General features: G+C 39.6%; 4 protein-coding genes and 1 long non-coding RNA gene across 9 annotated transcripts; 3 read left to right on the forward strand and 2 right to left on the reverse strand.

Moving 5' to 3' along the window:
• Window positions 1–9,729: 9,729 nt before the first annotated feature.
• LOC114297080 (uncharacterized) lies at window positions 9,730–17,256 on the reverse strand. 5 transcript variants are annotated; one of them, XR_014362861.1, is made up of 6 exons: window positions 16,825–17,256; window positions 16,529–16,738; window positions 15,715–15,756; window positions 15,529–15,623; window positions 11,631–11,764; window positions 9,730–10,646 (listed from the first exon to the last, which is right to left on the reverse strand). It is a non-coding gene; the product is annotated as an uncharacterized LOC114297080 (long non-coding RNA). The 5 variants fall into 5 exon arrangements; XR_014362862.1 differs by having other exon boundaries at window positions 15,746–15,811; window positions 16,825–17,222; XR_014362864.1 differs by lacking the exon at window positions 16,529–16,738 and having other exon boundaries at window positions 16,825–17,222.
• On the forward strand, window positions 10,049–14,724 carry LOC114297079 (Transducin/WD40 repeat-like superfamily protein). Its single transcript, XM_028241444.2, has 7 exons — window positions 10,049–11,740; window positions 12,036–12,126; window positions 12,227–12,384; window positions 13,137–13,188; window positions 13,347–13,426; window positions 13,522–13,615; window positions 13,702–14,724. Exons 1-7 carry the CDS (start codon window positions 10,049–10,051, stop codon window positions 14,415–14,417), a joined length of 2,883 nt encoding a protein of 960 aa, XP_028097245.2. The 3' UTR covers window positions 14,418–14,724.
• Window positions 17,257–20,016: 2,760 nt separating the features above from the next.
• Window positions 20,017–25,440, forward strand: LOC114297083 (uncharacterized). Its single transcript, XM_028241447.2, has 5 exons — window positions 20,017–20,854; window positions 22,887–22,944; window positions 23,025–23,142; window positions 23,244–23,361; window positions 25,004–25,440. Exons 1-5 carry the CDS (start codon window positions 20,276–20,278, stop codon window positions 25,055–25,057), a joined length of 927 nt encoding a protein of 308 aa, XP_028097248.2. The 5' UTR covers window positions 20,017–20,275; the 3' UTR covers window positions 25,058–25,440.
• A 14,178-nt stretch (window positions 25,441–39,618) lies between these two features.
• LOC114295798 (60S ribosomal protein L36) lies at window positions 39,619–44,052 on the forward strand. The gene is made up of 4 exons (XM_028240097.2): window positions 39,619–39,788; window positions 39,903–40,020; window positions 40,284–40,433; window positions 43,444–44,052. The coding sequence occupies exons 2-4, from the start codon at window positions 40,009–40,011 to the stop codon at window positions 43,942–43,944; spliced, it is 663 nt and encodes a 220-aa protein (XP_028095898.1). The 5' UTR covers window positions 39,619–39,788; window positions 39,903–40,008; the 3' UTR covers window positions 43,945–44,052.
• Window positions 44,053–46,067: 2,015 nt separating this feature from the next.
• On the reverse strand, window positions 46,068–50,346 carry LOC114295797 (putative E3 ubiquitin-protein ligase XBAT31). The gene is made up of 8 exons (XM_028240096.2): window positions 49,904–50,346; window positions 49,728–49,787; window positions 49,480–49,551; window positions 48,856–48,977; window positions 48,584–48,724; window positions 48,390–48,497; window positions 47,256–47,514; window positions 46,068–46,754 (listed from the first exon to the last, which is right to left on the reverse strand). The coding sequence occupies exons 1-8, from the start codon at window positions 50,081–50,083 to the stop codon at window positions 46,365–46,367; spliced, it is 1,332 nt and encodes a 443-aa protein (XP_028095897.2). The 5' UTR covers window positions 50,084–50,346; the 3' UTR covers window positions 46,068–46,364.
• Between the last annotated feature and the right edge of the window lie 21,287 nt (window positions 50,347–71,633).

Consider the following 71,633-nt stretch of genomic DNA (forward strand, 5'->3'; position numbering starts at 1 on the left):
TCGATGTTGGCCATCTATTCCTACTAAATTTTCACAAACAACGCTAAATTGTGGGTATTGTTTTTTGACCTCACAAACAAACAAATTTCCTTGCCGAGATCTAAGAAACTTAGCTGGAGAGCACGTGGAAGAATAGATTAAGCTAGCACCTGCGCACAAAAAGACAAGAAATGCCGTAGTGACTCATCCACCTGGGGGACACTCTAACATCCAACAATCAAATCAGTAACTTATCTTCCAAGATATCAACTCAAATAAAGAGCTCACAAAATAAATTGCATACCTTAGATCCATGGGGTGCCATACTTTTATAATGATCAATGTCCAATTTCTTCTAAAAATCTTACTTTATCGGATTCTATCATTTACAATGATATCAATTATCCAAGACTCATCCTATTTAAATTAAGATCAACCCTCTCAAAAGTACAATCTTACCTAAATAGAAAATCTATCTTTATCTAGGACTCTAATCACTCATTCGAACATCTCGAATTCAGATGTGGTTTGCCTACATCTTGGCCAATCAGAATCACCCATGCGACACTTCGACTAACCATATAGACCACATAGACAACTCAAAATTATGTACCCACAATCTTGATAATTAAAGTATCAAAGATTTGAGATTTAACAACATACACATACATGCATGTGTGTATATATATAATAGTAGTGTGTCCAAACATGACATATTTGTGATTATGCGTAACTTTTGGACGGTTGAGCGGTTGAATAAGGATTGAATTAGAAAATTATTTAACAGTTATCAATCTTAGAAGTATTTTAGATAAGGTAAAAAGTGGGGTAAAACTTCAAAGTTGTAAACTTTATATAATAGAATTGATTATAAACTAATGCCAAGTTTACACCTAGTAAGTGTGGTAAGATTCCTTAAGATTTTTTTTATTTTTTTATTTTTTTGGTGGAAGAAGTAGCAATGAATTTGGTGATGGTTTTGCATACTAATAATGTTACGTATACCAAATTTTTTTTTAACACTATCATAATTAGAAATATATGAATTAAGTTCATTTTAAATATGACTCACATTTATACTATACATTTAAATTATTGGTATTTTTCTATGTAATTGTTATTTTTTTTAAATTTTGGAGTAAATAATATTTTTGTTTGCATTGTCATTCTTGCGTGGTATAATTTGATGAGGATAAATTAGACCAATTTTGCATTTGATTTTTAAGAAGCATCATTATCACAATTAATATACCAACAATGTTAGAAGGCCACAATTTTTGTGGCCACAATGGCTTAAAATTGCCAAAACGATGTCGTTTTGACATATTTTACACCCAAAACGACGTCGTTTTGGCAATTTTGAGCCATTGTGGCCACAAAAATTGTGGCCCTCAAACATTTTCCTTAACAACAATGATTCATCCCCCCTTTTCCTCCCACCCCCTTTGACCCCCTCTCTCTCTCATTGGTTACATTTTCTTTTTCTTTTTCTTTTTTTTCCTGCTCCTCCAATCACCCCCCGCCACGTGGCAAAGGGGGGTGAGGGGGTGACCCTCAAAAGGGGGTCCCAAGCATTATTCTTTCCTTAATATACAGTAGTGATAGACGCCTCGAATTCGAGGCCTCAAATTTGGCTCGATTTTTTTTTTTTTTTTCCTTTTTCTTTCGGCTGCTGTGTGTATTAATATATATATTTTTTTAAAATCTAATATAAGATATTATACATTCGCACCATCTCATCATATAAAATTATATGAAATTAACAAAATTTAATCAACAGCTTAACTGATCAGTCAATTTTATCACTTAATCAGTCCAACTTAATTGACTGATCAGTCAGACTGTTGATTAAAATTCGTTAATTCTGTATAATTTTGCACGATGAGTTGGTACAGGATGTCAAGTTTTTTGGCACACCCTTACACATAACTACAAATTAAGAAAAAAAAAAACGAACACAGCCTAACAAATAAAATAAATTAAATTAAAAAAAAATTTGATCAGTCAATTTTATTACCCAATCAGTCCAATCCAACTCACTTATAAAATGTTTAATTTTTTAGCACACCCCTATATATAATCACCCCTATAAAGAAAAGAGAGAAAAAAAAAAAAAAAAAAAAACCAAACTAACACTGCTTTGAAAAAAAAAAAAAAAAAAAAAGATTTCGAGGTAAATTTGAGGCCTCAACCATTTTCCATTATTGTTTCCATTAACATATAGGGATACCCAAATAATCACTGTTCGTCTCATATGGCCAAATGCCAAATAATAGTTAGGTCTCATTTGGCAAGTGATTTTTTTGATCAAAAAATTAAAAAGTTATTAAAAAAATCAAAAAGCTAACAACTCATATCAAGAAGTCAAAAATTTCTTTTTCTCTCTACTTTTTGCACATATTTTCATAAAAAATCAAAAAATCATCTCAAATATATTAATTTTTTTTACATTATATTTTAGCTAAAAAATCAAACAACTACTAAAAAAATTTGTTCTCAAACAAGGCCTTAGTTTATTCTATTATTATGATATATAAAGCGACAGCGTACACCTTAATTGGTGTGAATGTGGTCATAATTTTTTTTTTAAAAGAATATTCTTTTCATTTAGCAACTGTCACATAAACCTTCAATGACTATTTGAATATTTTTCTCATTCATTAAAATTACTCAAATTGTTAATATATATACATACATATATAAAAATTGGAAACGTATTGTATTTATATTTACTGCTTAGTTAGTATATATGAAAACTAACCAATTATCTCTAGTCCCGTTCATCACAATGAGAATGGATTTATGTGGAACATGTTTTTAACTTGTATGAGTAACTCAATTATCAATAGTTAAAACAAACTGTAAATTAAACGCTCTAAACAATTATTTCATATAGAATAATGTTATATGTACTAATTAATATATTAACTAATATATTAACAGATAATATGGCATAATTTTAAAAGTTTTGGGTATTTGTAATTTGTATAATAGGTAGAATCAGTAATAATAACATAACAATATACTAGTATGTATATTAATTAGTGCATGTAGTACCACTATTTCCTAAAACATTTCAGTTGCTGTTATCATTTCCTATTGGCTATAATCTTGCATTAATTTTCTAATGTTAGCATTAATGACTAGTTGCATTAATTTTCTAATTTTAGCATTAATGACTAGATGTGTAGGTACTGTAGCCACCAAGGAGCGTAAATTTGGCTTAACTCATGTCCGGCCGTGTGATTTTTGCCAAAAATCGAGTCGGCTCATAAGCCACAAAATTAGGCTCAGGCCAAGGGGATATTCGGGCCTTGAGTTAGGCTAGCGACTTGTGCCAGTCCTGGGCAGGCCTAAACTAAATTTTTATTTATTTTTTATCAAAATTTTATTCTTTTCTAATAAAAAATGACACTAGCCTCGGACCGGATTTTGAGTGAGCCTTGAACAAGCCGATGGATCAGGCCACGGGACAGGTCAAGCTTCAAAATGATATCCCAAGCCAAAGCTTAGGGTCCTAGACTAGGCTTGGGCCAAGCTCTCTAAACTACTAGCAAACTTCAAACTACCCAAAAATCGTGAGCTATTTTTATATTCCTATAACCACCTCATTCCCTAGTGTATATAATTGCACAGCTCATCATCAACGTCACTTTGAACTTCAATACAACAATTTCTAAAAGGAAATTACAAAATTACCCATCAAGATATTCAAATCTCTTTGTTTTTTGTCCCAATATAGACGAAATTACAAGAGGAGTATTTTTTTTACTCCCAATATAGATGAAATCACAAGAGGGGTATTTTTTTTTACTCCGCGTAGTGTAAAAAATCTAATAAGCAAATCACCCCTCTCTTGATTTCGTCTCTGTTATTTAAATCTCTTTGCTTTTTTATTTTTAAATAATGCTTTTTTTTTTTTGTCTTTAAAGAAATTCAAATTATTTGTTTGTTTTTTATTTTTCTAGTTCGTCTAATCAAATAAAAGCTTACAACTTTGTACTAATTTTTTTTTTTAAAAAGAAGTTTAGTAAAAAGAAAAAAATTACCAAAAAAGAAGTCCTCAAAAAGGCCAATATCAAATACCTACTTATTTATGAATCTTATATCTTAACATGATTTTATAAATCTTACCATTCTTTTACTTACGCAATTACAAATCAGACACAACTCTTGTTATATGAACGTTAAAATTCACAAAAATGTAAGTTTCACCTTATGTGAGGGCAAGGATGTCATTTGCTAATAATTATTGGCAAAATAAACGTGCAAGTCCGTTACTCATAGAAAAATGTTTGAGGGCCCGAAATCAATGCTCGAATTTGGCTCGAAACGCAAAACGACGTCGTTTTGCGTTTCGATTTTTTTTTTTTTTCCTTTTTCTTCATTTTCTTTCTTTCTTTCTTTCTTTCTTTCTTTTCTTCTTCTTCTTCTTCGTTTGAACACAAGCGAGAGAGAAACAGAGGCGAGAGGCGAGAGAGAGAGTCGTCGTCGTCGTCGCAGCTCGTCGGCTGATCGTCGCAGATCGTCGCTTGTCGCATCTCAGCCCTGCCTCCGCCTCTGCCTCCGGCCCCATCCAGTTCTGCTTCTCCTTCTTCCTCCTTCCTCCTTCTCTTCTTCTTCTTCTTCTTCTTCCTCCTTCTTCCTTCTCAAATTCGAACCAAATTTGAGCCCCCATTTTTGGGCTATGTACCGAGGCTGTGACTCATATAGATGTGTAATCTTCACAAATTTGTTTTTATTTCCTTTGTTTTGTACAAGTGGCGTTAGAAATACCTTTCAGAACGTGTTTTGTACTGTGGTATCCTATCCATCATTCTGTTAGAATCTTTTTAGATACCTTATCTCTACACTACAACAGTGGGGGTCTACTAGTGACGAATTCGTGATTTTAAAAGAACTAAAATTTAGAGCAAATTATAAATATATATTTTTTGAGATTTATTTAAGTCATGCTTGATTTATAAAATTAATAGTGAATGTATTAATAATTTCATTAAATTGGTATGGTATTTACTATTCAATTAGATTAGCACGATAAATTATTCCCTTATCTATTGTTTGATTTGCATTGGATAAGAAAATATATAAATGTAAGATTACAACTATATGTATTTTCTTTTCTAATCTTACCCTCTATCAATATTTCTTCACAATCTTTACTTTATCAAAATTTCTTCATAAATATGATTTTGAAAAAAATTATAAATAAAAGCAAAATAAAAATACAAAATACAAAGGTCATGTTTGGTTTGTTTTTTAATTTTTTTTAAATATAAATTAATTTGATAAAATAAATATCAAAAAATATTTTTAATTTTTTAAAAATTATTTTTAGCCTTCTAAAATATAAAAATAATAAATGTTTTCATTTTTAGTCAAAGGTAAAAGACTCTTTTTATTTTATATCCCAATTCATGATATATAATCTCATCTCTATTCCATTACTTATAATTCTACAAATTTGTTGGATTAATTATCCATTGGATTAATAATTCTAAAATAAAATTTCAAAACAAACACAGAATTATTGGGCCTACAGATTAATAATCCCAATCCAATGCTCTAATCATGTCAATCAAACACGCCCTTAAGTACATATTGTTTTTTGTGATTTGAAAAATTATGAATATCCCCTTATCAAAACAATTTATTTAATATAATTAACTAAAAAAATAAAATTTATAATTACTTTCCTGTACAATAATAAAATTACTTAAATCATTAATTGAAACATATGTCTAATATAATTAAAAACTGTTAATTGATTTTATGATTTATTAATAAAAGGGGCGATTTGTCATGAAATTAGAAATCTCAGAGGTGAAATGTAATTTCCAGAACCACATGAAGTGATTCGTATTTTAATCAAACCTCATGGTATATTTGTAACTTATCCTAAAATTTAAAACAATAGGTTGGAAATCTTAAAAAAATTATTAAATTTTGGATAAATTATACTGACACCCTTGAGATTTTTGTTTAATACAGATTTTCCCTCACATTTGAAAAATTACACTTATTCCCCTTTCATATTAAAATGACATATTTTCCCCTCAGTCTTTATACATATAAAACAATAAAATAATGCATATATTTTGTTTATGTCATTTCAAGAAAATAACAACCATCGTCTTTGATTTACACAAAAATTTGATTTTTTTTATTTTTTGTTATTTTTATTGATTTTTTTAAATATTTTAAGTAATTTTTTTTTTAATTTTGTAGATATACCTAATCTAGATATACAAAAGAAGTATAATATTTTGTATTTTTTTAAATTCACCAAATATAAAAAAAAAATCAATACATTATCTTATTTTGTTGTATTCAATGATTTTTTTTTTTTTTAAAAAAAATTGTGTACAAATTTTATACTTTTTAAATATATCTAGATTAGATCAATTATCTAGATTAAATTGATCTAATCTAGATATAACGATGAAAATAAAAATGAGAAATTATATTCATATATAAAAAATTTTACAAAAAATATCATAAAAAAGTTGTGAAAGTGATATTATTGTAAATATAAATTATGTTTATGGGTGTTTTGTTTTAAAGTGAAATGTCACAATTAAACTATATCATTGTGTTTGAAAATTCTATATAAAATTTACGTTTATATATCATGACTCAACAAAAATATATTCAGGTAAAATTTAATAATGAAAAGTTGTAGAATGTAGTCATGACGATGTGAAGAAATGATAAAAAAAATGGCAAGATGGTCATTTAGAAAATTTTAAGACATGACATTAGCAATCTGGATGGTAATTTGTAATGAGATTACAAATCTAAGGAAGAGGAATGTAATTCTTCAAATGTGAGGGACAAATTTATATTAAACAAAAATCTTAGGGGTGTCAGTGTAATTTATACTTAAAAATTATTGTAGATAGGAAAATTTTAATTCCACACACTTAATTACCTCAATACACATTTTCTCTCAGTACACACATTTATTAATTTTATTATTAATTAATTTTCTCAATCTACATACTAAAAGTTACAATTATACCATTCACTCATAATAATAATTGTACACACACCACTCAACTTTCCTTTACACACACTTGTTGAGTGACTTTACTTGTAGATTTGTAGACTCATTATAGGCTTACGTGGAAAACGTTCAAGATCACAGTGTGAAGTGAAGTGAAAACAAAATCTTCTATTGAAGATCCTATCGAACCTCCATTAAAAACATCATTGAAAACCCTCCAAAATATTGTTGAAGGTGATGTATCTTTCCATTTTGTTATTGTATTTACAATTTCCAGATCTCAGTGCACTCTATTGCCATAAAACTTTTTTTTATGTTTTTCGGTTTGGGGATTTCAACACTGGTTTTCTAAAATTATACATTTAATTCGAAACTTAATTTTTGAATAAAAGTGATTAGTTCGACAAATTTGTTTTGAAATTTTTTTTGGCAATTAATGTCCGAATATAATGAAATAATTCGATACTAGTAGTTCAACTGAAAACCGCGAAAGGAAAAAAAAAAAGTTCTGCACAAAAAAACCTAACATTTTCAGTTCTAATAGAGTATAAATGCAGAGATTAAAGTACTATGAGAGTTGTTATGAGAGTATTACTTTGCAACACAATAGCGGAGTATAGAGTGTATAGTAAGCAAAGTAACAACAATAGAAAAATTAGGGTTTAGTTTTTTTTTACTCGAAATGTGTACATTGAGATTGTTTTGTTTTTAAAAGATTTGTACCGAGAATATTTTCATATAATATTCTGAGTGCTAGAGGATGTCCATTATGATCATTTTAATTTAGAGTATTATTGTCATTCAAATAATATTTCATTAAGTGTATACACTAGGTAATCAAGTGTGTGAAAATAGAATTTCCCTTGTAGAAATACATAAAATATCTAAAATATTTTTTTTCAGGAATTTAATGACTAAAATACCTACCTTTTTTTTTTTTATCGATTTTAGTTAACAAAAATAGGCAAATAGTTTAAATTGGAAACAAATCCAAAATATAAGGTTTAAATTAATAAAATAAAAAATTTAGAATTTATTTTGTTACATGACTCAAATCCTAAGATTTTTTTTTTTTTTTGGTGTGTGTAATTTATCCTTTTTTTTTTTTATCATATATACAAGCACCTATATATGAACAATATGATATATATAAATTATATATACATAAAATAAAAATTAGAAAGAAAAAAAAACTGTGGAAGCATTTTTTGATTTGATGAAGATTTTTTTTTATATACAAAATAAGAAGAGAATGCAAGGTGAGAGAAAACTGGAATATATATGTTTGATAATTAGATGTCATTTAATGTATAAACAGGGACAAACGATCTCCACGGGGACCACGACATGAGTATACTTTTTCTATTAATTAGTCTAAACTATCATATTCCATTTCAAAATTGAAAATAAATTAAGATTTAATACTAAATTAATACATAAAAAATTAAGGTAAGGATACTATGTACATCCCTAAAAGAGTGCATATAATATATCTTTTATAACAATACTACAAAATTTTGTAACATAAATAATTATAAATGACTTAACTTTTCTTTTCACACAATATATATATATATATATATAATTTTTTACTCACTACTACTAGAAGGATAACTTTCACATTAGGTTGCATACCATAATTTTGTTATTTGTATATTTCATCACAAATTGAAACAACAACTGCACAAACATTAATATTTTTGTTGGGAATGTACATTTTAATTGAGGTTGACCATCTCTATCTTCTACTTTTTTTCAATTAAAATTTAAGAATAAAATAAAAAGAGAGATCTAATGATCAACATGTATAATTTTTGTCCATTATGTATTGAGATTTTTGTATGTAATGAAAAAACTTATATGATAGATTTTTTTGTACTATATTTTTATACCTAATGAAAAAATTATTATGTAACAGATTTATATGAAAAATTATACCAGTTCCGAAATACTAATGACTATACTACCTCAACAATCACCATTCATTATACTCTCTCATGTTCCTCAATCATCCAATATAAATAATCAATACTCTACATTTTTTACCAATCATACTATAATAAAATATCACGTGATCGTACTTTCAAATTACCGAATAATCACCTGATTTATATTTTATTCAATATATGCAACACCACCCTTGAGATCAACCTCTGATTAATTCACAGTCCTCACGACGAACATCATGCAAGGGAGCCAATCCAACTAAACATACAATGTATGATGTGGATCTGAAACACCACGCAGATGTGTCCGATCAAATGTGTTTTGTAATTCGTCCATATTATTCTCATTCTTTTAAATATAGTCTCTTATTATTAGGCAAACACACTACAAACATAAATTTTTTTCAAAAAACTGAATAAATTTAAATTGGTGTGTGGGTCGCTCTCCCCTCACAACCGGCAAGGGTTTAAATCCTCAACTAACTCAATGCCTCTCCCTCAAAGGACCTTGTCTTGAATAAGTTCTTCATCCGACAAAAAACATAGCCATAAAAAACATGATCTAGTTTAACTCAAAGTTTTGGGTTACAAGTTAAAAATAAAGCAAAATGACAACAATTTTTTTCAAACACCCAAGGACAATATCATATTTTCATTCAACTTTAAATCTAGATCGTCAGATTATTACAATAAGATCATGATATTAAGATTCAGGTCAAAGCGGGTAGGGGTCGTATCCATCACTTAAAAATCAAAAAATAAAAAAGAATTATAGGGTTTGACGTGGCAAGATATGAGTGGTGGTAAATCTAGACAAGTTTTGAAAATGTTAACGAAATCCACTTGCTTGGTAACATGTAGGGACGTGAGGAGAGGTAATTGACAACCCCTTGACCCTTTCTTTCTTGCCAACCAAACAAAGAAAAACATAACTGTCATCTCCCTTGTTTTTCTCTCTTCCATCCTCTCTTTCCAAGCCACTTCTTTCTCAATGAAACAAAAGAAGAAAAAAGAAATATTCAAGCACAGCTCACTCAAGATCTCACACATTTTTTCTTCTATCTTTTCTCGATTCTGATTTGATCTGCTGATAATACCTATTCGCCAATGTACAAAAATGATTCAAATTCAACAAAGAGGTTCAGTAATGCACCAAAAACTTCATACAAAATGCACAGTGATGGAGCGAAGGACAATGACAATGGATTGGGAAGGTTTACTAGATGACGATGATGATGACCGCTTCTTTGAAAGCTTCGATAGATTGTCCTCCGCTGTACCCATTGACTTGGCATCTTCTGGGTCAGACGATGACGAGGGCGATGACAGTCGCACATCCTTTGCTTCCGCCATGTCATCGGCCCCCATTCACAACATGCGGGGCATCGACCCAGCCAGAGCCCAGGCATCAATGCTTAGGGATTTCAACATGTGGATGGCGGAGCCCGGATCAATTAAGGATCGTCGGAGGCGGCTTCTTCAGGGAATGGGGCTGTCAAGCAACAAGAACTTGCTCAGCCGCAATAACACCAGGCTCAAGGATTCTTGTTCGAAGAGAATGAACTATGACCGCGATCAGCCTTCGACAATGTCAGTGAACAATTCATCCCCATTGGAAGATTTGAAACTGGACACTTCACCTTCACCTTCAAGTACTCCGATTTTTCTCATTCGATCAAGATCAGACGGAGATATAGAATCATTTTCTGCAAACACTAGGAAAAGGAAAGAAGAATTCATAGGAAACATATCAAAACAACGGCTCACAAGAACATCGTCAATGTTAGTAACACCACATGGTGGTATATGTCAATATGCAAATACAGTAAAAGTATCACCAAAAAGATCCAGAAATAGATCTTCGATGCTCAACAGCGCCGTGTTGTCATCTATATTGTCGGATGGTCAGTTTGGTGCGTTCTTTTTGATAAAAAATTTGGATACAGGTAAGGAGTTCATCGTCAAAGAGTTTAATGACGATGGGATGTGGAATAGGCTGAGCGAAGTTCAGACTGGGAAGCAGCTAACCATGGAGGAATTCGAGAAGTGTGTCGGTTATTCCCCTGTCGTTAAAGAGCTTATGCGCCGCGAAAATGTATCAAGAAGCCTCGACGATGCAAGGAAAATCAACACGAATTCATACCTTAGCAAGAGGTTTCGAAACAGCAAGAGAAGAGGCGTTGCCCTGTTGAAGAACATAAAGGGTGTAGCAAATTCAATGAGCGGATTAATCGTCGACAAAGAAAGAGATCATTCAATAGGAGATCAACGGACTAACAAGAATTCAACCAATAAGTGGATTAAAGTCCGTCAGCATGGGAAATCCATTAAAGAATTTACTGCCTTGCATTTGTGTCAAGAAATTCAGGCTCATGAGGGCTCGATTTGGACAATGAGATTCAATCCAGATGGGCATTACCTAGCGAGTGCAGGCGAAGATCGGGTAATTCACGTGTGGGAAGTACAAGAATGTGAAGTTACATCGGTAAAACCATATGATGATTATAATTCTGTTAGTTCTACCCCACTTCACCCCATGGCAAGAAGTATGTCAGACCGACCATCTTCATTTACAGAGATTTCGCCAATGCCATCAGAGAGAAGGAAAGAACGGCTGCATCTCGCAGAGCTTTCGCCAATGCTGTCAGAGAGGAGGAAGAGGGGAAAAGGGTCCACCAAAAAAAAGGGTAACTTAATACCTGATTATGTCCATGTGCCAGAAACTGTATTCTCGCTCTCAGAAAGACCAGTATGCTCTTTCACAGGTCACCTGGATGATGTCTTGGACCTCTCTTGGTCAAAATCACATGTAAGCTTTTCACCACGATTGATACTGCTAAAAAGTAGAGGAGAAAAAAACAGAAAAACTGATAAGTACAAAAGAAAGAGAAAAAAAAAAGACTTCAAAAGGAAAACTTCCAAAAAGGCAACATTTCATTGAAGCCAAATAGCAATCTTTGTTTTGACTTTTCATACATCAGAGTCAAATTTACCTTTAATTTTAATCAGAAGCAACCATTTTGAGAATAATTAAAGACTTTACTAGTTCTATGGTCCACATAGAGAGTTGACATACAATCATGCAAATTTTTATGCATTTGCAGCTGTTGCTTTCAGCTTCAATGGACAAGACAGTCAGGCTATGGGACATGGAAACTAGGAGCTGTCTAAAGCTGTTTGCACATAATGATTATGGTAAAATGCCTAAACATGCCATTAGTGCTCAATCAATCACCTTTGTCATGTATTTTCTATCTAACATACCTTTGCTTCTGATATATGTTCGGTTTTGTAGTAACTTGTATACAATTCAACCCGACAGATGATGACTATTTCATCAGCGGCTCACTTGATGCGAAGGTTCGAATATGGAGCATACCGGATCGGAAACTCGTGGACTATACTGACCTTCATGAAATGGTTACTTCTGCTTGTTATACCCCTGATGGCCAGGTAGCCCCTCTGATTTTTCCCTATCTATTTTTCCCCTGATATTCTGTTTAACTTTTCCTTTAATTGGAGTGGACTCAAAATTGTTGCTTCATTTAGTTTATGTGTGGTTGGGATTCAACTTAAACCTACATTCCAGAAGTACATGGACTATTTCTATAATCCACAAGTAGTACTGCATGGACATCCCGAAATTGAAAGTTTGATAGTTTTTGAGTACCCCATTCTGTTTGACCAACACCAAAGTTTGATAGTTTTCAACTTAAATGTATCAAAAGGTTTCAACCAAGTAACAAAATCATGGTTTTAAATATCAGCCTATTTGGTATGGGTGCATGTATTGGGTTTTTGTCTTTCGATACCGATACAATCTGGTACACAGGTTGGAATGAAAATTGCATGTGTATTGGCCGGTGCCCGATACGTATCGGTTTATAGCTAATTCATAGCCGACATGGCCAGTTTGGCTATAAACTCTTTTTTTGACTAACAATAGTACAAAATCACAACTATAACACCCGATACCCTATACATATCGCTCAATACTCCCAATATCATTATATCGCGAACGATACTGCTATTTAAAACCATGTACAGAATCATATCTTCATCAAGCTGAATCAACTCAGCAATATGTGCTGGACCCTAAAAGAGGGGTAAATATAACATTAGCAATTTTTTTTTTTATTTTTTATAATTTGGTTCTAGCATGATTTTATATATTCAGTAATGTCTGTTGTTCTCCATCATTGAAGGGTGCTATGGTTGGTTCAAATACAGGAAGTTGTCATTTATACAGCACAGCTGGTATGTGTTGCTCTACCAGATTTTTCTTTTTCCTTTTTCAATCCTTGCTTTCTCTAATATGTTTGTCCTATCATTTACCAACCTTGTCATCTACCTTTTGATCTAATCATATAATATACAGACAAATGTATTAATTTCTAGTTGATTTGGTGACTAAGATTGCAGGCTAGAACAAAAAGCTCAGATTGAGACACGAAACAGGAAAAAATCCCAAGCAAAAAAAATCACTGGTTTCGAGGTAATCTTCTAATTTTCTCCTATAGTTCCATCTTGACATACACAAGCCTTTCTTTTCTCAACCAGTTATCACAAACTAACCTTGCTTATGAACAGTTTGCCCCAAGCAATACTTCTGAAGTGCTTGTAACTTCCGCTGACTCTCGGATTCGAATCATTGATGGCTCAGAAATCATTCATAAGTTCAGAGGTGTTTCCTCAAAAATATATATATATCCTCAATATGAATACAGATTCATGTGTTTGCCACATAACAGATATGATGCTGGATTACAGGTTTCCGAAACACTAGCAGCCAAATTTCGGCTTCATTTAGCCCAGATGGGAAATATGTTGTATGTGCAAGTGAGGATTCTCAGGTATATATTTGGAAGCGCGAAGAGCAACGAAACGCAGGTGCAGGGAAAAGGAAATTGGTCACTACTCACTCTCATGAACACTTTCAGTGTAGAGATGTTTCAGTTGCAATCCCATGGCCTGGTAGCATAAAATTTGAGCCACCAGTCGTTGAAGTGCACTCTAAGAGGCACTCAAAACACTCCACCCCATGCCCACCTACTGCTACTGGATCTCCAACCCAAGAAGACATCTTATCGGGATCAAACGGCAAAAGATTGCCGCCTCTTCCCAAGAGAAATAGTCTCTTGGAGAGAGCTGGAAGTTGCCAAGATGAAGAACTCGCTCAGGTACCTTGCACGGACTCTGGGTTTAGAAATGGTGAGTCATTCTCTTTAGGTTCTTCGTCAGTGAGATATGGTTACTCGCCTTCTATTTCTGGGTCTGGGAGTTCTCCATCTCAGACTTGGTCTTCCTCCTGGTCCTTGCTTGAGGGTAGTAGCCATGGAGGCCATGGAAGCCACGCTGTCCAAGCAACAGCATGGGGCTTGGTGATTGTGACAGCAGGCCTGGGAGGTGAGATCAGAGCTTATCAAAATTTTGGGTTGCCAGTTAGGGTTCGCCGCCAGACAAATCTCTTCAGAGACCTCACGTAAAAGGTTTTGTATCAGTAAAAGGTACTTGTTTTTGTTTAAGATTTTGTCTTGTGGAATGCCAGGGGCTGTTTCACTCTAAGCAGTTCTATGTTGTAAATGTCTGGTTGTGTATATTAGACAAATGCCAATTCACTTTTAGTTCATAGGCAAGGTGTTCTGAGCATTTTCAACTAAACATTTGAATTTAGAAAATCTCAGGAGATATTGAATGCAATTATTATAGCCAGAGCTGAGTTTATGAAAGTCAGAGCTACAAGTAGTGTGTGTATCTAGGTTCTTAGAATATAATTGTTCAAAAAGACCCAGCCAGCTGGCGAACTCAAATGACTCCTCAGTAGTATCTCAGCGGGTGCAGTGTGCATTTGAAACAATCCTTTGAAGATCCTTTATAGTCTCATTCCATTTGTGTACATTATTGTAGTGCAAACCAACAGCTTTAGTTGGCTCCCACATTTTATGGACCATTATTGATACTCTAAATTTTTACTTATACATTCAACTTTCCAGGGTCACCAAATTCCAAAAAATAAAATTTCAGAAATGACAAGAAAAAAGAAGAATAATTCCATGTTTTGCATTAGAGCAAATGGAGGTAAGCAAATCATCACAAGATAATATTTTGAAAACAATCATCAACAAGTATCTCATCCAACCCTAATAACCATTAAAGATAAGCAAATTCATCCAAACACTCAAGGACTAACACAAGGGAAAGACTATGGTACACACCCCGCAAAGGGTGTATACCATATACACCTTATACCTAAAGAAAAAAATGACATAACTCTATACTTTCTAAGTCATAACTTAAAAAAAAAAAAAAATCATAACCAAACATTACATGAGGCATAACCAAACGTATCAAAATAATGTCATAATTAAAGAAAAAAATTGGTCATAACTTAACAAGAAAATGACATAACTAAGAGTGCATATGGTAAGAGTTGTGTATTGTAAAATTCTCCCCAACACAAACAGCATTCAAACATTTATCACGGGTCATAACAGAAAATGAATATCAGAGCACACTAATGCATAAAGGCTGTGTAAATTATCTGACAGATATGTCAATAAGGTGCAAGTACATTATTTTTTCAAGAGTGGAACTTACAAACTGGTCGAACCAATGGGCAGCTTTCCCTCACTTCTCACTAGGGCAGAGGAACAAACACTCATCACCATGGATATTTTGCTTTTGCTCCTTCCCTTCAAATAGGTACAGATTGAGGAACGAGCATTAATAATGAGAACAAGATGCCTCACCAACACGTATCAATAGAGAACATAGTTCACGTACGCGAAAAACAGGACAGGTTGTAGTAATATACCTTCTTCAGACCTGTGCATTGCAATGTGAATAATGATAAGAGCTACAACCACTAGGAAAACATAACCTGGAATTTGCAACATTAAGCCCATTCTATTGGTAGATTCACAATGGTGTAATTTGTAGAAATCAAAATATCGAACAAAACCCATAAGGATTTGGTACTCTCCATTTCATTCCTCAGAAATGAGATAGCAGAATTTTATTGTAATCCTGAACTTTTTGAAAACAGATGAATTATTGCAAGTCCAGAAAATAATGAATTTGCAATTAACTGCAACTAATTTTTTTTGTTTTGTTTGCCCACAACTCTGACTCCACAAGCAAAATGAACTTCCAAATGATATTAGAAATGCTCAAATCAAAATACAAGCAAAGACAAACAGTAAAAGAAAGAACCATATCATTTAATTCTAGCACTGTCCTACAAATTGTTTCTGAATAGTGAATTCCAGAATCAAGCTACGAGGTGAAAAAATGTGTAAACCCCTCAACGATGTGTAATCCAAACACAGAGCCGGACACAATTAGGTGTGAGACCCACCCCGATCCAATTACATACACTTAAAATTTTTAAAAATGCTGTTTATTATTAAAAATGTTTCACAAAATTCGTCTAGAATTTGTTGTCAGTCGACCGGCCAACTGACTGAAAACTTATAATCAATGGCCGGTCGACTGACGACGACGACTCCAAGGTAAAACTTTTTCGTGATCCGGTAGCATTGGTATAAAATATTTCATTTGTGAAACTAACGACCAGTCGTTAACGAGAGCTTTGTACCACGCTTTAAAGGAGGATCGAAAATCGCTTCAAAAGCCCAAACGCCAGATAGAGAGAGAGAGAGAGTCTCCGGCGGAAGAGAGACAACAGAGATGGAGAAAAGCAAAGCCGAGGATTCGAAACCTCTCGCCACCGTCGAAGAGATCCAGAGACGCCTCGTTCGACCTCCCTCTCTTCACTCCCAGTCATCAACCTCATCATCCACCAGACCTAGGTACTCAAAATTCTCATCACATCTCTCAACCATATCCATTCAAATTTCAACATGTGAATATATGATTTGCCTTTTTACTTACAGGAATGATGATATCACGAGCTCCGAATCGTCGAGTTCAACCAAGAGGCTTGAAGATTACTTGGATCCAATACTTCTCTCTGCAATTCGAGCGAAAATTGGAGGGAAGAGGGGTTTAGGAGGAGAGATGAGAGAGAAGAAGGAGGTGGAGGAGTTTGAATGGCCGGTTGATGAATTGAAGGTGTTGATGAGAGAGGCGGTTGAACTTGGAGATGATGATGATGGTGGTGTTGATGTGATTGGGGGTGTTGTTGGAGACGATGATGATGGAGTGTGTTGGAGTCCGTTTCAACGGTTTGAGAGAACAGCGTTGAAGCGGTTCAAAGGGGGTGTGAAGGATAAGCAGGGGATGGGTGAAGGATAAGATTGTGGTAGTTGCTTATAGACTACAGAGCCATCAATACTTCATCAACTCCCCAGTGAATAAATAAATGAGTAGTGCTAGAGAGCTCGAATTGAGTCCCCCCGAATCCCCCTAATTACGAAACGACGTCGTTTCGTCGTTTGATTTTTTTTTTTTTTTTTTTTTTCAATCAGAAAATCAGAATCAGACGCAGAAAGAAGGAAGAGAAGAAGAAAGAAGAAGAAAGAAAGAAGAAAAAAGAAGAAGAGAAGGCAGGGGCGGAGGAAGAAGGCAGACGCGGACGCTCGGCCGGAATGCGACGATCGGCGGAGCTCGACGATCGGCGGAGCTCGACGATCGGATGAACTCGACGATCGGCCGCTCGGCCGGAATGCAGGGGCCATTTGTGTGTGTGTCTCCTTCTTCTCTCTTCTCTCCCTCTCTTTCCCTCTCTCCTCTCCGCTCTCCCTCTCTCTCTCTCTCCCTCTGCCTCATCCCCTGCGTTTGAGCTCGAAAAATGGTCGAAAATGGAAGAAGAAGAAAAAAAAAAAAAAAAAAAACCTAATGCCCAAAACGACGTCGTTTTGGGCATTAGGGGGATTCGGGGGGACAATGTTTCGAGCTCCCAAACATTATCCTAAATAAATTTCCTACAAAAATTTCATTTTGTTATCACTTCTTGTTTGGCTCCTAAGTTTAAATAAAAATTAAAAAACTCAACTCAAAACAAAACAAAATATTATTTTTATGATTTTTTTTTACCTTTCAATCAAAACAAAAATACAATTAATATTACCACATACTAATATGAGATTCATTTGTATTAAAAATAGGGTGTCGATAATATTATTCTATTTGTATTATTTTTTCAACTCATATGACATGCATTATCACAATATTTTTTGCAGTATTTTTTTTTAGAAAGAATTTTTTTTGGAGTACTTTGATACAACCAAAAAAAAAGTTAAAATTAAATTATTTTGGAGTAATGTGCCATGAGATTTTTGACAAATATAAAAAATTTCTTATGAAATTTTAGAAATTTAACTATTTTGTTAATTCTTTTCCAATCATCACTATCACAATAATAACAATACTACAAACTTAGACTTATGAATTTAAAATTTACTCAAAAAAAGAAATCAGCTGTTCAAATTTATTTTACTCGTGAACCCCACATATTATCAATTTAATTTTTACCACATAAACACATCAAAATAAATTATGAATGAATCAGAGTGGGTTCATAATATTTTTGTCACAATAAAGACCATCTAACACAAGTCCTCTTCTTTTTCTCTCTATTTTTTTGCCTACAATGCCAATCCAAATTGGAGTAATTGGAAAATTTTTAATTAGAGTAATCGTTATGTAATTATAAAATTTGAGATAAAATGTAATTTTTAGAATTTGAGGGAGCTAAATATTTGTCAAAAACTTCTTCTTGATTTCAAAAAATCGAATCCACTTTTTAGAGAATATTTTGTTTTCAACTTTTTCTTTTTTGTTTTTAGTAAAAAAATGTAATATTTATTTTTTAAAATTTTTTATATACAATTAAAAAGTATATTATTTATGAAAAAAATATTCAAAAATTAATCAAATACAAAAAAATAAATATATTTTTGTATCCTTCTATATTTATTAAGGGTTGGTTTGGGATGTCCTAAAAAAGTGCACTTTTTGTCTTTTTGGACTAAAAAAGTTGAGAAAAAAATATGGAGGTTTGGGTTAACTTTTTGACTTTTTATAAAAAAATGTGTATTAAAAAATTGTATAAAAAAAGTGTGTAAGAGATGATTAGAGAGGGGTGGGCCCCAGCCGTACAACCGGCAGAGTCAATTGGAGTTGGAAATTATTGGCTAATTTTTGTACAAAGCACTGGACGGTTTTGTTTGGCCCGTGGGGGTCATCACGGGTCCCATTTTAATAATCTGAACCGTCAATGTGTGTAACTCGTCGAACACTATGTACCTATGAAAAATCATGTTAATCGGATATCGATAGCTATCTGATTAGACACTATGTACCTATGAAAAATCATGTTAATCGGATATCGATAGCTATCTGATTAGATTTATTTATTTTTCAATCATTAATTATAACACCATTCATTTGTTGTACATAACTGATTTGATCATATAGTTATCGATATCCGATCAATGTGATTTTTTGCAGGCATATAGTACTCGACGATTTCTACACATTGAACGGTTCAAATTATCAAAATGGGACCCGTGATTACCCCCATGGGACGAACAACGGTATGTGTAAAAACCACACCCAATCATTTCTTTTTTCTCCACTGCCGCACACAGCAGCTGCACACACATCAATTCGGTGGGTACTTTTTTTTGAAGAAAATTAAATTTTTAATTTTTTTTTTTGGTGAATAATGATATCTTTTTGGATTTTGGAGTAACTTTTTGACTTTTTAGCTTATTTAGGATAAACCAAACCAGCCCTAAATATTTAAAATATTTTTTATAAATATTTTATTTTTTACATACATCTAAAAAGTAAAAAAAAATCTTAAAAAATTAAAAAAAATTCACTAAAAATACAAAAAATAAAGAATTAGAGAACAGATTCCGGTTTCATAATACGGTATCGTATTGGTCCTGTTTGGTAGGATTTATTTTCAGCCTATTTTAATTTTTAGCTTAATTTAAACTATTTTGATATATTTAGTTCAATTTCACAATACAATTTATAACTTTTTATAAGTTAAAAATCAACTTATTCTTTAAATGAGAGAAAAAAAATTTAATTTATAAATAAAAAATTAATTTATATTCAAAACTATACATCATAAATTATTAAGTTATAAGTTATAATCACTCACACAATAGTCTAACAAACGGGCATTGGCATCACCTCCAATTTGAATTCTTTAGGACATCATTTTTTCGCGGTTCCGCTGGTCCCGTTTTGCTTTTCACAGACCTGTTGCTCTGCTTGCTAACTTACGCCTATACACACAGAGAGAGAGAGAGATTTAGCGAAACTTCCATAGCTTTATTTGATCTCTCACTCATCTTCACTCACAAATCTCCTTCCAAAACCCTAGTCTCTCTTAGTCTCTCTCTCTCTCTGAAATTCACAGTAAATGACATCGCCAATCACCTACCCCGTCGACGACAAAGACCTCGACGATGCTGCTCTCTGGGCGGTGATCGACTCCGCCGCCGCCGCTTCTCTCTCCTCCACCATCTCCAAGTCTTTCAAACCCCTCCTCTACACCAATCATCATCATCATCATCATCATCATCAATCTCCGATCCCCTCTCCAATTTCAAATCCGTCGCCTCCACCTACCAAATTCCCCAAAAACCCTAGAAACCACCACTCGGAACAGAACGATTTCAGTGCTCTAACCGACGGCGAGGTCTTGCAGGATCCTTGGGCTCACCACCGCCCGCAGAAGATGGCGAGGTCTTGCGTTTCGGAGCTGAGCGAAACGAGTCCTCTCGCTGTGGTAAAGCATGTGCAGCGAACGCCGAATATGCTGTCTTATTCGTCGCCAGAAAGTCGGAGATTTGTGGTGAAGGATTGTAGTCCTACTGCTTCAGGGTGTTCGCCGTTCAATTATGGACAGAGTGAGGAGAAAGAAAGCTCCACGCATAGCTTGTCTGGTCGATTTCCATCCGTTTCGCTTTTCAAAGAGTACCAGAATGCAGCCATGGCGGTAAAATTCTCAGATTGTGTTATACATTTCTTCATTTCCTCTGCGAATTCGTTATCTTTTTGCTGCTATGGTCTTTATGTAATCTTACAATGTGCCTATAATGAAAGAGAGATAATTCATGCCTGGATAACTATGAATGAAACAATGTAAGCTTCAGCAATTGGAGTCTGTTTACTAATTTCACAAGTACAAAATGCTTATCCTGCAATTGTCTCTCTCAAGACTTTAGAAATTATTATCCACTGGTTCCAATTTGCTGGTGTTATGATTAAAGACATCCAGAAAATGATCAACAAGCAATCACACACACAAATAAGATACAAATATTTACGTGGTTCAGCCCAAAAGAGAGAAAGCTTCACTATGAACAAAAACAAATACAAAACAGAGGAGTCGTCTCACTCTCTCAACTCAACTCACAGCTCATGCACTTCTCACAACTCTCTCTTTTCTTCACATATGTCTATCTCAGCTCATAGCTCTTCCCATTTGAACACAAACGGGAGAGCCCAAAAATCAACATCTACCTGCCAACAACCAACTACCAAAATAATGGAAGGCCATTAATGTTGTTCCAACCCACATGCTTGCAAAACCATGCATGCAAAACCATGCAAAGGAGAGAGTCAGAGAACATGGCGTGAGAAGACTTCCACCTCGAGAGAAGGAGGTCTGAGTTGGGCATCTGGAAGATTGTCTCTCCCTTCTCTTTCCGTTGTTGTCTTTGTTGATTTTTACCATTGCTATTAAAGAAGGTAGAAATTTTTTGGTGAGTTGGTTTGTCTCCTCTCTCTCTCATTCTCTTTGTGTATAAATAGAGACGGGAGGGAGAGGATGATTTGTATCAGAAATTGGAGAGTGAGAGTTGTGAGTTGAGTGAGTTTCATCTCCTCCTCTGTATTTTGTATTTTGCTCCATTTTAATGAAAAATTCTCATTGCTGTCCGTGGATGTAGGCATTGGGCCGAACCACGTAAATATTGTGTTCTCTGTGTGTGTGAGATAATTTTTCTTGGTGTGTTTGATCCTAACAATTAACACAGCCACCCTAGATTGGAAAATCTTCAGAAAATCTGTAGCCCAAAATTTGCAACAGCTACATTTGATTTCCATGGCCTACTTCACATGGTGTGGATACTCAACAGCTGGGATTGACAATAATGCATTTTTTAAACCTCTTCTAAACTCAAGCTTCATTTGATATGAAGCACTCCAATGGACAAACTCAGATTAAGCATAGATTTGAGTAAAAGCTTTAGTTTTGGCAGAGTTCTAAATTGTGTTACCATAAAACACTAATACCCTAGCGAATTGTGTATTTGTACGCATATTCCAAAGCATGGTACACTTCCGTTTCAAAACAGTAAATTTAGTGATCCGAAACGATCCCAAAAGTTTTTTCCAATATATTTCTTTAAGGAGGAAAAAAATCAAATATAATGAACTAAAATTTAAGATGAGTTGAGTTTTGACAAATGTGTATAAATGTACTACATCTTATTGGATGTCTAATAATTAAAAGAAAATTATTCTAGAAGTATCTTAAATTTTTAAGTGTAATATATACAAGTCTGCCCCTATCATACTATATTTTGGGACATGTGGCGTACCACATTTCCGTTCCCTTTCCACGTACCAGAACGATCCACGTTCTTGGTAACATAGGTTGTAAATTTGAAGGCTACACAATGATCTCGAAAATTTTGAGTAAACTTTGATTCTCCCTTGATTTGGGTAAAACTTAATTTGATATACGTTTTGAGTCACGGGGTAGAGAGATTTTTGAGTATTTTTACCCAAATTTAAGTTTGATAAAATTTTGAGTCAAGTGCTAGAAGCCTCTGAAATCTCTGGGTATCCACAGTGCCTATTGCACCTCCACTAAAAGGCCTGGGGCGCGCTGTGTTTTTAGGATTTCTGTAACTGCTTGGAGTTGTTTAGAATTTTCTACCTGTGCCATCCAATATATGTGATTAAAAAGTCAATTCTTGATTTGAACTCATACTGTGTTTGTGTCATTAAAAAATGGACAGATTCTGGAGAAAAGTGATTACACCATGATTTCTGGGAGCCCTTTTATTAAAAAGTCAGGTAAAATTTGATTTTCTGTCCTGTCTTGCTCTTTTGTCATGTATGCTTAGTGTATCGTGGGCTGCATATGTTCTCTCCAGGTTGGAGGAAGATATCATTTTATTTCAACCTCTCCTATGAAATTAAAGACAAGACCATTGAATTTGATGAGAACCGGAATGTTCTTCGTGCTGAATTTGTGGTTCGGGCATACATGCAGTACGGTTTTCACTTCCATGATTGAGTAATGAATTAGCAATTTGCTTTCACAGAATTTAGTTTATAGCTTTTACTACTAACTCTCCTATACTTGTTCTTAGGGGTGGTAGGTTCTCAGATGGGTGGGGTTCATGTGAACGGCGTGAGAAGAGATTTTTGAAACCTAATCATGATGTTCCAAGCACAGCAGAAACTAGAGCCAAAAATAGAGCATGCCAGGTTTGTTGCTTGTTCTTTCCTGCAGGTTTATTTCAAAGTATGTCATGTGATGTCTTCAGTTGATTCATGTACTAGCTGTTCTTGAAGTTGGATGTATATATATTTTCATGCTTATAATTTTAGATGAAGTGAGATCACAGAAGCCAAACCCAATTGCTTGTTGCAAGACTCCTTGTCTGCACACATGTTTTTTTGTCTTTGTTTATTGAGAAACATATTTGAACTAGATGAACAGAAAATCAGATTTTTATGTGAATGTTTCAACCTGACCTAAAAGGGTATTTGACTTATGCTTGGGTACTGCGTAACTGTTATGACGATTGCTGTCGCTATTGGAAGTATTGTAGACTATTAACTCAAAAATTAGTCACGTCAGTTCGCATCTTAAAGTTTCGTGACCTTATTTTTGGAGCATACTGCCTTTTTCAATTGGTTGGGTAGTCTCAGGAAGCACTAATTCATGTCTTGAACGCTGTTGTTTGAAGTAACTTTTCATCATTTTGACCGGTAGCTGAGAATCTGCAGAGTTGGCAGCTTATAATGCTACATGTTTTGTTGATAAGATAATCGGTATGCTATAGTTTGAGATGAACCAACACTTTTAATCATACTTATAAATGCAAAATTCTAAATGTTAACATAAACTCCATAGTTAAAAGTATCCATATATCCTGCCCCTAAATAATTGAGAGTAAATCCTTTTAAGTTGTGGTGGTATTGGGCCATGCAAATGTGCAACTTTCTACTTTGTAAGCCAAAAAATTTCAATATTTTTTCCATATAACATCATGTCTTCATTTAAATCATAGGATTCCATAATGTTTCTCACAATCTTGTCCTATGTCCTTGTGGATTTTCCTTTCCCCCTGTAGAGCCTTCTAGAACTGTTCCCTTCTTGGGCTTGCTTATTCTTTCAATTGGCATAAATTTCGTTCTCTCTCTATTTTTCCTTGGCTGTGCCTCGCACTTCTCAAACTGTGGTACATTTTCAATTCCACTACATCTTCTCTGGGAACCATCTCAAAATTTTCACTTATAGCAATGCTCATTTCATAGGTATTTCGTTTCTCAGTTGCTTAAACTTTGTACCCTAGTAGAACATGAGATTAAATGGTGAATATCCATCACAAAATTTGAAAAATCTGTCAGGCATTTTAGATGGTTAGATCATGGAACCAAGGATTTATAAAGAAGATGCAGTTTGAACCAAATTAAGAGGGTGAATTTCTTATTACAATTCTTGTTTGTTTGTCTATTGCTTTGTTTGGGTAGTGTGGATCTTGATATGTACTATCACTAATCACTTAACCTTTGGAATACATGTATTTTAGTATTTTCATACATGTGACTTGTAGCCATAATACCATGTATATGTGTTGGGGACGGCTATCTTTATATCTTGGTTGTAATTCTTTTTTATCATATGAAACTGCAGAGACCACGGATCTATTCCTAATTTTGGGATGAATCACGTTAATTTACAATTCTTGTTTATTGTTCCTCTCAATTTTTGTATCTCATTTATCCTGATTAAATGGTCTGCTATTCGTAACAAACTTTACTATTTTTCATACCACCTTGCAATTTATCAGTCTCCACTAATTTTGTTGTAACTAAGTGGATCTACACTAAATCCCTGCAGGATCTGCTAGGAATTGGAGAGTATCGACCTGGTGCAAGCCATGCTCAGCACTAAAAGATGTAATCATTCAAAAATTCTGATAACCCAAAGGCAAGTCTGGTCCAGCAGTTTTCCCGCCTGAGACCTGAATGATGAAAAATAATCATATCATATCATTTACTGGACCAGCTTACGATCTCCATCATTGTATTATCACATTAGCGTACTCTGAATTTTCTAATTAAATCAATCAATGGCAACAAAAGGGTGAGAGCTCCATCCTTAAATGTTTACTGGGCCTCCCACCCCCAACAGTCATATCCTGTACCATATGGAGCCATTATTGCTATTTTTTTTTTTACAATTAGTAGAATGAGAGTAAGAAAATAAAAAGTTGTGTCACAAAACGGTAAGATTGGATGCAGGCATTATGCTTAGTAAAGTGAGCGTTTGGCCAACCTGGTCTCTATTGCTATTTTTATTATAGGCTTTTGTTTTTTTATCAGGAAAAAATGGTCACAGTTAGCTTGTATAGCTGGCCTATGTCATCTGACAGGTCATAAATTGGCAATGGGCATGAATTCACCATTGGAGCACAGTGCACAGCAGGGAATTCACCTGGGTGATTTTGTCTTTGTGGTGTTGTGACCCTTGGAAGTTAGCCAAATGGACCAAGCATGTTGGAAATAGAAACCTACTACTACTAGTTGAGGATCACTGTCTAATTAAATCTAAAAAAATTTACATTATTCGATAGTTATAAGTAGTTTTATAGTGTGAGGTTTCAGGTTTAAATTTAACAAGCATCCTATTAAATATATCTTTTTCTCAACTTATCTTCTTCTTTTTTTTTTTCTTTTTTTTTTTTTTTTAAAGCTTGTCTTCACCTATGGCTAACTTTTCAACATTTTCAACCTCATATCCCAAGATTTGAAATCCATCAATCCAAATGGATCTGGTGCCCTTTGTTACTTACTATCCAAGATACTCACTCCAAAGATTATATATTCAGGTTGTGCCTTCTTCAAACATAGGATAGTTAGTGTGTGCGTGAATTTCTGACCACACTGCCAAATGCAGTATTCAGTTGGAGAGCACTGACAGAATAGATGGCACCTGACTGACTTGCAATAGAAAAAGAAGATTCCGGCGGTGGTTCGTCCACCCGGGGGCACTCCGATGATTAAGTCAGTATATCTCCCAAAGATAATCAATAGTGTTAATCTTACTGTTCAGAATATAAATTGCGTACCTTAGATCTATCGGGGTTGTCTTTCTTTTATAGTTAATTCAATCCTAGTCCCTATAGAAGCCTAGTTTCAATGGACTTCTGCTCAATGTTTATCCTAGACTCTCCAAGAGATAAAAATAAATTCCTTAAAAGTGTTATCCTTATCCATGTTGCAGTCCTTCTTCATTCTAGGACTCTTGTGCCTTATCCACTTATCTCGGATTCCGATATCTTCGGAGATAACCTCGGCCTAGCCGAAATAACCTCAACGTCATGATCAGGACACGTGGCACCTCGGCTGACACGTTGGCGTCACCTTGGCCACTTGTTGATACTTAGAGAATATATCCCCACAACTGCCCCTTAGGTTCTATTACCTCGACAATCTGAGGTGATGGAACCTATACCAGAACTTCCTTCCAATACGTCGACTTAAAATTTCTTTAGCCGAGATCATCATATAGGCCGACATGTCTTTTTTAAAGAACATGAATTTCAAAAGCTCCTTCATGCGTATGAGTTGTCGTACACAATAACTCAACTGTTTTAGCCACGCGTCTTCCCCTTACTGGATCGTACTTGATATGCATTTGTAACTCGTCTCACGCCTGCGTGCGCCGTCTGACGCATACGTTGTTTTAGGCGCATTAATTACCTTTTTGCCGCCGTTTTGAGTTTTAACAAAACTTCTTTCTCCTTACGTCTCTTCACTTTACACCGTCTTTGTTCAAACTCTTTCTCTCTCTTACTTTCTCTAATCCTCCATTGTTTCAAGCTCTGAATCTCTGCTGCCACCGCTGTTTCACCTCTTCCGGCGAGGCTCTTTTCCTGCTGCCGCCGTGCGTCTGATTTCGGCGATCTCAACACCGGCTTCCTCTTTTCGGTGAGTTACTGTTTCCTCCCGATTTAACTTCTCGTTTCAGTTTTTGATGGTATCTTGAATCTCTGTCATTTTTGCGAACTTGCTTATGACCTTGATTAGTTTAATCTGTTCATGTATCTGAGTATGGTTGCCCCGCGATTCTGTTTTTGCCCAATCTTTTCTTGAGTATTCACAACCTGCACACACATTTGTTCACTTTTGTCATTGTTCTTGGCCTTGTACCCTTGTACACACTCTGTCACAGTATTCTTGGTAGTTCATCCTTGTTCTTGATTCTGAAACATGTTCTTGTTTTCTGTTTTCTGTGTCTTTTCCAGATTCCTGCCTTGAATCTTTGTTCCCGTAGATCTAGGTTTGGGATTTGTTCATAGAGCCCACAAATTCTTAGGAAAAACTGAAACATATTCAGTCGTCAATTTTAGCCGAGGTCATTCAAAAAAAAACATTCCCTTCCGAAGTCTCACACCTTTCACTTAAGCCAATATTATGGGTATGTGGAGGCATAGGGTAGACACCCTAACCAAGGTAGAATACTTTAGGCGAGAGTTTTTCATCCCTGCCGACGTAAATCTGAGGTTGGCTGAGGAGGATGACTCTATCATGCCCACAGCTGATTCTATGCCCTTCCCCGTTGTAGCTTTCATCGATTGCGGACTTCGACTCCCACTCGATATCTTTTTCTGTGAGATAATCCATTATTATAAGTTGAACTCGCAGCTTGCCATCAATTCCTATCGAATCATAAATGGTATAATTGCCTTAGCCAAATAAGAAAATGCTAAGGTTACCTTAGCCGATATCCAATATTGCTATACCATGTGTGGCCTTAAAAAAGATACAAGCTATGTTTACTACCTCAAACCGAGATCCATGGAATACAAAATTATTGCCGACCTCCCAGACTCCAATAAGGTAGCTAGGGATGATTACTTCATTACCTCGGGAAACTGGGAGTTCGCTCCAGACGAGGACCTCCACCTCTACCCTCTTCCTCGAACAGTTTTTGTAGAGGGTAATGGTAAGAGCCCTGTGCTAATACTTGCTTTAAAGTCTTCAATTACGTTGTTTATTCTAATTTCTGTTTTTTCTTGCAGCTCTTCCAAAACCAGAAAAAGGCTTTCGAAAGTCTTTTTTCCCTAGCAAAAGTCTGAAGAAGCTACTGGACCTTCCAGTCCACAAGTGCAAAGCTCCCCTGTTACTCAACTTTATCCCGACCTATAAGTCGGTTCTTCCGACGTTCCAAAGAAAAAGAAGAAGAGTCTGTTTCCTCCTTCCGCCACAACTCCTCAAGCTGCCTCCATATCTCGGCCTGATCAGGGATCGACTTCTGATCCAGCAGAGCAGCAGTCAACTTCGGCTCCTTATCTGATCCCAATATCCCAACGCCAACGCCGGCGACGAACTGTTTTTACTGCCGAGATGGGCTGCCAGAAGGCAGCTGCTAAAGATCTTTTGGCCAATATTCCTAACGAAGTTGGTGATCAACCAGTACAAACCCAGCCTCAACCAAAGCCAAAAAAATGCCTGAAGAAGGCTCAACTAAAGGCAACAGTGACTCAGATTGATACTGAGAACACCTTGCCAATCTCCAAATTGGCTGAGAGTGATAAGTCCAATTCTGGTGCTTAAAAGAGGCTTGCCGAAACCCAACCATCCGAATCTGCTAGATCAAAAAGGCCGAGGTCATCCTCTGCAACCACCTCGGGGTCTTTGAACCATGATTCCCCCTGGGCTTCCCAGATCACATTGGAGGACAGCCCAGTCAGAGCTGGTGATAGCACCGATGATGTTAATGTCAACGTCGCCCTTAGTACCGCTCTACTTCTTCCCGGTGATCTCAACCGGAACGTCAATATGAGTGAGTATGAAAATTTTGCCCTGATGCTCCAGCACTCTGTTCAAGTAAGTCTTCATACTTGGTATCTTTCTTTCTTTTTTCTTGTACTTAGAAAATTTTCTAATAACTTCTGCTCTGTTCACTTTCAGGTCATCTAGCATGCTCATTCTTTCTCAATGCAAGCTTTTGAGAATCGGAAGGAGCTGGCCGACAAGAAGAGGGAGGCTGCTAGTCTGCAGAAGACTAATAAAAACTTGCAATAAAAAATGAAGACCTTGGAGGATCAAGCCGAGGCTGCTATCAAAGCTAAGGATGATGCCGAGGAAAAAGCAGAATCCGCTGAGGCCATCAAGAAGGTTCTCAAGGTCGAAAAGAGAGAGGTCGAGGAAAAGATGACCCAGGCCCAGAAGGAACTTCAAGAAGCCCTAGCCACAAAAGAGGCCGAAGTCAAGGCCGCTGATGAGAAAGGATACAATAAGGGGGTGGCCGACGTCACGACGGATTACGAGAAATAAGTAGAGCAGGAATGCAACAAGGGTTTCACCCTTGGTTGGATGACTTTACTTAAAAAGCTCGAAATCCCCGATGACTCCCACCTCAGGAATACCGACGTCTTTCCTTTGCCATTCCCCCCGACTCCAAGCCATTCCGACGACGACTCTGAATCTGAGGAGGAGGTTTTGGTGAGGAAGCCAAAAGACGCTGTTGGGGCCAAGTCCCTTTCTCAAAATGAGCAAGTCCTGGACTTGACTCAAGATGAGGAGGGTGAGGAGGTTCCCATAAATGCTGCACCTCAAAAGGCGATATCGGACGTGCCTATTGCCGATAAGAGCCTTAATCAAACCCTGCAGGAAATAGATGCCGAGCTCGCGACTGAGAAGGCTGCCGAGATGTCTTCCCAGTAGTCTTCTGAACTTCAAACCCATGCATCTACTGTTTCTGAAGAGTCTTAATTTCGATGTCCCTTTCCTTTATACTTTGTACTTTGGTTTTTCTTCTTTTGGGACAATTGTAAGCTTTGGCCGACATGACTCCTTTTGAATGTTAATATAGCTTCTTTGTTTTGCTTGCATATTTGTCTTTCCTTTGCTCCTTTTGTATGATTCCATACTTTAGAATATTTTGCATATCTTCAATGCACACCTTAGTCTTGTGCCACCTTCTCGGGGTGACATACCTCGGTTATACAAGCCAATGGTGTACCTCGGCAAGTACATAAGTACCTTTCTTGGTATAATCTTATAAACTTTTTTCAAGTTTCAACAAGTGTTAAACATAACCGTAGTTTAACTTCAACTTATAAATTTTTCACAAATTTCAACAAGTGTTAAACATAATCTCGGCTAACTTCAACTTGTAAATTTTTTCACAAATTTTAACAAATGTTAAACATTATCTCGGCTAACTTCAACTTGTAAATTTTTTCACAAATTTCAACAAGTGTTAAACATTATCTCAGTTAATTTCAACTTATAAATTTTTCACAAATTTCAACAAGTGTTAGACGTATCCATAGTTTAACTTCAACTTGTAAATTTTTCACAAATTTCAACAAGTGTTAAACATTATCTCGGTTAACTTCAACTCGTAAATTTTTCACAAATTTTAACAAGTGTTAGACGTATCCATAGTTTAACTTCAACTTGTAAATTTTTCACAAATTTCAACAAGTGTTAAACATTATCTCGGCTAACTTCAACTTGTAAATTTTTTACAAATTTCAACAAGTGTTAGACGTATCCATAGTTTAACCTCAACTTGTATATTTTTCACAAATTTCAACAAGTGTTAAATATTATCTCGGCTAACTTCAACTTGTAAAACTTTCACAAATTTCAACAAGTGTTAGACGTATCCATAGTTTAACTTCAACTTGTAAATTTTTCACAAATTTCAACAAGTGTTAAACATTATCTCGGCTAACTTCAGCTTGTAAATTTTTCACAAATTTCAACGAGTGTTAGACGTATCCATAGTTTAACTTTAACTTGTAAATTTTTCACAAATTTCAACAAGTGTTAGAACCATTTTCCAACTCTCTACCCCCTAATGTGAACTTAAGTTCCACTTGGGTTCTCATTAAACATGTATTCTAGAAACATCGGCAAGTATCTCTTATCAGTCATAAATGTAGAAGAATTCTGCTAGAATTTTATTCATTACTTCGGAAAAAAAAAAAAACAAGGAAAATCTAATGGTAAAAAAAATTCAGATTACAAGTATTCTAAGGTCTTGGCAACTCTTTGCCCTCATTATCTTCAAGCCGATATGCCCCATTGCCCAATACCGAAGTGATTCTGTAGGGTCCCTTCCAATTTGGGCCAAACTTACCCTCTCTAGGATCCTTTTTGTTGCCGATGACTTTTCTCAAGACCAAGTCGCCGACTTGGAACTCCCTTGGGTTAACCCTCTTATTATAAGCCCTGGCAAGCTGCTGCTGGTATGCTGCTAGCTGAATTGCAGCTCTCTCCCTTCTCTCTTCTAGTAGATTCAGATCTCGAGCTAATAATACATCATTAGTCCCATCCTCTACTCCTTGGGTTATGATCCCTGGGATGCCGACCTCTAGAGAAATGACTGCTTCTGTGCCATAAGCAATGGCAAATGGGAATTCCCCAGTTGATCTTCTCGGCATAGTCCGATATGCCCAGAGTACACTTGGCAATTCATCCACCCACTTTCCTTTCGTTGCCTGCAGCCTCTTTTTTATCCTATCCAGGATAACTTTGTTGGATGCTTCTGCTTGTCTATTGCTTTGAGGAAAGCTTGGGGTTGAAAAATAATTTTTGATCTTGAATTTTGTACAGAAGCTCTTGATTAGCTTACTGTCAAATTGTGTTCCAGTGTAGGCAACTATTGCTGTTGGAATCCCAAATCTGGTGATGATGTTCCTCCATATGAAGTTCTTCACGTCCACATCTCGGATTTTGGCTAGGGGCTCAGCTTCTATCCATTTGGTGAAGTAATCTGTTGCTACCAATAGGTACTTCCTTTGTCTAGTTGCTTGGGGTAGTTGCCCAACGAGATCCATGCCCCATTGGGCAAACGGCCAAAGACTAGATACTGGGTTCAGGTCAGCTGCTGGTTGGTGTATCAGTGGCGCAAACCTTTGGCACTTTTCACATCTCTTGACATAGGCCTCTGCATCCTTCTGCATGTAGGGCCACCAATATCCTTGGGTGATGGCCCTATGAGCTAGTGATCTACCCCCAGCATGGCTTCCACAAATTCCTTCATGTATTTCATATAAAAAATCTTCAACTTGTGTACACACCTCAAAAGGGGTCCAGTGAAGGATCTTCTGTAGAGATGTCCTTTCGCTATCAGACTGAATCTTGCCGACTTCAATCTAATCTTGTGTGCCTCTTTGTGGTCATCTGGCAGCTTTTCTTCCTTTAAGAATGCTACAATTGTATCCATTCAGCTTGGTCTCATATCCACACACATTGCTTTACGCTTTGTGGTCAGTGGTTCGATGCTGGGGCCCGACAAGTAGTCAACTATAATTGTTCTTGCTTTTCCAGGTTGTATTGCACTAGCTAGGTTGGCCAGTGCATCGGCGTGACTGTTATCACCTCGGCTTACCTGATGTAGTCGGCAATTCTGAAACAAGGCTACCAACCTATTGACTTCCTTTGTGTAGGTCGACATCCTTTCATCTCGGGCTGCGAACTCGCCCGTTGTTTGGTTGACTATGAGTTGTGAATCACAGAAGACTATTACCTCATCTACTTCTGCTGCTACTGCCAACTTTAGTCCTGCAATCAATGCTTCATACTCTGCTTTATTGTTTGAGGCCTTAAATCCCAAACGAATGGATTGTTCCAATATCTATCCATCTGGAGATTCCAGAACTACTCCTGCCCCCGCTCCTTGTCGGTTTGAACTGCCATCAATAAACAGTCGGAAGGAATCGCCGATGTAAATGCTACAGGGTCTGAGTTTTTATTTCTTCCTTTCTTCCATTGCCTTCGGCTGGGCTCCTCTTTAGGAATGGTAACGGGGCGGAGATTGCCGCTTCCCGTCCCTGATCCCCGACAGTATGAAATTCCCTGTCCCCGGTCCCGATCCCCAGCGGGGAAACCATCACTCCCCCCATCCCCGTCTCCAACGGGGATCGGGTTTTCCCGACCACAAAAAATCCTCGACGGAGAGACATATACACACACAAACACACACACAGACAGAGACACACACGCATTTGCAGAGACATACACACACACAGACACACACACACACACACACACACACACACATCTGCAGATTTGCGTAGTCGTCATCATCATATACACGCGCACACATTTGCAGATTTGACTCCTCGTCGTTGTCGTCATCACACATACACAAACAGAGGGAGAGAGAAGAGAGGTCCCGATCGGTGACGGAGTTAAAGAGGCAGAGAGAAGAGAAGTCTCGATCGGTGACGAAGAGAAGAGAGGTCTCGATCGGTGAAGATGGAGACTTTGGTTGCGCCATCAGTATGAAGTGGCGGAGTGCGGCCATGGCGGCAGGGAGAAGAGAAACAAAGAGAGGAGGAAGGGTACTGAGATGAGAGAGTGAGAGATCTGAGACGAGATAAGAGAGAAGAGGTGTGTTGTGATTTTTAATTTCTTAGATCTGAGTCTAAGATAAGACAAAGAAAGAGATATATACGGTGGGTAGGTGAGTGAGACATAGAGGACAGAGAAGCGGGGCTGAAACGGAACGGAGATGGGGTCGGGCCAGGGTCGGGAAGGAAAAATTGATCACCGTCCCCGGCCCGAAATTTATCGGGAATTATTTTTTGAAAACCGTCCCCAGCCCGTCGGGGGTATTTTTTGAAAAAAAATCATACTAATCGGGATCGAGGGATCGGGTCCCCGTCGGACCGGGTTTAAATTGCCATCCCTACTCCTCTTTGCTGGTTTGGACATCGTTCACGTCAGCTCAACGGAGCCCGATGTATGATGGATTCAGGCGTGAACTCGGCCACGAAGTCAGCCAAAACCTGGCCTTTGATTGTTGTTCTGGGTCTGAACTCCAGTTCATACTGGCCCAAGGCCATTGCTCATCTGGCTATTCTCCCTGTCAGGTCTCCCTGCTGCAATAGGGACTTCAATGGGTGTTCTGTTAACACCATAATTTTGTGAACATGGAAGTAATGGTTCAGCTTCTTTGAAGCCATTACTAATGCCAGCGCCAACTTCTCTAGGGGGTAAATACCTAGGGCTTGTTTGGTTTGTATTTGAGAAACATATTTTAAGATAAAAAGTACAAAAATTTGTTTGGTTTGATTTTTTTCAAAAGATGTTTTGAAAAATTATTTTGAGAGAGTTTTGAAAAAAGTGATTGATTTGATGTGTATGAGAGAGAGATTTGTTTGGAAAACTTGTAAACCAAACAAGTTTTGGAAAAAAAAATTGAAAAAATTTGTTTGGTTTGATTACTTTTGAAAACTTATTTGTAGAGAATTTTTCCCAAAATTTTTTAAGAAACACAAACCAAACAAGGACCTAGTTTCTACGTCAGCTAGGGTTTTGCTTACATAGTAAACAGCCATTTGTAAAATTTTTTCTTCTCGGATTACCACAGCACTTACCGCATGTTCTGAAATTGCCAAGTACAGGAACAGTTCCTCTCCAGGTTCTGGATTTGAAAGAACTGGAGCTGTGGTCAGATACTTCTTCAAGTCGGCCAAGGCGGCTTCGCACTCCTCGGTCCACAAGAAGTCTGTGGCTTTCTTCACTAAGTTGAAGAAAGGTTTGCACTTGTCTGAGCTTCTGCTTATGAACCTGTTCAAGACTGCGGCCTTTCCAGTCAACATTTGCACCTGTTTTGCCGACGTCAGGCTCTTCAATTCCAAGATGGCCTTGATCTGATCTGGGCTGGCCTCAATGCCCCTTCTGGTCACCAGGTACCCCAAGAACTTACCAGATCCAACTCCAAACGAACACTTCAATGCATTGAGTCGGAGCTGATATGTTTTAAGGATTTCAAAAACTGCTTTTAGGTCGGCCAGATGACCCTCAGGTTCCTTGGTCTTCATGACCATGTCGTCGATGTAAACTTCCACTGTTTTGGCCAATCAGGTGTGTGAACATCTTGGTTACCAATCTTTGGTAAGTTGCTCTTGCATTTTTCAACCCAAAGGGCATCACTCTGTAGCAATACAGCCCTTTTGGGGTGATAAACGTGGTTTTCTCATCATCTGGGGGGGTACATGGCTATCTGGTGGTACCCCCTATAGGCATCTAGGAAGCTCATCCTTCCATGCCCTGAAGTGGCATCCACCAGCTGGTCAATCTTGGGTAAAGGAAAACTGTCTTTGGGACAGGCCTTGTTTAGGCTGGTAAAGTCTATGCATACCCTCTATTTACCATTCTTTTTCTTTACCATTATTATGTTCGATAGCCATGTCGGGTAATTTACCTCTCGAATGGCCTTGGCCTGCAGAAGTCTGTCTACTTCTTCTTCCACTACCTCGATGTGCATCAACGTCGGTCTTCTTGCTTGTTGGATTACAAGTTTGGTCGACCTGTCAACATTCAGTTTATGGCAAGTGACCTTGAGGTCAATGCCAGGCATTTCGTAAGGTGTCCAGGCAAACACTTCAATGTTTGCTCTCAAAAAAGCCTCCAACTCTTTTTCCTCTTCATCGGCTAAACTCGAGCCAAGAAGGAAGAAGCGTTCTTCATCTCCCTCTTGAACGAGGATTTTCTTCAGTGCTTCTTCACTCTTCTCGGCTGGCTCCTTGCCGACATCTTCTAGGACTTCCACGTCCTCGTCTTCGATTTCTGCCTTCTCTGGTTTTCGTATGCTGCAGGTAGATTTCATTGCTGCCATGGAGTAATTCTTTGCCTGCAGCTGATCTCCTCTGATTTCTTCTATCTCATGCTTTGTTGGGAACCACAGTAGTTGGTGCAATATTGAGGGAACAACCCTCATTGCGTGCAGCCATGGCCTTTCCAGAATTACATTATAAGGGAAGGGTGTGTCGATTACAGTGAACTCTGTCTGTATCTTTCTAGTGCCAGCATGCACCTCCAAGCTCGTTGTTCCCAGTGGCCACGTCGACGTTCCATTGAACCCGACCATTGGGCCATTGGATTGTTCCAAATTGTCTGGATGAAGGCCAAGCTCCTTATAACACCTGACGTACATGATGTCACAAAAACTGCCTTGGTCGATTAGGATGCGCCTCACTTGGCACTCCCCGACCTGGAGAGATACTACCAAGGTATCATTGTAGGGATGCTGGACCATTTCAAGATCGACTTCAGTAAAGGACACTGCTGGTCCTTGGTACACCTCAGCCCGATGTCGTTTTTTCCCGACCTGGTACACGTGCTGCAAGTGTTTTACCCTCTGGGTCTCCCCCCGTATTTTGTTTTCGTTGACCTTCGAGTGAATTAAATTAATTACCTGAGGTCCGCCCGCCTGCGGTTGTTGTACTGGGGGGGTGGAGCTGCTAGTGCCTGAGGCAATCTTACTTGTTCTTCCCTTGTCCTGGCCTCGCCTACAAGGTCCCTTAAATGGCCTTGCCTTACCAGGTCTTCCAGGTGTGCTTTCAAGGCTCTGCAATCCTGAGTCATATGTCCATCTTCGTTATGGTAAGCACAATTCTTACCAAGGCTTCTTCCCATAAATTCTCTTGGCACCCTGGCTGATGCTCTGAAATAGGGCTGGGATCGGATTTTGTCTAGGACTTTATGAATTGGGATTCGGAACACAGTTGTGACTGCCTGTGTAGCCCTCAGTCCTATCTCTTTGTTGGACCCGTTGTTACCTCGACCTCGTTTTGGCGAGCCGTTACCTTTCTCTTGCTTTGCCTCCTTGGCTCTTGACGTATCTTCCTTGACTCTGGCATACTTCTCGATTCTGGCCATGAGCTCTTCCATGTTTTTTGGCAATGTCTTTGCCAAAGACTTTCGTAGTGGACAGTCGTCTTTTAGGCCGTTCTTGAAAGATACGACCGCCACCTCTTGGTTGCACTCGGGTATTCGGTTGAACACCTCGTAGTATTTTTTTGCGTAGGCCCTGAGGCCTTCATCCTTACTAATTCTCAGAGCCATCAATGCGTCCACCCTTAATGGCTGTAGCTTGTTTGTTACGAATCTGGCCACAAACATCTCAGCCAGGTCTTCACACTTTCCTTTGGTAGTTTATGAAACCAATCCGATGCAATCTCCCCGAAGGATGAGGGGAACACTTTGCAGAGCAACGGCTCGTTCCCACTATACAATGCCATTGAGTTCAGGTATAATCCAACGTGGAAGTTGGGGTCTGACTTACCATCGTATATTTGGAACCTCGGCATACTGAATCTCTTTGGAGCCTCAAATTTGTTCAATTCCACCGAGAATGGTGTTCTCGGCTTAACAGGTGAAGTTACCTCGGCATCAGCATTATGTTGTTTCCTCTTGAGGTAATCTCTCAAGTCTTCCTTGCTCCGTCCAAGAGCTCGGCTATCTCCCAACTTCAGTCTTTTTGGCATACTACTCTCAGCTTCGTTGTGGGCCCTTTTCGACCTTTCTCCATGAGTTGTGTCGAAGCACAGCTCCTGCCTTTGAACATGCCGATGTTCTCTGGGGTCTGCTTCTTTAGTGCGATGTGTCCTTTGTGACTCTTCTCTCCTCGACTCTCCTCGCCCGACCTCCTTGGAAGGCCGGTGAGAGTGTTTTTCATTTCTGGTGTGCTGAGGGGCTATTGGGATTGGTTTATGCCCTCCCTTCTGGGCATTGGCCGCTAGAATCAACGTGTCCTGCAGCGGGAATAGTGGCTGCATGATGTTATTTTACATCATAAAATTGATGACTGATTGCAGGTCTGCCAACTTGTTTGCCATCTCTTTCACATCTTCGTCCCTCCGTAGGCATCTATCTTTCCATACCTGGGGGTCGTCCTCGTTGTAGTATCCGCTTCGATCTGGTTTCTTTGGTATGTCGCCATCCTGGCCAACGTCTTTCTTGCCGTGATTCTGGTCCTGAGTCTCCTCATTGCGACCATCTTCCTCCACGTTTGAGCCAACGTGTTTACCACTCCCAGCAGGGATTTCGTCCCCAACCTTATCCTTCTGTCCGTCACTGGCCATCTATTATTTTTTCTTTCCCACGGACGACGCCAAATTGTGTGAGTGAATTTCTGACCACACTGCCAAACTCAGTATTCAGCTGGAGAGCACTGGCAGAATAGATGGCACCTAACTGACCTGCAACAGAAAGAGAAGATTCCGGCGGTGGTTCATCCACCCGGGGGCACTCCGACGATCAAGTCAGTATATCTCTCAAAGATAATCAATAGTGATAATCTTACTGTTCAGAATATAAATTGCGTACCTCAGACCCATCAGGGGTGCCTCTCTTTTATAATTAATTCAATTCTAATCCCCATAGAAGCCTAGCTTCAATGGACTTCTGCTCAGTGCTTGTCCTGGACTCTGCAAGAGATAAAGATAAACTCCCTAAGAGTGTTATCATTATCCATGCTGCAGTCCTTCCTCATTCTAGGACTCTTGTCTCTTATCCGCTTATTTCGGATTCCGATATCTTCGGAGGTAACCTTGGCCTAGCCGAGATAACCTTGGCGCCATGACCAGGACATGTGACACCTCGGCTGACATGTCGGTGTCACCTTGACCACGTGTTGATACTCAGAAAATATATCCCTACACTTAGAATTCGTTGGCCATAGAAATAAGCATTTGATAGGCTTTATAATTTCTACTTCTGTGACTGATATTCAACATCTAACCCTTTACAAATGTATATTGTGTGGTAAAAGTAAAAAATAATAATAATAAATTAAAAAACTTGATACAATTGGAGCCTCTTGTGACATCATATGAAAAAATTAGTGATGTTTTGCGTGGCGGTGCAATTCAGGCAGGTTCAGTCGAGTTAAGAGGTTGTCCAAGCCTAGTTCAAGTTGTGTCGAGACCTACCCAAGTCTGCACAAGCCCGAATTGTAACCCGAAATTATCTATCCAAGCACGACCTGAGTTAAACCTGAATTGCCCGTGTTGTTCGAATTATCCGAATTATAAATGAATTTCAAATTTTTTTTTTGCAGTTACATTATTAAATTATTAAAATTTGACTCTATTTATAATTTTTTTAATAGAAAATCATTAATACCGTCAAAACAAATAATTTATATAATATAAGAGAGATGTCACTATAGTAATCTTTACAATTTATGAATGAAAATAAAAAGAACAAAGTAAGATTTTATGTTATTTGTATATATAATATATATTCAATATGATTTAATAATATAAATTACTTTAATACCATGTAATGACTAATAATTTATATGTATATTTAATATTTTTATATATTTATATATATATAATTCGAACTTTGGATTGCTCGGATTGTTTGACGTCTTTGTCTAAGTTCGTCCAAATTTAAATCAAATTTTTAAATTTTTATCCAAATTCATACTGAATTTAAAAATCTTTTATCCAAACTCTAAAAAAATTCAGAATAAATTCAAATTATTCGGGTTAAGCTTGTCCAAATTTCACCCTACTTCTGCAGCACTGGGCTAAAGGCATCAATTTGTAGTCACCAAATAAAGTAAAAGTTCAAGGTTGACACAACTTCAAAAAAAAAAAATATATATATATATATTTTTACCGACACAATCAAAGAACAATGCAGATAATTTCGTCATTTTTATGAAGGTATTTTGGTCATTTTAACTGGAAAAGGTACTACTTCCCACTGGCCCCCTGCTCTGCTCTGTGCTGCGGTGTCTTCTCTTTATCTCACGACTCCCTTTGTACCCAATAAAATTATTCCCTCCCTCCCATTTCCTAGTCCACCCAGCACCAATCTCTATCTACCAAAACCCAGTGTATGCAGAGACCAAAATGGTTAGTCTCCTCTCTCTCTCTCTCTCTCTCTCTCTCTATTTATATAGGTAATGTTGTTGGGCAGGCCTCTCTGTACAATTGATTACTCTGTTCTTTGATTTTCTTTTTGTGTAGAAAGAAAAAAAAGAATGTACATGATCTGATTGATTGTTCCTACTAAAATCAATCAATCACAGCCCCAGTCCTCCCCCAAGTTCTTGGGCAGAGAGAAAGAGCTGCTATGGCACAACAGGTACTTGTTCGCCATCCTCTCTGTTTTGTCTCCATCTCTGTCTCTCTAGGCATTTCTTGAGATCTTTTTCCCCCCTGCTCAAATGGGATTCCTTGCATTTTCCATTTAAATCTTTCTTTTTTTTTTCTTTTTTTGTTTTGTTTTTACTTTGGTTTCTTTCTCTTTCTCTCTAAGAGATGGTAATATGGTCTTGTGATTGATCTTTCTGGGTTCACTTTTATGACTGTGTATGAACTATGTATATGTATGATTTTGATTTGCAGGAAGATGGGTGGCCTCTTGGGTTGCAACCACTGAATGCAAGAGTTGGGTTGGTGAGAAATCGTGATCGTAATGGTTCAATTTCCTTCAGCACTTTGCTCACTGGTTCTCCCACTTCTGCCACTGATTCTTCTTCGGATCTTGATACAGAGGTCAGTTAATTCTGTGTATACATTGTTTCTGTATGCTTAAATGCTTATGTATTTCTCTATATGTGTTTATTCGAGTGTATAGCAATAAATAAATAAATAAAATAAGGAAAAAGGTAAACGAAATAATTCTCTCTTTTTTTTCACTGCTTTTATTTTTTTTTAAACTCACAAATCTAAGATATAAAGGCAATGTTAATGAATTTGTTTAGGTTTCGGTGGTTATTTAGACCATCTCCAACGGTTCATCAAAGTTGACATTAAATTTAAATTTTGATGAAAAAGTTACTGCTTATTACTCCAACGGTTGCACCAAATCGATATTAGATTGAGATTTCATCAAACAATTCATCAAACTGAGAACAAGATATTGATTTCACCAAAACACTGTTTGTGACCGTTAGAGGGAGGACCCGGTCGACCAACCGGTTGCCCGGCCGGTTGACCAACTGGTCGACCAAATTCCTTTCAAATAGGTTGGTTCAAATCGGTCAAAAAAAGTTCAAACAGATAAAAAAAAAAAAAATTACATTTTCCCTTGCCTGTCGACCGGCCGGTCGACCCACCAAAACCAAAACAGAGATGAAGCTGTTCTGATTACATACCAAGTTCTTGATGAAGATGATGAAGCTGTATGTTAACAATTACATACCAAAACCAAGCTGTATGTTAACAATTACATTCCAAAACAATCAATCAAGTTCTTGTTTTGAATCAGAAACCCATTTCGATTCTGGTCTTGTTTGCGTATATGATGGGCACAGTTGTATCCAGATAATTTTGGGTTTCCTTTGGGTGTTTCACAGAATTTGATGGAGAGTGGTTATGGAATCAATGAGCTTTGTTTCAATTTTTCTCAGAATTTGATGGAGAGTGGTTATGGAGAGTGGTTACGAAAATGTTTCAAGGTGCAAAATATATATATATATATATATATTTACGCTTACCGGTCGATCCACCGATCGACCAACCGGTTGACCTACGGGATTTGATACGGGATTTGATGCACCGTTGGAGTTACTGATATCAGATTTGGTGAAATGAGTCATTTTTTACTCAGATTTTGTGAAAAAAGAAATTCACCATTGGAGATGCTCTTAGGCAAGTAATGAAAACTTAAGGGTAAATTACAAATACTATCTCCCGGGAGTTATTTAAAATATGGATTACTTATGTGGTTTGAAAAATTACAAATACTCTCTTATTAAAAAAATTTATTTAACAGAATTAACTAAAAAAAATAAAATTCATAATTTCTCTCATATATAATAATAAAATTACCTAAATTATTAGTTGAAACATATTTTTATATTATTAAAAACTGTTAATTAACTTGATAATTTATTAATAAAGGGGGCAATTTGTTATGAAATTGAAATCTCAAGAGGTGAAATGTAATTTTTAAAATCACAGGGAGTGATTCGTATTTTAATCAAATTTCAGGAGGTATATTTATAATTTACCCAAAACTTAACTAGTTCAAATCATGTTTTTACTTATTTATAATTACTCAATTGAGTTTTTAACAATTTAAACTCAAGTAAATTTTTTGTGAACTTGTCCAGTCAAGTAATAATTAAATTTAGTTTAAAAATTTAATTATTTTTAAAATTTAATTATTTACATAGTAAATCAATACCAAACTAAGTAGTTTATAACGTGTTGAACACAGGCCGATTAGTTTGTTTGACAACTCTGTATTTGTGTTCAATAAGAGAAAATAATATGAATAATTACAAGACCCATCATTTAATTCTGGTTTCTGACTATAAATTATTTACAGTAACTATCATGGTCATTTTTTTTCCCACCATTTATGGCGTTATAAATAAATGTAAGAAAAATATTAAAGCAAACTGGAGACTGTAGTTTCGTATAAGTTCACATCTAATTTTCTTTTATGTACAACCAATGTTCTGACAAGGTCATGCTTATTTAAAGTAGAAGCTACTTTTACTCATTTCACGTGGTTTTGCATGATGGTGTTTGACTCTCCTGTGCATATAGGCATATATATATTTATAGTATGTGCCGTGGATATACCTACATATTTATATAACATATGTTTCTGTGTAACTGTCCGTATTTTCACTTCCATGGGGGCATCTTAAGAAGATTCTCAATCTGATTTTCCAGGAAAATAAAGTGAGATGTTCGGTTATGAAACAGTATTTCACATTATTTATTACATGACATATGTCATGTTGTCTTTTAAAAATTAATACAAAAATAGTAAGGTTTACTGTTTTAATTAAGAAAAATTAAATTAAAACACTACATATATTTATTCTAGGAGCACCATATAATTTTGTCCAAAACAATCTCTTTGCACGCATAGCTAGACAGCCTATATGTGTGACAGTTTTGTGCACTAAGACAGTCCTTCAATGTCTTGGAACATCATAAGCTTGACAACTTTAAACAGTTGAAATTGAGAAATGAGTAGGGTAACGAAGGCCGGTCTTGAGTTTTCGGGACCTTAGTGGAGTTGTAACATGGGCCTTTATATGAAAAATACTTTGGAGCTCTAATTCTTGAGCTCTAAAGCCAATTCTAATTAGCTTACAGTGGGCTCTACTCACTGTGATGTAATACTATAGTCTTTTTTTTTTTCTTCCTACTATGTCATTAGTGTTCCATTAGAAACCCAAAATTAATAATTTAAATCATTGCTGATGTATCATGAAAACATTGGTTTCCTCACAATTTTAGTAACTTTGGGAGCTTTAGATGGTGGCCTTGCTTGTTTATACCCAGGGCCAGCCCTGAGGGTAACTACCTGAATGACACTTTCTATTACAGCGTAAATATAAACCAAAGCTTGGTTTGTCAGTCTTATTATCAATGGTGAGAGTTTGGAGCTGTGGAATTTCTCATAAGAAACCATATTTGTGAATTAATTTACCTAGAACTAACACAACAATTCAAATTAAGTCAACTTGGACAAATTTTCTCTCTAAATATTGCTCCATTTTTTCACGCCATCCCTTAACATGTTCTAAATTTGTTTCAGTCCACTGGTTCTTTCTTTCGCGACAAGAGCATCACCCTCGGGAGCCTCATTGGTGTTTCCAACATCCTCGAGCTCTCAAGGAGATCGATGAGAGGAAGAGTACCCTCTGAAACCTCAAGAGAAAAAAGGGGTTTCAAACAGAGGCCATGGTTGTTCTCACTATGCTCAAAGCTAACCACCGATGCTGTGAACATGAACAACAACAACAACAATAACACACCGTCCCTTGGTCACTTGCTTGAAGCAGAGAGAAGAGTTTCTGCCACTACTTACCGGAGGAATCAGAGCCCGGTCCGTACCTATGAGCCGGGTGATTTTTCCCATGTTTCGGATCCAAACTCGCTGTTCGTTGCAGGCCATGTCGCTCCTCCTCCAGATCAGGCAAGTTCTTGGTTGGATTCAAACGGTGAAAACTTGTCCAACACAAAGATGTTTGAGCATGGAAATGGGTATGGGACACCACTATTGTTGTCATGCTTGTGTGGACAACTTACTCATTGATTGATCACTTTTCAACACAGCTTTTTGTTTTTGTTGTGGGTGTTGGATATCATATCATGTTCTTGAATTTGAATACAAATTGGATTCTTAATAGAGGACACTTCTCCATCCTATCGAATCTATGATCGCATGAAGTGGACACATAATTTATATAAATGGACAAAATTTTATAAAATTTGTAATTGCAATAATGCTAGAGATTAAGAACTCAGACACTAGCAACAAGTATCAAGAAAAGTAGTGTATAGTCCAGATTCATTCTAAGCGTGGATCCTATCACACTATTTTTCTTTTTCTTTTGTATCTGAATTTTTAATCTCTAGCCTTCATGTCTATAAAGTGTAGTCTACATCTAAAAAATTATATCCATTGTTGTATTTCTAAACTTATTTGCATAGTTGTTTATTTAAGAGCAACCTTTACCAAGAACAACTGCATTTCATTGTTGTGATTAAATTAGTGTTTCCAAGGGCCTATACAATAATGTATGCATTCACTTTAATTTTTATAAAGGTTTTGTGAATTTCAAAAGATTCTTAGTGTCTTAACCCTTTCTTTGTGGAGCTGAGTTGCTTCTGATGCACACCACCTTTCCCTTTACTTCACTGACCATTTTAATATTAAATTTTCAATTTTAGCCCTTACCAAAGTTACAATTACGGACAAAAACTCAAAAAATCAAAATTACACCCCCCCCCCCCCCGCGCTACTCATTGCTTCCCACTTCATCCCTCTCTCATCTATACTATCTATACTAGTATCTTTGCTTGTTTCTCCTTATTTCTCACTCATAATTTTGATCTTGAGTTTAAAAAAGAAAACTCTTACCACTGAAACAACACACATTGTGATATTAATTTTTATTATTTATTTTTATGTTTACTTATTTATATTGTACATGCATCGCATGTGCCAAGTGCTATATACATGTATGTATATGCTAAGGTTTCAAATATGATTGTGACAATGGTTACCTTTTAAAGGTCTAGGGCTGCAACGGTGGCTAGGCTTCAAAGGATTTACAGTGGGAAAGAGAGGGAGTTGGGGTGACGAAAGAGCGGTTATAGGACATTGGTAGTGGCCGAGGGTGGTAGGTAATGTTTGAGTGAGGCTGGTTGTAATTGGAAGTGATAGAAAAAAGATTGGGATAGCAATTGAAGGTGGAAGAGGTGGTGGCAATGACAATCAGAGTTCAAGGAATTGGTGGCCAAGGTTGATTGGCGAGCCTAGATTTTTGTGGTGGGGTGCCAAAATATTTTTTAAAAAAATTCTCATCTTGTGATGTAATTTGTTAGCAAGTGTCTTAAAAAGGACTTGTTAATAACATTGAAATGATTGTACATTCTTTGTAAAAATACATGTCATAAAAAATATATAATCATTTTAAATTTTGTCAACCAAACTTTTAAGGGCAACCGGTAACAAGACTTCCTATATTATTTTCTTTTGCATGTATTTTAAGTTTAAAAAGAGAAATATAATAGGATGCAAGATTAAATTTCTCCAAAAAAAAACAAAACCAGCTTCTATCAATCTTAGTAAAATATGAAAAGAAGAAGAAGAAGAAGAAGAAGAAGAAGAAGAAGAAGAAGAAGAAGAAGAAGAAGAAGAAGAAGAAGAAGAAAAAATTATTCTATATCAACTCAACTTGCCTTCAAGAAAAAATTATGCATATGTTGTATTGTATTATAGATAAGGAAATGGACTTTTTTTCTTTTTAAGTTTTTGTGGGACTAGTGATGTTGGTCCTATTAATTTATTGTGTTTGATGGGTAAGGCCGACTTGTTGGATGTACACTAGAAGCCCAAGTCAACAAGATTGTATTTAGTTATTAAAAACTCACATGTATGATATGTATTGGTTTAAACCCCCCTTCCAGTTCCAAGTCAAATTAAATTTCCACCCTTACATGAGATGAGCATAATACACTGAAAAAAGAAGCCAAATTTCAGAAGAAATATCCATTCCATGAGCACTATCTAACATTCCAACCTCTTATATGCACAAACAAATGTTTCCCTTCATGGGTAACATATGACAGAACTAGAAAGAGTGGATGACTTTTGAAAGTTTTCCCAAGTAATGTGTCTTAAATGGAAAATTAAAATTGCTTTGCAAATGGTTGAGCAAGAGAAAAATACTTATAATATATATAGCATTCAAGTAGTAGATCCTCAATTCAGTCTTGCTTCTTCAATCTTAAGTGAAGCAGATTACAACAACAAAGAAGCCCTCCTAAACCAAAATCCGTAAGAATTTTTCATTAACTCGTATATATATATATATATATATTTCTTAGATGGTTTTTAAAAGCATTACAACATAAATTTTGGGGGAAAAAAGGAGTTCCAGATACAAACCCCGTGTCTCGTGGTCACAAAGTGAATCCAAGACAGCCCTTTGTCTGTATGTTCAATTTTTAAAGCTTATCGAGTTCGTCGTCACATTCAGCAGCAACTTTCCCTGAACTACGTCCACCCAACTTCCCAAACGAACTCATGGCAGACAAACCCTTGAAGCTGCTGCTCTCTTCGCTGGTATTGAAAGATTTTCTTGATATTCTTGGCTTTGATGGGCTGAATTCAAATTCTTTATCGTTCTCGGTTTTGATTTTGGCAACAACTAGTTGGGTAATGTTGCTTCGGCAAAAGGGGCAAACGGGGGCCTTTGGAGCTGGCGTTGTAGGATTGGGCTTGTTGTGACAGCACAGAGCTAGGGTGCAATTGGCACACATTTGGTGACCACATGTTTGAACCTCAATTGTGCAGACCTGGTCAAAGCAGATGCAGCACAGGTCGACATCGCTTGCCTGTTTGGAAAGTATTTTTCTTCCGGTGAATAAGAATCTTAGAAGCAGATTTAAAGAAAAAGAAAAAACTGGTTCTTTATTTATTAAACTCTAAGCTTCAATGTAAATTAAATTGCCCCCCCCCCCCCCCCCCCCCCCCCCCCCCGGTAATGCAATTTCTTGCAAGTGTAAAACCTTGGTGGTTTTAAATGGAAGAACATTGGGCATGCTCACAATTCTTGTTTCTTTTTGTGTTTCGCATCTCACCGATCCTAGTTAGGTGTATCAAAATTCTTCCTGGTACCAAGTCAACTAGATATTGTTGCCACATTGTCCATCTTCAGATAAAATTAATACACAATTGGACAATACATCTTTCACATTCGTTTTAAGGTAAGCTATTGTCAGAGAATAGCTATATTACAGTTTGGATTGAAAAACAGAAGTTAGAGACATCTGAATCAGTGATCAGTCACGCAGAGTGTCAACTGGAAACTACAAATTTAGAGGAAAACAATTTACCTGAGACATATTGTCACCAGCCTCAGCTTCGGAATGCAAAGGCGATGGAAGTGAGTAGACTGTAGCCTTCAAGATGGTTTTTTCCCTTTCCTTGTTTGTCTCCATTAGTGCCCTCTCTAATAATGCTTTTGCCTCTGGATTAAGCTCAGTAATGAACTTCAATGGTGATGGCCATATAAGAGGCTCTGGAGCTGACGGGTTCAATAAAGCTGCACATGCTGCATGTTTGTGCCTCAAAGCAACCATGTAAGGTATCCTCCTGCCAAGATATCAGCTGGTAACAATCATTTCACTCGCAAAACATTCGCAGCTAAGGTCTCCATTCATTCAAAATACAAATAGAGCAAACTTCCCACAATATTGGAAGTATTAAAGACAGAAAAATAGCAAAAAATTTCAAGTGCAACTATCTCAAAAGTTCAGTGGAACTCCAGTGGTGACTGCCAAAAGGAAAAATGTCAAAATGTCATTTTTTTTAGCGATGTTGTTCCAATGGTGCAAATGCCAGTTTGGCACATCTAGATCATTGCTCAATTCTGTCCAATGGATGTCGCACATCCAGAGCATTGGATCAAAACCCTCTCTTGGGTAAGCTGAGTTGGCACAATTGATGCACAAGATTTGGCAATGTAAGTTTTTAACAGACCTTTTGGCAGGCCACTGGAGAGGATTTCTTAGGTGCAGCCACCATATAATTTGGCAATAGCAACCATTATACAAGCCCATTGGAGTTGCTCCTTCTTAGGTGTCACCATATCTTTTGTTAAATCATACTTGTCAAAGCCTCAATCCAAATTCTTTAATGCCATCATCTCATCCTCAACAATCTCAATAGGAACCAATTACTCTCGATTTTCATTATACTTGATCGTGAAGACTAATATGGTTTAACCACACTAGAAATACGTAGATTGTGGCACATTCAACTCCATAGAAAGGGAATAACAAGGGGTTTCACATGCTGCTATAACATCTAAATCCATATTGAGTACTCAAAACTAATTTCAGCATCAAAGACCTTGAAATCATCTACTTCGTATGTCAGTGGATCTAGACTGCATCAATTATCATATACTTCTTTCTAAAGTCAGGAAAGAAAGAAAAACTAAAAAAAATTAAAAATAAAAAGTTTACCCAGATGAATCTCTATGAAGTCTATCAGCTCCCCAAGCAAGTAATTCCCGAACACAATCCAATGAACCCCCACGAGCTGCAAAATGAAGTGGTGTAATCCCAGGGTAACTGCAAGCAGGACTCTTATAAATATTAATGACAAATTAACAGTGCTATGACGTTACACTAGAAAACCTTCAAGAAGAGAGTTTTACCCATATCCCCCAGTAGATGCACAAACAAGAGCCCCACTGTCTAACAACATATGAACACACTCCGGCCATCCTTGTCGGGCTGCCAAGTGCAATGGGGTTGCTCCATTTTTATCTCTTATATTCACAAACCTTGCAAATCCCCTGCCATCAACTCCAAATCAAACCAAACAAAACAACCATAGCTTTAGCAACTTCATGGATATTCTCTACACAGGCATGTGTGTGTGTGCGCGCGCACGCGCGCACGTAGAGAGAGAGAGAGAGAGGTTCACCAGGAATGGGCAACAGGAGTGGAAAGGGCACCAGAAAGAATAGCTTGTAGGCAATCTAGATGGCCATAGAAAGCAGCATAATGCAAACAGGTCCTTCCATGGAGTGAATCAAACATCAAAATCTAATGAAATTTCACACAACCAATGATCAATTTCTCTTCTGCAATTCAGTCAAGAAACTTACAATAGAAATAAATAAACAAATAAAAGAGAATCAAAAAGAGGTAAAAGCACCTCCAATCCTTCACCAATTCTTTATCAAATTCATATTTGATGAATAAAGAGAAAAAAGTGAACTCCAATCAATTCATGAGACTTGTATAAATGAAGAGAAAGAGGCAAAATTTTCACCAAATCACGGTTGAACGAAATCGTTCACCAAATTCACGACAGCCATATTTTTACTCAAATTGGAAGTAAGGATTGAAGATATTCATAAAAAATTATTAAAACAGGTTTCTATGATAGGTTTGGAATATTTCAAAAACATTTGATTAAAAAAATAGAAAGTAAAAGAATTGGAGAGTTCCATAACAGATCAAACTTTTAACTAAATTTTCACTCAAATTTGATGAGAGAGAGAGAGAGAGAGAGAGAGAGAGACAGAGAGATTGGAGAACATACATTAGCCCCGGCTTGAATCAGCCTTTCAACGCAGGAAATCTTCCCATTCATTGCAGCTAACATCAATGGGGTCTAAACCAATCACAAACGAAAGTAATCAGTGTAGACACATCATTGCACATAATTGAGAAGAAAAAATTCAATGAAAAGTAGCCAAAATGAGGTACCCCAAAAACAAAATCATATACACAAACACGATGTAAACACATACATAATGTATACATAAGCTTATTCACATTGAAATTTACCTGTTTGTGGCGATTCAATACATCAGGACGATCAGACAGATCCAAAAGCATAGAAAGAACCTACCCATTATCAAAACAAACGACACAAAAACCCATCAAATTAAATCCCAAAATGAAATAAAATAAAATAAAATTCAAAGATCAAATCAAGAATCAAAAAAATACACAAAACCCACCTGGATCTGACCATTTGCAGCAGCCACATGAAGTGCAGAGAGCTTCCCACGAGCAGTGGTTCGTTCCAGCACACTTGGCTCATCATCAACAATGGTCTCCACTGTCTCGAGCTCTCCATTTTGGACAGCACTAAAGAAGCTATTGTCATGGGGTTCTCTGCAACTCAGTCCCTGACCCATACCCCCTTGTCTTTGCTCTCTGCATCAGGGTACGCGCCACCGTCCACGGCGGCGATGGGTGGCGGGTGGCGACGGAGTGTGGTGGTGGAAAAAGACTGAAATGGGAGATGAATATATAGAGCAGGAGTAGTATAATGGAGTGGCCTTGGAGTTTGAACCCACTGACAGGTGAGATTACGGGCAACTGACCGTGCGCGTTTGGTGAGACTGTCGGGCAATTGTCAGGTAATTTCGGGCAAACTTTAGATATATTCTCTCTCTCTCTCTCTATATTTGTTTTCATTGATTGATTTTTCAAACGCGATTTCTTGAAACGTATAATGACCGTTGATTGCCACCGCTCTTCATCAGAGCCGTCGGAATGATCAAAAGACACCTTTCGTTTTTCCTTTTGGAAAATGATTTACCGGGCTGGTTTGGGGAAAAAAAAAAAAATTGGAACAGTTGTTTTTGAAAAAAATTTAAGAGTTATTTTAGAATTTTTTTTAATTTGTTTGGTTATATATTTTGAAAGTAGTTTTAGAGTTTGGGAGTTTGGGATGATTTGATATTATTTTGTAATTGAATAGATGTGTGTGAGAGAAAAAGTGATTGGTTAATATGTAAGAGAGATAAAGTGATTTTGAAACTTTTTTAAGAAAAATCTCAAAGCAAATAATTTTTTGAAATTTTTTTTCTAAAACTCATCTCTAAAACTCAAACCAAACATACCCAATTAGCTTGATTATTTTTTGATTAATTTATCCTGATTTAAGAGTTGTTTGGAACGATCTATATATGTGCATTTTTTAAATTGTTAGCTAAAAAAGTAGAGAAAAAAAATGTATATTTGAAATAATTTTTTGAATTTTTACAAAAAAATATATAATAAAATCAAAATAACTATTTTATCCTTATTGACTTTTTGAATTTTAGGTATTTAAATTCAGAAGGCAAAATAATAATTTTGCCCCCTAAACTTCCTTCAAATAGTATAGACATTTTGATTTTTTTAATAATTTTTTAACTTTTTAACTTTTGTAAGTCATTCAGCCTCCGTTTGGCAAGTTGGGTTGGGGGCTTTTTTGGCTATTTTAGCCACAAAAGACAAAATAGGCTATTTTAGCCACAAAAAACAAAACATCACATCCAACCCATAATCATTACAATCCTCTCTCACAAAAAAAGTCAAAAAAGCCAAAAAGTCAAAAAGCCCTTCCCAAACTAAGCTTTTTAGCCTAGGCTAAAATAGCCAAAAAAACCAAAAAGCCAAAAAGCCAACCCACTTCCCAAACGGAGAACATTCACTTAAGTTTCGTTTTAAAAAAAAAAATTGAATTTTTTATTTTTTAAGAAAAAAATAAAATAACTATAATTTAAATATGCTATTGTATTTTATTAATTTATTTGATCTATTTTATTTTTTTTATACTTTTTTTAATTCCAACCTTAATCCAACAAAGTAGATGTTTGGAAAGTGAATTTTTTTGTAAGTTTTTTAGTTGTATGATATTATTGAATTTTTTTTTTTGTGTTTTAGAAGATAGTTGAGTTTTTTTGTGGTTGGAGGTGATGTTTGTAAAAAAAAAATAAAATGATTATAAAATTTGATGTGATATTTTGTTTAGATTTATTTTTTTTAATTTTAAAAAACATTTGTCTTGTAGCGAAAAACTAAAAGTTCCCAAACACCCCATGCTCTTTGCTTTTTTATTCTCTTTTTGTAAGAGAAAATAGTATCTAGTTTTTTGTTAGGTACTTCAGAAAGAAAAATAGTATCTAGTTTTCAAAATTCTTCAAGCTAAGTTCTAAAAAATGGAGTAATTATAAATAAATTTTATAAATATTAATAATTATAATTATAATTTTTTTTATAAATTTGTATTATACCTTTCTCAAATTATAGTATTTTTTCCAATCTCATTTGCCTAAAAAATATATATTTAAATCTTGGATTTATAAAAAAAAAAAACATAAAACATATGAAAATATAAATTCCTGGAGAAAAAAAAAAGATATGATAAAATTAAGTGAAATGAGATAAATTTATATTTAGAAACATAAAAAAAAAAAATGAATATTTATTGATAATGCAGTTCGTTCCAATGAATCGGGTCAGACTGATCCACGCTCCTCACGCCTATGTCCGAGTGACCAAGACCACCGGAAGACCTGCACACGAGTTCAACGGGAAACGGGGAGTCCCCCAGCGAACCCTCCGACGAGCAAGTTAGAAAGAGGAGTGGAGTATAGAGCGAGATTAGAGATAGAAAGCTTACCCTTCTTCTTATCTTCAACGTCTGCTTATATCCTCTGGTAATCATTTCGTTGTCCCTTCCGACCTGTCACCTTGGTCGAAAGTCTATGTTGTAGCTTACCTTGTTCAGGGTGAGAGCGTGCTATCCCGACAGAGAGGGGTTATCGCAATAAATGCAGTAAGGGGCCTCATTAATGGCGATGTGGCGTAGCAATAACTTTGCAGATCTTTGTCTGCTGATGTGGCTTACCCTTCTCTTGCCATGTGTCTTGGTGCCATTAGTTCTTATTGCTATGTGGGGCTTCAGCAGTGCTGGGCTTCATTAATTGGATTGTGTATTGGGCCCTAAATGGTGGGCTTGGGTTGTTCATAGTGGGCTGTAGCCTTTATGAGCCTACCCATGTCTGTAGTCCCCCATTCCCAAGTGCAGCTTTAGTCCAACAAAAGGAATAATGAAGAAAATGAGGGTTGTTAGAGACCGGCTGGATAGAGGCCGACCGATAGGAGTGACCGAGTGGATGGACCGACCATGAGGAGGGTCGGCTGCGAAGGGTGGCCGAGTGGAGAGACTGACCATGAGGAGGGCTGACCGCGGAGGGGCGGTGAGTGAAGGGACCAACCACGAGGAGAGCCAACCACGAAGGGTGGCTGAGTGAAGTGACCAACCATGAGGAGGGATGACCGCAGAGGGTCACCGAGTGGAGGGACCGACCATGAGGAGGGCCGATCGCGAAGGGTAGCCGAGGGGAGGGACCGACCATGAGGAGGGTCGACCGCGAAGGGGGAGGTGGAGGGGTACGAGGCTCGAGAGGCGGCGGGTCACGTGGTGACTTGAAGTGGAAAAGACAGGGTAGGGGAAGGGGGCAGTGAATCGTGGCCGTAGACGTGGCAGAATCTCGTGGTGGGGAAGGTCAGGCATTGGGCCAGAAGTGAAACGATAGGTCATTATAGGTGTTGAAAAGACAGTTTTGACAGATGGTTGAAAATTTTTCAAACTGGTGAAAATTAATTGTGACCTCTGGAATACAGGCAAGCCTTGGGCTTTTGGTATTATACGTTTTACCTACCTTTTTTTGAAAAATCAAAACATTCCAAGTGTAGACTCCTTCGTTGCAAGTGATACACCGTTGCGACATTTTTTGAATTTCCTTGCGCCTGCATCCGAAACTATTCGTAGACACACCACAGAAATGGCCCAAGAAGAAGCTACAAATGCCAGGGTTGATCCATTGGGGGACGACGATGCGGTGGATTTGGCGAAGCAATACAGGACGGAGAGGCGAGTGGGGAGTGGGGGGGAGCCGTCGGGGCGACCTCGTTCATCCACAATGATGGCGACGACGACGCCAATCAGCCAGGTGGAGCCAGGTCACTGGCATACAAAGGCCGATAAGTCGATCATTACCGCAAAAGAGCTGGAGGGTATCCGGGAGAAGTACCAGATTCCCGCACAAATAGAGTTGAAACTACCGGAATCAAAGGAGAGGGCATCCGATGTTCGACCGGGGGAATTCTCCTTATACGAGGAGGCGCTAAAAGGGGGTTTGAGGTTGCCACTACCCTGGATAGTGGTGGACGTGTTGAACTGGTTGGAGGTAGCTCCAAGCCAACTGATTCCCAATGCGTGGAAAATCTTGCTGGCCTGTGCAAACGCGTGGCCGAAGGCGAACGGGGGGGCTAAAATGACGGTGGACTAGTTTTTGCGTGCTACAAGGCTTCGGGGCAGCAAGAGACTTGGGTCACTTTGCAGGCGGCGGCAAGGAAGGGGCTGGTGGTGGGGTTGCCGTCATCAATAAAGAGATGGAGGCCGCGGTGGTTCTATATGTCCGCCAACGGAGGAGTTGGAGTGCGCACAGTTTGGAAAGTGCCCACCAAGTCTGTGGAGCCAAAATTGGGGGTAGCAGCAGAGGCGATAGTGAAGAAGGTGAAGGAATAGAGGGAGAAGGAGGGCGCTAGATGGGACGAACTTGTTCAGCCGTCAGCCTTGTTTATGGCAGGGTTGGGTCCTCAGCCGATCGGTGGAGACCTGGGACCAGCGAAGTTAGAGGCGAGAAGGAAAGCGTAAGAGGCTGAGGATATGACCATCCTCGCCAAAGCCAGTAAGTTCAAAGAGTCCCAGGCAGACCGACCACCGAAGCCGATCGCGAGGGAGAGGATCCGACCGCCCCCCAAAACCCTTGGGGTAAAAGGACTTAGGTGGATTTGAGCCACGATCGCCCCCAGTTGATCCTTTGAAGGAGAGAGCCTACGAGGAGATGGAAGGTGTGGTGAAGAAGAAGAGGAGAGTGAGGAGGAGTGAAGAGGGGCCTGCCTTGAAGAGGAGGAAGGAGGCGATGACAGAGTAGACCCCCTTGGCGGGGGAGGCAGAGGGGACCCCTAAAATAGGGTTGGAGGGGGCAGCCAAAGAGGCAGAGAGTGGAGCGACTGGCCTTGGGGAGCAAATGAAAAATGGTGGGGTCAGTGCTAAACCAAGGGTAGAGCCAAGGGAAGAGCCACAACCACAGGAGGGTCTGGCATCCCAAAGAGAGGGACAGAGGCCTGGGTTGAAGACCGCCTTCTACCACGTCCCTGCGGTGTCTGGGCGAGTGGAAGGGGAAGGGGAAGAGGCCAGGAAGGCTGCAGACCGTTTCTTGGGGGTGGTGGAAGACGCAGTCGTTCGCTTAGTGGCGGGCTATACTGAAGCTGAGCTGATGAAGGGGTTGTGCTCAGCCCAGATGGAGGTGGCTGCCTTAGCAGGAGCTCTATTGAATAAGGCAGCGGTGGCGAAGAGCGAATTGAGGAGGGAAAGGGAGAGGTTGGGGCAGGTGGAGGCCCAACTTGAAAATTTCAAGAGGGAGAGCGTCGATTGGAGGAAAGCTGCGCAGAGTACGTGTGCCAGGGGTTGGAGGAGGCTCAGAAGGCGAAGAAGATAGAGGTGTTGGCAATCGTACAGCGCAATGTTGCCGCTCGAGCCCATGCTGAGCTGCGCGCGGTCAAGTTTGAGCTAGAGGACGAATGCCACAAGGTAGTGTCGCTCGAGTTCCAGCTGGCTGGCGAGCAGAAGAAGTTGGGGGATGCTCAAAATGCCTGTAGGGTCCCCACAATGCGGTTTGAAGAGGCTATGACCAGCAATGAGGAACTGCGTGCCCAACAAATCAAAGAAAATGATGAAGCAGACCTGAAGATTGCTGGGCTGCAGAAGGAGCTGGAAGATAAGCGTTCTAAGGCAATAGAGAAGAAGGCGAGGTTAGAGAAGGAGTTGGAGGAAGAAAAAACCAAGGCAGCCTCTGAAAGGGCAACATACCCCGATCTGTACGTTGCAGCAGTAGAGCAATTTAAGGTGTCTGCTGACTTTCAGATGGCCATCGATGCTGCTATTGCCAGTAACTTGGCGAGAGAGGGGGCTGGGGGGGCTGGTCCGTCGGGGACGACCGCTGGGAGCAGGAGTGAAGACGAAGTGATCCAGAGTTTCTAGCGGTTGGACTTCTACAAACACGAAATGGCTGAATTCTGGGACAGTGGCTGGAAGATGTTCAAGCGTAAAGCAGTAGAGCTGTTCCCAGACATAGACTTCAGCAGTGTTAGAATTGATGAAGATGACGTGGCCCAGAGCCCCTAGATAAGGGCATTGAAGAGGAAGATCTCGCCTCAAGTGAAGAAGATGAGTGAGTGGAGTGGAGAAAATATGTACTTAGAGTTTTGGTTTTTTTTTTTTTTTTTGAATGGCTGTAATAAACTTATGTACAAGTTTGTGAATAAATAAAATTTTGAGTTGTGTTTTCATGCTATTGCTTTTGTTTGTGCCTCTGAAATGAATGAGAATGGTGACTTGTATAAGACTTGTGTATAAATCATTGTGAAGTGTAAAATGTAAGGAAAACTCAATGTAAAGTGAAGTTTAAAATATAAGGCAACCTCAATGCAGAGTGACCGTAAGGAAAACTCAATGTAAAGTGAAGTTTAACTTGTAAAAGCGTTAAAGATGCGAAGTTTGTGAATCCCGACCCAGCAAGGAACCAGTCTAATTTGGAAAACGTTGGACTGGAATTTGACTAAGTATGGCCACTATGCTTACGATCATGAAGTTGCAATGGTGGCTCGGCCTGGCTGAGGCTTGAAGTAACTCAGTCTGGCAGAGCGTTTATGGCCACTATGCTTATGATCATGGAGTTGCAATGGTGGCTCAATCTGGCCTAGGCTTGAAGTGACTCGGTCTGGCCGAGCTCTTCATGCTCGGTCTGACTGAGGCTTTTTGCACTCAATCTGGCTGAGGCTTTAAGTGACTCGGCCTGGCTGAGCTCTTCATGCTCAGTCTGGCTGAGGCTTTAAGTGACTCGGTCTGGCCAAGTTCTTCATGCTCAGTCTGGCTGAGGCTGCAATCAAAGCGTTATTGGAATACCACAGATAACTGAGATATAAGCTTGCTGTCATACAAAGTGTAGCCCATTGGATCATAGATTTACACCATATGAGGAGAAAATGAGAACATTCAAGTGTGCAAATTGTCAAAAAGAATATACAACAATTGGACAATACAAAAATACAACTTTTATTGAAAATAGCGCTTCAAATGCTCAACATTCCAAGGATGAGGGAGGTCTCGACCTTCCATGTCCTGAAGTCGGTAAGTGCCCGGACATAGTCTGGCTTTGACAACGTAAGGTCCCTCCCACTTGGCTGCCAGTTTGCCCTTAGTCGGATTTTTGGTGGCAAGAGTTACTTCTCGCAAAACAAGGTCCCCCACGGCGAATTCCCTCGGTCTGACTTTGCGGTTGTAGTGTGTTCTCATTTTCTGTTGGTATGAGGCCCGTCTGACAGCGGTGGTTTCTCGGAGTTCTTCGATCAGATCTAGGTCTGCCTGACGTAACTCTTCGATTAGTTCTAGATTCGGGTGTAAAACCCTTGGGGTTAGCAGACCGACTTCCACTGGGATGACCGCCTCAGTGCCGTATGTTAGGCGAAAGGGGGTCTCCCCAGTGGGAGTCCGAGCGGTGGTGCGGTAAGCCCAGAGTACATTGGGTAATTCCTCAGCCCAAAGTCCCTTAGCAGCTTCCAGGTTGGTTTTGATGATCTTCAGGAGAGAACGGTTGGTAACCTCAACTTGGCCATTGGCTTGGGGATGACTTGGGGAAGAGAAACATAGCTGGATTTGGAGTTCTGCACAGAATTTCCTGAACCTAGCATTGTCGAATTGTTTGCCGTTGTCGGAGACGATGGCTTGAGGGATGCCAAACCTGCATACGATTGACTACCAGATGAATCGGGTTGTGTTCCGTTCAGTAATGGTAGTAAGAGGTTCTGCTTCCACCCATTTAGTGTAGTAGTTGATGGCGACAATTGCGAATTTGGTTTGGCCTCGGCCAGTGGGCAATGGACCAACCAAGTCGATCTCCCATTTGGCAAATGGGTAGGGGCTGCAAAGCGTGATCAATTCTGTAAGAGGAGCATGGGGGATGTTTGCAAAACGTTGACACTTATCACATTTGAGTACAAAGTCAGTCGCATCTTGATTGAGAGTATGCCAGAAATAACCAGTGCGAAGTATTTTATGGGCAAGGGACCGGGCACCCGAATGATTACCACAGATACCCTCATGAACTTCCCTCATCATATAGGTTGCTTGAGCGCGATTGAGGCATCGCAGATATGGGCATAAAAAGCCACGTTTGTACAAGAGGTCGCTGACAATGGTGTAATTAGACGACCGGGCCCTGACTTTGGCGGCCTCCTGTTTGTTGTCTGGAAGTTCTCCCGTTGTCAGATACAGAAAGATGTTTGCCGCCCATGGGATAGGTTCATATTGGAGGAAGTGGACTTCCTGCAGGTTGGGGGAGATGGCCGGGTGAGACAGGTATTCGAGGTGGACACCGTGGTTGAGGTCTGACTGGTCTGCAGAAGCCAATTGGGCCTTCTCATCTGCCTCGGCGTTTTCAGCCTGATGGATGTGCTTAATGTGAAAGGTATTGAAGAGGCGAGCAAAGGGGAGAGCAATATCCCTATATGCCCGCATGGTGTCCTCCTTGGCGTCGAATTCTCTCGTAATTTGCCTGACGATAAGCTGGGAATCGCTGAACACCCGGATGTGGCTGATACCGATGTCTCTGGCTAGGCGGAGACATGCTATCAGTGCCTCATATTCGGCCTCATTATTTCTTGCATCAAACAGGAAGCGAAGAGCACATTTGAAATAACCACCATCAGGGGCGGTGAGGATGAGACCAGCCCCACTGCCTTTTTTGCGGGATTACCCGTCGACATTGAGGGTCCAAGAACGGGGGTCTTCTGGCTCGGTAGGGGTTGGTGGGGGTTGTAGACGCCCCATTTTTGATCGACCTTAAGACTCAGACGTCACTAGTTGAGCGCTCGGTGATGTTGCATATTGTGCCCGTTCTGAGGTTTCAGAGTTTCGGCTGCGAGCCTTGCCTCCAGATTTCGGGGCTCTTTTGTGCTTTGCCTCGATTTGCGAACCAGGTCCTGTTTTCTCTACTTTCTCTTCCTAAAGGGAGGGAGAGGTCTCGTAGACCATCTCTCAGTGGACGTAGGCCACGTTTCGTGGTCGTAGGCCATTTTTCCCGTTTGGAGACCAGTTTCTGGTTTTCGGAGCCGTCGGCCGTGCCCCTCAGTTCGGGACCGCTTGACTACCTCCGTTTGCTCCAATTTTTGGCACACACCTTGTTTCCTCTCTTTAGAGGGACACTGTGGCCCGGGAGACCACCTTCGTGGTCATACGCCACTTCTGGTGCCTAACAGCCTATTTTCGGGGCCTCGGACTGCGCGTTTTGGCCCCCGAACCTTCGTTTTGCATCTGTCTTGGTCCATTTTTGGTAGGGACCCTATTTTCACTGTTAGGGAGGGGATAGTATGGTGGATGGCCACCTTTTTTCCTGAAAAACCAGTTTTTTCATTTTCTCTCTCTAAAAGTGGATTTTTCTGACAGAAAGCTGGTTTTTCCTACTTTTGAGCCACATTTTCTGGCTTTTCATACCACTATTGTGTTGTGCTCATCTGGGAGGCCACCAATATGGGTAGGCCGGCCAGAAATTCATCTTGACCCTTTTGAACCTTGCTTGAAAGCTGGTTTTTCTCTCTCTTGGGTCACTTTTTCTGATTTTTCACCACAGGGTTGTGTTCTACTTATCTGGGAGGCCACCTTTCTGGGTAGGCCGACCAGCAATTTTGCTTGACTCTTTTGACACCTGGTCAGCCAGCTTTCTGCTTTTTGCTCTTCTCAAGTGCAACACAGCTGTGCCACCTGTGAAGCACTTGACCACTGTCCGAGATTTTGAGTCTTTTGTTGACCTTTTTAAGTTGGTTTTGACCCTCTTGCTTATCTTCTTAGGGAAACTTGACTCTTTTGTCAAGCTTCTTGAGGAAGCTTGACCCTTTTTGGTCTAGCTTCCTTAAGAAGCTTGACCCTTTTGGGTTTAGCTTCTTTGAGAAGCTTTGAACCCCTCTTGAGGCTTCTCCAAGAAGCCTTATCCCTTCTCCTCTATATAACCAACCCTCCATCCCATTTTGCAAGGGTTAGAAAAAAGTTTGGCCAAGGCACATGCACTCCACCCTCCATAGCCTTCTTCTCCAAAGCTCCAAACCCTAATTTTCTTGGCCATTTACACTACACCTCTAAGCCTAACACCTCCACCATCCATTCCAGCACCTTGGAACTCATTTTCAGAGGTTCAAAGCTCACTTTCTTGGTCCGAGGTTGGCTGCATTGCTGTGCTACAAGGGTAAGTCCTCATTTCCCCTATTTTTGCATTATTTTTCTCTATACCTTAGCTCTAATTGTAAGCATTTTCGAGCCTTGGTGTAAAATAAAAATAGTCTTATTTTGAGCTCCTCTTCATGTTTGTTTAAGAGTACTTTTCTGTTTGAGGTCTCTTACCCTCTTGTATGCTTTATCTCTCTTTTAGGGCTTATTTTGCATGATATATTAGCCTTATTTGTGAGTATTTTTGGACCTCGACCTAAACTGAAGAAAGTTTTTTTTTTGACCTCCTCTTTAAGTTTGATTGAGGTTACTTTTCTGTTTGGATTCATTTTCTTCCTTGCATGCTTCATTTCTCCATGTTTTGAGCCATGCATATGAGCATTTGCATTGGCCTTGTTTTGGCCCCTTAGCCACTGAAATCCAGTGGATTTTTAGTGGCCTTGATGTGTCTTTGAGCCCCAAAATCATAGAGGGGGGACCCTCTCACCCCTCATTCTCTTTACTACCATTGTTGGCCTTCCAAAGGGACTCTATTCTGCATGCATTGAAGTCATGTTTCAGGCCTCATTTTGTGAGTTTTATGGTCTGCATAAGCTCTCTCCGGAGCCCATTTTGCCATATTTTATGTCTATGATGCATGTGTAGAACAATCCCCCCTCAAGGCCTTTCAAAGGGTCTTTCATTTGCATGCTTCCTAGGTTAATTTCAGGGCATTTTTGGTGAGTTTTAGGGCTGTCATAACTCATTTCCAGAGGTGGTTTTTCCATGTTACATGTCTATCTTGTATGTTCTTAATAGCCCCTTGTAAGGCCCTCCAAAGATGCCCCTCATTTTGCATGCATTGGCTGTATTTCAGTGATTATTCGGGCATATTTTGGCATGTTTTATTCACTGTTTTTGGCTAATTTGATGATTTCTCATTTGCTTCATATACATGCCATGTAAACCATGTTTGCTAGCCAATGTTGCATGCTATTTTAGCCCATCATGTTAGCATCTTTTGGCTATGCTCTAAACTAGAAATGTGCATGTTTGGGGACTTCCTTGGCTCTGTCTTTTAACTTCATGATCAAATAATGCTTGCTTTGTATACTTGTGGTTCAATACATGTGCCTAGTTTTGAGTTTCGGGGCTTATTCCATGCATCGGGTGCCATATTTCCATGTTTCGGGACCATTTAGCATCATGTTTTAGTGCTGGAAATTACATGTTCATAGGCCATCTTTTATCCCTTGCCATGCTTTGGTAGAGTGGCATTTGATGCCTTAGGTTCGGTCATCGGTTTGCGTGCATATGTGCACGCATTTCGACTGTCTCATTTTCATCTACTGGCTACTGATGTGAGTGTGGCTGAGGTCCACTCATGTTGGTGTAAGTCCATTATGTATTGTGTATGTCATTTCATAGCATTGCGTATGCTAGGTTGTATGTTAAAGCATTGTGTATGTCATGTTGCATCGTGTATTGTGTATGCCATTTCATAGCATTGCGTATGCTAGGTTGTATGTTAGTCGCATTGTGTATACCATCTCATTTGCATTGTGTTTGGGATAGGAGTTAGCCCAAGCACGGGAAACGAGGGACGTTTCGTACTCCGAGCGACGGAACGTGTCTCAATTCCCGGTCGCTGACACTCCGGATTACCCATGATGGAGTTTAGGTCTTGTTGTGTTTTCATGTGCATTCATTTCACATCGAATCGTGCAATTCGACTCCTCGGCCATCATGCATCGAGATGCGTGATTGGTGGCACGAGGATCGAGGACTACGCTCCCTGAAGAGTAGTCAAGCATACATACGTGAAAATACTTTGCCATGCCCCTTTTTTGCTCTCTGCTGCAGCAAATCAAGAATCAACAGCTTTCTAAAGCCTTACACAGCATTCCGAGAACAATTGCAAACAGAGGCAAACCGGGGAATCGCAATGGATATCCGCGCAAGGCAACTCAAGCATACATCATTCATCATTCGGAATAAGAGCTGAGGCAGTCCATGGATTTGCATGCTAATTTATCTGCTTTCCTAGATTAATCTATTAATTAATTAGGATTTTTGTATTTATTCGGACTGTATTATTTATTCGGACTATATATTATTTATTCGGACCCTCCGAGCGAGGGCACTGTTGTAATAAGTGTGCGTGTGTGTGATGTATGTCTTTCAACCCCACGTCTTTCTCCCTTTTATTTACCAGCTTATGATGGTTAGATTAGGGCATGTTTCAATTAGCATACTTATGCTCGCATGTTTGCATTCATTCATCTGTCTTGCATGCACCGGGCTCGGCGCACTATACTAACTGCATTTGTATTTCAATTCCAAATTGAATACGTGTTAGCTGTAGCATCATCATATGCCATGTTTAGAATAGTCGAGCCTATTATAGTTGCATTTTTGCATGTGTTGCATTAGGCATTTCTATATAGTTAGGATCATGCATGGATTTCTAACATAGCTTCTGTTTTGGCTTGGAGTACTCGGTAAGTTTTATGCTTTAGCATCCTTGCATGCGTGTGAGTGACTGCCATGATAACATGCTTACCATGATGCTACGTGCTTATGTGATATAACTGCCTGAATGCCTGTGGGTGAAGGTTAGGTTATTTGAATTGGAACAATTCATTAATTGTGAGTTTTAAGCCCACTAGATAGTGGCAAAATCATGTTTTCTAAGCCCACCCGAGAGTAGCAAATCCACGTCTTAGCCTACTTACGAGTAGCACCATCAAACCGCTTTCAAAAACCAAAATGAAATGTTTTGTTCCAATTCAGGCGATCCAGTCTATACTTGTATGCTGTGCGTATCACGTAGTAAATACAGGCTAATAACCGGAATAAGAGCACATAATGTTTTCAAAAGTAGATATCATGGTTAGTAGAAGCCGATCTTTGATCGGGCGAGCGGGGATGCTCATGAAGTGACCTTCCCCAATCGTACCCAAGTTCCCGAGCCGAGGTAACTTTGGTGATGACGGACACGTGGCCTTAGGCAATGAGTCAGGGTTTCCTAAATTTTTCAAAATAAAATATTTAGGTGGCGACTCTGTATCTGGCAAAGCAGTCCATGTTTGGCACTTCTTTCAAAAAAATCTATTTTCAAAAATGATTTGCCGGATTTGGACTCTTTGATGATTCATCGGTCTTGCATTGCACTCTGTGAGATTAGATACAGGACCGTGACTTTGAGTCCTGAACTGTAGTGAGCCCAATTGAACAAAACGGGGGATTTTCCTCCCGGGACATTTGGGGACGTCTACAGTTTCTGGCGACTCCGCTGGGGACTTTGGAGAACTTGACTCGAACTCATGATATCTTGTTTTGACTACACTTATGTGTTTCTTTGCATTGCATTTGCATTGGTGCGCCTTGGACACCGTGTTTGCCATCTGCTATTCCTGAGCGGTTTGCCAGAGGCTGCGGCCATAAGGCTTACCGGTTACGGGCTCTGCCAGTATGGGAACACAAACCCCGATTTTACCGGGGCACCCTTTTGATCATTCGACCTAGCACATATTCGGAATCCATAGTGACCATTCCAAACTAGGACAGGTTGCTTACCCGATCGTAGGTGTTTTGAAACTGCTGCGTACGTAGTGAAATCCTAGCTCCTGACAAAATAGGACAGGGAAATCCTACCCTAACGTAGGAGTGTTTTGGCTCTCACTTGTTTATTATGTGCTTTTAGAGTGCGTCTCTGTACGAATGCATGTATCAGTTTACAAGTTTGGGGATCAGGCCTGCGGGCGCCAGTTCAGTATTTTGGATATCAGGCCTGCGGGCACCAGTTCAGTATTTTCGGAATCGGTTATCTGCGGGTATCAAATTCAGCTTCGGGGACAGTGATTTTGGAATAATGATCAGTCTTTGAGAACGGTGTACCAATTGCGTGTTAATTATACCCGACTGTGTGTTGCGTTTATTTACGCTGTTGTGCTGTCCATTTGTCTGCTCGTTTATTTCCTTATTATTGCTTTATTTATCTTTTTGCTAGGTAGTTTAGCACAATTGCTTCAGACCAAGCAGATATTCCCCAAGCACTCTGGACAAGAGGCCGCCGACTCAATTGATCCGAGGATCTGGTCGACGGACAACCAGTGTATCATTTCCTACCTTCGGTTATCAGACAGAGGTCGAGAAGACACGGTGTATCTAAGCAGAGGTTGCCAGAGCAATGGATTACCCCATCAGTGGACAGTCGGATTGAGATCCCCATTGTTGCTATAGAGATAGACTTGCCAGTAGTTCAGACAGATCAGGGCAGTATGGTGGGACCGACAGGAGTTGAGGAAATGATGTGTCAGATGTAGGACACCATGAGAGCCATGCAGCAAGATGCTATTCGCCGAGACGAATTTGCCAAACAACAGGCCGAGATCATGGCCCAGCAGGCAGAGTTAATTGCCAGGTTGCAACAAACCGGGGCATCTGCTTCACACCCAGTTCCTTCTCCACCAGGAGTCCCGACACCCGGGGAGGCACCAAATGTCCAGGTAGATACGGACATACCAACGGGGCCAGTTACGGCCCCCAATTCTGCCCCAGCTATCTAAGGCACTTACGCCTGTCAATCAACCGGACTCTCCCTTCGAGTTCGAGGTACACCATACAACACTGAAATTGAGCAAGCTTGAGAAGTTGTTCAAGAAATCCCAAGGGGTAAAGGCTATCCCGGATATCGAAGACGGATATACTGACGTGGCTGTGACGCTGCCGGATAGGTTTAAAATGCCGCAAATTGATCGCTTCGATGGATCTGGGGACCCCATGGTGCATCTCTGGCTATTCTCAGATATACTACAGCCAATGGGCCTCACCAGACCACAAAAGCTTTCATTATTCGGCCGGACCCTATCGGGTGTGGCTGTTATCTGGTATGCGAAGTTAGAGGATGATGTCAAGCGGAGTTGGGATGCAATGGCCGAGGCCTTTGTCGCGCAATACTCTTACAATACCCAAATCGAGATTACGACCCGAGATCTCGAAACAACAAGGCAGGAGCCTAAGGAGAGCTTCTCGGATTTCGTAACTCGGTGGAGGACGAAGGCTTCAATGATGATCCTGAGGCCTACCGACAAAGACCAAACCAGGATGATTGTGCGCAATCTCCAGCCAAAACTGATGCAAAAAATGATTGTGCCCCCTTCCCCACCTTTTTAGATCTACATGAAATGGGGGTACAAATCGAAGATGCAATGAAACAGGGTCTGATTGACCAAGATAGAGAGCAGCCCAGAAGAACCTTTAACCGCAACAACAATGCAGGCCCAAGTGGCACTGCAACCGCAAGAGCTTCGGAGGTGAGCATGGTCACCACCATTCCCCTTCCCCTTCTAAGACCCATGGCAGCCACACCTTTCTCCGGTGCATCCGGAAGCAATACATAGACCACCAAATACCAATCCAGAGGCCAAAGAACCTTCACCTCATTGTATATGCCCCTGTCCAAGGCTCTAGGGGTATTAATCAGGAAAGGGCATCTAAAACCCCTGGAGCCGAGGCCATTACCAAACCCACTCCTCCCCCTCTCACAACCCAGCCAAATACTGTGCATATCACCAACAACATGGTCATGACACTGACCTATGCTTCCGACTGTGTCATGAGATTCAAGATCTCATTGACAAACAGGTGATCTTGCCTCCAGAAAAACTCAACGTCACAATTAACCCGCTCCTTACACACAACCAAGCTCCACCTCCCAAAAGAGTCAACTTTATCCAGACTGGGGTTGTGTCTTACGATCATAGCATCTATATCACTTCTTTCCACCTACCTAAGCTGGAGGTGCTTCTTCCTAACTGCACTGACTCTTTGTGCATGTTGGACATCTCGAGAACCCAACTCGAGCCAATGGTGGTGACTGGCAAAGACAGAACAGAAGAGATTTCAGAGGAGGATGGAATTGTTCAATCAGGGTTTGAGCAGTCTGGGAGTGTCGCTGGGGAAGCCTACGATCCGAGTGATTACATTCTGCCAGCAGGCCAGTTTGAGCCTAATATCGAATTGCCAGAGAGGGCAGAGCTGTGTGTGATCCAAGGGGACGGATTTGAGCAAGAGACAGATGGTTTGACGGTTGTGGAAGAGGACTTAGCCAACCTCCAGTTTTTCGACAACCAAGATCCAGGAGACACGGCAATCAACTGGTTTGATTATGAGGAATTGGCAGAGGCTACTGGGTGGCTTGATGACCTACCAGACGTCATCAAAGAATCTCAGTTAGAACAGGGCCCGGCAAGGGCGAGAATATCAATTGTGGCCGGAAGGGCCGGAAATCAGAATAAATCGTCGGAGAGCGCCGGTGCTAAGAATTCTGCTCAAGACTTGGGCATTATGAATGCGGGAATTGTTGAACAGCCAGCTGTACTGACCCAGTTGGAATAAGAAAGGTTTGAGGATGCCGAGAGAATTAGGAAAGCTAAGGGCCCTAAGGGGACTAAGAGTGTTGTGTGCACGAAGATAGAGAATGCTGCGAGCATGTGGGCTGAAGGTACTGCGAGTACAATCATACCAGAGTCGGACAAGTGTCTGTCGGCTACCGACGGAATGTGGTGGGAGGACGATGATTTATGTCTTGCCCACACGGATGAGGATTGGGGAGCAATCAGCTAGATGATACCTGGTATATCGACGAAGTCGATCATATGACCAGGAGCGGGCGGTATTTCAAGCCCCCGCACCTAGACCAGCCAGAGGCGTCTGGGAAGGATAAGGAGGCTGAAAGACAAAAAGAGAAGCAAATCGAAGAAGAGGCTGTACTGAGGCAGTTAGAGAAGATACAAGCAGACATCTCAATCTGGGGACTGCTTATGGCATCACGAGTACACAGACAGGCTGTCTTATCGGCCATGGACAAGGCCAAGCTCTCTATAGACACCACGCCCGAACAGCTGGTGGGCTTAGTTTTTCCGGGAGGAGCTACCCCGATGTTGACTTTCTCTGACAAAGAGCTACCACCTGAGGGTGCGAACCATAACAAGCCCCTCTACATCTCCGTGGAGTGCAGAAACAAATGGATCCCCGTGGTGCTTGTCGATACAGGGTCTGCCATCAATGTTTGTCCAACAAGGACTGCCTATGCAATCGGTTTGAAGACCGCGGACTTTGTGCCAACAGCCCAGGTGATTCGGGCATACGACAACACAAGTAGAGAAGTCATGGGGACAGTGAAAATTCAGGCTAAGGTTGGGCCGGGGCAGCATGAGGTAGACTTCCACGTCTTAGAGGTTCCCGCCACTTTCAATCTACTCTTAGGGCGGCCGTGGCTACATCAAGTGAAGGCAGTTTCTTCTACCTTGCATCAGATGGTGAAATACCCCCATGGGAAGGGAGTAGCCGTTGTTTTTGGGAATTCATTGATCCATCCACCACCGGAAGTATCTACGCCAATTTTGGAAATTGAGCACGGTATGGAGGATGTGTTCTTATATGGTTTTACCTTAGCTAAAGCCCGGGTCGTGCAAAACATCTTAGCCATTAATGAGGGGGTGTATGTCAGTGCTCAATCAGTATACCTCATGAACAAGCTTCAACACATTCCCGGGATGGGATTGGGAAAGAGCGGCCAAAAGGGCATCGCAGCATTGGCCGAGGTGCCACACCACCCACATACCTTTGGCTTGGGTTATCTGCCCACCAAAGAGGATTGGATAAGGAAGGGTAAGGAGATGGCTGGGAGAGCCAGAGCGAAGAAGGCAGGGAAGCCTTTTGACTTAATGCACCGGCCCATTCAGGGTACCCTAAACGGACGCTTTGTTCGGGAAGGGGAGGACTTCCCGTTTTGTGGCTTCCTAGAGCCGTGGCTAAATGCGGAGAGGAAGCGCGTGCCGGGATTTGAGATCTTCTTTGATCTACAGTTATTCGGGGATGACGTTGCCGAAGAGCAGATGGACTGATTGGCTGAGGCTGAGCAGAGTAAGAAAATGCAGTCTGAGGACGCTGAAAATGAAATGGGGGTAGCGCTGGCATGTCTACTTTCAGATGCTCCAATCGAACAGAAGTTCTTGGGGGATAACTTCTCGGTATGCATGATCGGGAATGGAACTGCTGCGGGCCTACCAGCAACTATTTTGGATGCATTTATCGCACCCTCTTTCATTTGGCAGTATGAAGAAGGATTTTTGTCCAGCAGCACCGGATCAGGTAGAGAGCCGGAATCTGATTCCACTGAATCTTGTGAGTCGGAATCAGGTTCCAGCTCGACTGAGTCTGAGTCCGGTATTCCTGGGGATGATAACCCAGATGCCACAGTCTTGTCCAGGTCGTCTTTTTCTTTCTCTTTTGAGTTTGTTGTAACCGAGGAATCGGACGATTTGGATGTGGTTAATGAGAATGATATGGCTGTGGTTTCTGAGTACTTTTCTGTGCCCTTGGTTTATTGCATTAATTCAGACTTTCAAAATTTTGATAAAAACGACGAGGAAGAAATTCCTCCGGTTTTGCAACGCTTAATTGAACAAAAGCAGGAAAGATTTGTTAAACCCTTAATGGAGGAAATCACTACTGTGAACATCGGTACTGAGGAGGACCCGCGGCTGGTCCAGATCGGGTCCACGTTGTCTTCGGAGGAACGCGAGCGCTTAGTCGCTTTATTAAAAGATTTCAAAGATGTTTTCGCGTGGTCCTACGAAGACATGCCTGGAATCGATCCTGAGATTGTACAGCACCGGATCCCTCTTGACCCCGAGGCCCAACCCGTTAAACAAAACTCAGAAGGATCCGCCTGGACTGGGCCCTCAAGATTAAGGAAGAAGTTACCAAGCAAATTGGCATAGGTTTCCTGCTGGTATCCGAATACCCAACTTGGTTGGCTAACATCGTTCCGGTGCCAAAGAAGGATGGCAAGATCCGAGCATGTGTGGATTTCAGGGATTTGAACAGAGCTAGTCCGAAGGACGACTTTCCCTTGCCGCACATTGATGAGTTAGTGGACTTCACAGCGGGGCATGCTTTGCTTTCGTTTATGGATGGCTTCTTAGGCTACAATCAGATAGTGATGGCACCAGAAGACCGGGAAAAGACTGCATTCACCACCCCGTGGGGGACATACTGCTACAGAGTAATGCCGTTTGGGTTGAAGAATGCTAGAGCTACATATCAACGGGCCGCGACCACAATATTGCATGACATGATCCACAAGGAGGTTGAGGTGTACGTAGACGACATGATTGTCAAGTCCAAGGAAAGAAAGGGTCACTACACCACCTTGCAAAAGTTTTTTCAAAGGATCAGAGAATTCCGGTTGCGGTTGAATCCTCAGAAATGTACGTTTGGTGTTACAGCAGGGAAAATGCTAGGGTTTCTGATTACACAGAGAGGTATCGAAGTCGACCCTTCCAAAATCAAGGCCATCTTAGAAATGCCACCACCAAGGACTGAAAATGAGGTGCAAGGCTTTCTGGGTAAAGTGCAATTCATAAGACGGTTTATCTCAAAATTAACCTTGACTTGTGAACCACATTTTGGCCTCCTGATGAAAGGAAAGAAATTCCAGTGGGACGGCCGATGCCAAGCTGCTTTTGAACAGATCAAGGAATACTTACAGAACCCGCCCGTGTTGTCACCACCAGAGCTGGGGAGACCGTTGATATTGTACCTTTCAGTAACTGAGACCACAATGGGCTGCATGCTCGCGCAGGAATTAGAGGACAAAGTGGAGAGGGCCATCTACTACCTGAGCAAGAAGATGCTAGAGTATGAGACTCGCTACACACCGTTGGAAAAGGCTTGCTTAGATTTGGTATGGGCTACCAGGAAGCTGCGGCACTACCTGTTAGCTCACTCCGTAATGTTGGTTTCACGACTCGATCCCATCAAATATCTTTTCGAGAAACCAACACTTACGGGTAGGCTAGCTCGTTGGTTACTGTTGCTCTCCGAATTCGATCTGAAATATGTGACACGCAAGTTAGTCAAGGAAAGAGCAGTAGCAGAATTCTTAGCCGATCATCCAGTAGAAGGGGGTGAAGCAGTTGAGTACTTATTCCCAGACAAAGCCATTTTGCACATCGACGACGAGTTTTGGACGATGTACTTTGACGGAGCGTCAAATCAGTACGAGTATGGGATATGAGTATTACTAATAGCACCCGACAATTCTCGTATCCCTCTAGCCTTCAAACTCTGATTCAAAGTCTCGAACAACAAAGCAGAATATGAGGCATGCATTGCCGGTCTAGAAGCAGCCCTAGAACTAGGGGCAAGACGGTTGGACGTCATCGGGGACTCGAACCTTGTTGTGTCTCAAGCAAAAGGAGACTGGAAAGTCAAAGAAGAAAAGATGATGATGTATCACCAGACCTTGGACTTGTTGATTCCTCGATTTCAGAAGCTAAACTTCGCTCATCTACTAAGAGAGAACAATAGGTTCGCAGATTCTTTAGCAACTCTATCTTCCATGATAGACATCCCGTTCGGAGTCCGGATGCGTCCAGTCATTATTGACCAGAAATTTGCGCCAGCCTATGAGTTGATTGCTGCTATAGACGAGGTTCAGGACGAAAACCCCTAGTATTACGATGTTTGGAATTTCTTGGAGAAGGAAGCATATCTGCCAAGGGTGAATGCCAAGGATAAAAGGGCAATAAGAAGAATGGCCGTTCAGTTCATCATCTGCGGAGGTAAATTATATAAGAGAAGTCATCTGGGAATGCACAAGCTGTGGTTGAAGCTGAAGAATCGAGGCGCCTGATGGAGGCCATCCATGGAGGGGAATGCAGTTCGCATATGAACGGGGTAATGCTAGCACGGAAGATCCTCAGACAGGGTTACTACTGGTCCACCATGGAGGAGGATTGTATCGGCTTTGTTCGGAGATGCCACAAGTGTCAAATTCATGCAAATGGCATGAACATCCTGCCGTCGAAGCTGTACAATATGACTTTGCCATGGCCATTTTCAGTTTGGGGAATCGACGTGATCGGGGCTGTTACTCCAAAAGGGTCGAATGGGCATAAGTTCATCCTGGTCGCGATAGATTATTTCACGAAATGGGTTGAGGCCCAGTCTTATGCAGTGTTGAAGGCGTCGCACGTTGCAAAGTTCATTAGGAACAACATCATCTGCCACTACGGGGTCCCGAACGAGGTCATTTCAGATAATGGTTCTCACTTCAAGAAGGAAGTGATTGACTTGTTGGAAAAATATAACGTGGCTTTCCATAAGTCATCCACATACTGGCCGCAAACCAATGGAGCGGTTGAGGCCGCCAACGAGAATATCAAACATATACTGCAGAAAATGGTGGAAACCTACCGGGATTGGCCAGACAAGCTGTCGTTTGCTCTGTGGGGGTACCGGACTTCAATTAGAACTTCTACTGGGGCGACTCCGTATTCATTAGTTTATGGGATAGAGGCCATTCTACCTATTGAAATTGAGGTTCCATCATTGCGAGTATTGGCTGAGTGTCAAATAGCCGAAGCAGATTGGTAGCAGAGCAGGTTTGAGGCACTCATGCTCTTTGATGAGAGAAGACTAAAAGTACTGTACCATGTTCAAGGCTATCAGCGCAGAATTGCCCGGGCTTTTAACAAGAAAGTTAAGTCCAGGAATCTAAAAGAAGGAGATTTGGTGCTCAAGGACAACCGAGCTCCCATCCACGACCCTAGGGGCAAGTTCAGACCCAA

This window comes from Camellia sinensis, chromosome 3, assembly GCF_055761805.1.
Source record: "Camellia sinensis isolate YWXY chromosome 3, ASM5576180v1, whole genome shotgun sequence".
Classification (NCBI taxonomy): Eukaryota; Viridiplantae; Streptophyta; class Magnoliopsida; order Ericales; family Theaceae; genus Camellia; species Camellia sinensis.

Coding starts and splice junctions, on each gene's coding strand:
- LOC114295797 (XM_028240096.2), bottom strand. CDS start 50,083: ATGGGTCAGGGACTGAGTTGCAGAGAACCCCATGACAATAGCTTCTTT. Junction 48,498..48,583: donor GCATCTACTGGGGGATATGG/GTAAAACTCTCT, acceptor TCCTGCTTGCAG/TTACCCTGGGATTACACCAC. Junction 46,755..47,255: donor CTGGTGACAATATGTCTCAG/GTAAATTGTTTT, acceptor CTTTCCAAACAG/GCAAGCGATGTCGACCTGTG.
- LOC114297079 (XM_028241444.2), top strand. CDS start 10,049: ATGATTCAAATTCAACAAAGAGGTTCAGTAATGCACCAAAAACTTCAT. Junction 12,127..12,226: donor GTTTGCACATAATGATTATG/GTAAAATGCCTA, acceptor TCGGTTTTGTAG/TAACTTGTATACAATTCAAC. Junction 13,189..13,346: donor TCATTTATACAGCACAGCTG/GTATGTGTTGCT, acceptor TTGGTGACTAAG/ATTGCAGGCTAGAACAAAAA.
- LOC114295798 (XM_028240097.2), top strand. Junction 40,434..43,443: donor CTTCGGATCTTGATACAGAG/GTCAGTTAATTC, acceptor AATTTGTTTCAG/TCCACTGGTTCTTTCTTTCG.
- LOC114297083 (XM_028241447.2), top strand. CDS start 20,276: ATGACATCGCCAATCACCTACCCCGTCGACGACAAAGACCTCGACGAT. Junction 22,945..23,024: donor CCCTTTTATTAAAAAGTCAG/GTAAAATTTGAT, acceptor TGTTCTCTCCAG/GTTGGAGGAAGATATCATTT. Junction 23,143..23,243: donor GTGGTTCGGGCATACATGCA/GTACGGTTTTCA, acceptor ACTTGTTCTTAG/GGGTGGTAGGTTCTCAGATG.